At 37.5% G+C, this 61,387-nt stretch overlaps 3 protein-coding genes across 4 annotated transcripts in view; 2 read left to right on the top strand and 1 right to left on the bottom strand.

The window, feature by feature from the left end:
• Positions 1 to 1,252: 1,252 nt before the first annotated feature.
• LOC110862518 (homeobox protein engrailed-2) lies at positions 1,253 to 25,342 on the bottom strand. 2 transcript variants are annotated; one of them, XM_022111719.2, is made up of 7 exons: positions 23,294 to 25,341; positions 22,961 to 23,007; positions 8,183 to 8,188; positions 2,935 to 3,119; positions 2,834 to 2,845; positions 2,631 to 2,700; positions 1,253 to 2,031 (listed from the first exon to the last, which is right to left on the bottom strand). In XM_022111719.2, the coding sequence occupies exons 1-7, from the start codon at positions 24,556 to 24,558 to the stop codon at positions 1,970 to 1,972; spliced, it is 1,647 nt and encodes a 548-aa protein (XP_021967411.1). In that variant the 5' UTR covers positions 24,559 to 25,341; the 3' UTR covers positions 1,253 to 1,969. The 2 variants fall into 2 exon arrangements, with proteins under 2 accessions (XP_021967411.1, XP_035701542.1); XM_035845649.1 differs by lacking the exon at positions 8,183 to 8,188 and having other exon boundaries at positions 23,294 to 25,342.
• A 17,437-nt stretch (positions 25,343 to 42,779) lies between these two features.
• On the top strand, positions 42,780 to 45,012 carry LOC110862522 (gastric triacylglycerol lipase-like). The gene is given in 7 exon segments (XM_022111723.1): positions 42,780 to 43,041; positions 43,112 to 43,226; positions 43,296 to 43,411; positions 43,506 to 43,560; positions 44,486 to 44,492; positions 44,550 to 44,780; positions 44,848 to 45,012. Coding segments are annotated over 7 exon segments (951 nt in total).
• A 12,044-nt stretch (positions 45,013 to 57,056) lies between these two features.
• Positions 57,057 to 61,387, top strand: part of LOC118433589 (PIN+ prion protein RNQ1-like) — a 29,901-nt gene continuing 25,570 nt past the window's right edge. Inside the window, exon 1 of the mRNA XM_035845641.1 lies at positions 57,057 to 57,121. The gene's annotated coding sequence lies outside the window, so the exon portion shown is untranslated. The remainder of the gene's footprint in view (positions 57,122 to 61,387) is intronic.

Raw genomic sequence — 61,387 nt, 5'->3', positions numbered from 1 at the left:
CACACAAAATCCTGCTGGAGAGAAGGACAGAATTTGTCGAGAGAGTAATTTAATTAGGAGGATTTCAACTTTTTCACGGTCTACACTTTACACCCCAAGTAATTTCCAATTACAACTTTTCTCCGACTGGAGGCAAATTGTGCTCAAGTTTTTGTAGCCCTGTTAAATTTTCTCCAACTTCCGAGCACCGCTATTACTCGTACGCGTAGATATGTATACAAGCTAATTATCACTTAACTCCTCCTGCCCTCGCCCGTCTCTGTCCTGTCACGGCCAACATCACCAGCTCTCCGACGACGAGAAAATTCCCCAGAATTTATTGCATTCCTCACTAATTAGTTTTCCGCTGGGAGGGAGGCCGAGCAAGCAGGGGGAGAAAATATTAATGTATTTACGTACGTAAACGCAGTAGCTACTTATATTTGTACAAGTAAATGTATGGAATGGGATGGGGCGAGGAGGCCAATATTGGTCCAGGGCTGAAAGAAGGATCCTGACACCAACCACGATAATTGGTTTGGTGTGATGATGTTCTGTTTTTAGTTGATGATGTTTTTTAGATGTCACTTAAAAGTAAGGAGTTATTAAAGGGGAAGGAGTGACAAGTAGCTACGCATGGTGTTCAGCTCCATATTTCTGCGCATTTTCGTGCGCCGGTTGGGGGCAAATTTTAGTATAATTTATGCATGTAGAATTTAAATTGTTGAATATTTTCACGTGATGTAAATAGTTAGTGAATCAAATTGCATGATACGTGACATTATTGACGTTGATATGAAACTGCAATGGTGGCGATTACTTTAGCCAAAAGTTCCCAAGTTTCGGTAGCCCTCCCCCTTCCGTCATTTATTCCAGTATGCAATTCTAATCCCCCTTGCAAATATTTTTGCGGACTAAATATATAAGTAAATACGAGGTGCACTCACTCTGTCACACTTTCCTTCCTTCAGAGTTGGTGCGTTGACAGGTTTTAAATTAAAAGGGTGCATGCTTGATGGTATCCAATCACTTAATTGTCTCTTTTCGTGAGAGGTCTAATTAAAATGGGTCCAAGACGTGCGTATGGAAAATGTTGCTATCCACCTGTTCGTCCATTCTCCAGGCTTACCTGCCTCTCAGTAAATTCCACTTTGTTGAATGACTTACTCGCAAATATTTGCGAGTGCAGATATTTTTATGACTTTCACTCAGGTATTTTTATTATGAGAAAAATATTTATGGGACAAAATCAACATTTTTTTAAAGAGGTAGGTATATTCTTAAAAATGACTTTATTATTTCTTTCGCTTTTCCGATTCGCCATTTCTACTCGGTCTTTTCTTTTCTTCGTCAAACGTTATTAACATAAAATGGTTATTAGTCTGCCCCAATTAGAAATAAGAGTTAATAAATTTGTCATTTATTTGTACGACTTTTTTTCTTTCTGCGTTGTATGTATGTATTATTGTAATTATTAATAATTATAATAATTAATGTTTGGGCAGTTCTACAGTACATGTTTAGTTAGCCTACTTTAATATTGGTACAAGATTCCTACGATGTATTCGTCTCTAGTATTGCATCCAATCGAACATTGCAAATATTATGTTGAGCTTCTACTCACCACATTCATGACATAAGTTAAGTTATTTGTAACATTTTCATCAAATTTAATTAACTAATTGTAAGAGCGACTTATCATCACACATGATATGATACACCTGTTTTTCTAATACTATATTGCGGTCACGATGGATTTACATATGTGTAATTATGATGTAGGAACTAAAAAATGAGATTATTGGGTGGATGTGGTTTGGGTGAGGCTTTTCTAAGCTATTTTATCTTACACGGTATTTCACAGCGTAGTTTTTTAAATAAACTGACGGGAATAAATATACAATTTTGAAAATTTTCATGCAAATCTTGCCAGACTTGAGAGAATTTTTTTTTGCCGGATTAAATTAATTACCAGTAAAAGTTTGTTTCTCTACTCGTCGGAATCGTCTTCCTCGCCCCCACTTTTTGGGATGGTTGAATGATTGTACAGTCCTGGAAATATGGAAATAGGACATGTTATGAGGTGGAATTTGGTAGTTTAAAAAATGGATAAATCAGTTCACCTTTGGTCGATTGGAATTAAAAATGAACTAATTTATGACAAATTGGACAAGGACTTTTAGAAATTTGGGCTGAAGTTGACATAAATAATAAAAGTATTGACAATGGAGGACTCCCAACGTTTGCTAAAAAATTTGTAGCCAAATTAGTGTCAAAATTTAATTAATGTTAAATTTGCAAATCTCAGGTTTGGCGGAAATATTGCATCCGAAGAGAAGAAAACGAGTAATAAATTTTGTGACATTTGTCAACTTTAAGCCGCGTTTTCTCCTCTTTGGATGCAAATATCTCTGCTAAACCTGCGCATTGGGAGACCCTTTTTTTGCAAATTTCATACTAATTAAATTTGTGATCGGATGACACTAGTTTGGTCAAAATCGGAGAGCATACGCTGCGATATCTCCACTCCGGGTAGTATGAAATTAACTTCATAGTTTGCAATTTAATGGGTACAAATTACATTTCGCTTATCTAGCTTTTCCCAATATGTGTTAATTATGTACGTATTAGTCAGTGCAACAAAAACAAACCTTGAGCCATTAATTGCAAGGCTAATCCTCCCCGAGTTCCGCTCGCTTTCTTCAGCTTGGCTCGCTTATTCTAACAAAGTGAAAGTAAAATTAGCATCTCAATAAGTTTCGATTTGTGATGACAGTTCTTCCCAAAATTCAAAATTTGAATTATATAGATGTAATAATTTTTTAAAACAAAAATGATATCAAATCATGCTTACCTGGAACCAAATCTAAAATTTAAAAAAATAGAAAAAATTAGTCCCATTTTTTCAAAAGCGCTTTTTTAAGGTTGAAACAAAAGTTAGAAATTCATGCCCACCTTGATCTGATTTTCGTGAAGTCTCAACTCTCTGGCGAGATCTTGTCTCCTTTTTTCCGTGAGGTAGCGATTTTCGTCAAACTCTTTCTTTAGTCGGGACAACTGTTCTGCGGTGAAGGCTGTCCTTGGCCGCTTCTCGTCCACCTCCTTCTCCTTGCTCTTCCGCTCCCTCCTCGCGCGCGGACCTAGAACAGAAACATCCCTCTTTTCTGAAAAAAATGTTCAGTGTTTGGGAATAAGTGCTTGGGAATTTATGCTTCAACATCTTTCAAAACTAAAAATAAAATCTCCAAATTATACATCGTCGCTGGTCGTAAAAAGTTGTCAGATGAACATTCGGGGAAAACGATGTAGAGTCGCATATCTCCTAAAAAAACGTATTTGGCCCGAGTCAGGCTGTTATTGATGAATTGAATCCAACTTTTTGTATTTTTTACACAAATTTTGCTCATCTTCGAATTTCATTCCTTATTTTGCATAATCTACGTTTGTCAAGATTTCAAGTCGATTGGATTAGTTTTACTAGCGTGATCGACAGACAGACCGACAGCCATGAGGGACACATAAGCAATGGATCCCACAACTTATGTTTCCGACTAGCTACCACTCATCCAACAACTTTTGCATAAATACCGACGATATAAATCTTTGTAGTAAGTAATTAAGGAATCAAAACCATAATCATGGCAGGAAAATGGGGAGAAGGCAAATAGGCATGAAATAAAATGACATCAATTTATTAAAACCCTTAATTTAATTTAACTGAAACAATGGAAGGAGAAGAGATGGACGAGTTATGTATGCAAAGGGAAATGAGGGGACAAAGTAATTATTTAATTTCTCAATGTGATATATGTCCCGTAAAAAAAAGATAATAATGAACGAGGAGATGACAGATAAGGTCATGCATGCATGCCTCCACACTTCATGGTGAAATGATACCTACTCGTTTGTACTATGATAAAGAGGAGGAAAACCTCGAAACAATGAAAAAAATGGAGCAAAATTAAAAAGTCAACTGACAACTTAATTGCGATTGGTCGTGGTGTGCTAAAATGTAACGCGATGTATTTCAAATGGAAACATGTGGATGACCACGGTTTAAGAAAGTAAATGACTCCATTAAAAAAACTCAAGCCTTTCTTCGCATTGTGAGCTAAAGTCCAATGGCAGCCTGCGACCTGCCCGATGGACACAACTTATTTGAGAACATGCAACAATGAAATGAAAGAAATGGTTGAAAATAATATTGCATGATTTGAAATGAAATGGATTCAAATGAAAATGCAAATGTCCATTATTCGCTGCTGACTTGTTTCATGTTACGTTTTATGGACCCCTGCTCTCTTCATCCCTTCGTCACGAACGGTACGACGGACGATGATGATGATGATGAGCGTGTAAATACAATCGTAAAATAAAGTGGATTTCTACCAGCGAGCGAGTAGTAAAATGTCCACCGCCGGAAATATGTATCGAATCGAAGGGTGCATATGTAAGAGTGTGCATTTTATGGTATTCGGTCAGAATTTTATATGGAGCTACACCAATTTTTGTGGTGATGAGTTTGATAAAAATAGCTGCTTTATACGTGCACTGGATTAGATAACAAGTAATAATACATACACTGGTAGCTAGAATTACTCCTAAAAATAACTAAATTGCTGGGAAAGACCGATGTTTATTTATGTACGTGTACGTCCAACAACAATAATGTCATCACGGCGAAGGAACCCCACATTTATAACTATTTTGAAGTAACAGGTTAATTTTTAATCGCAATCTGGGTTGATCCAATTAATTGCTGCATTCTTCATGGGAAGCCATTCATCAGCAGCCACGCTAGGTTTAATCACATCAAAAAAGTGAATGATGCTATCACCACGGCCACATTTCTTTTCTCCACATGAAATAAAATGACCCATTGTGAGCGACTTGACAATTGAGAGAACGTTCATTACACGCAATTAAAAAGAACAAATTTCAGCCGTACATATGAAAAATGCGGCTTAAATGAAGTAAAATATTTGTCATTGGGATAATATAAGAGGAGCAGTGGCCGCGGAAGGGGTGGGGACATGTGGGGACATTAAAATTGTTGGATGGAGGGAGGGGTTTAGATAAGATGGGGAGATGATGCGGACATCGAATAACCGTGAGGACATTGTCCCCTCGCTTCCGCGGTCACTGAAGAGGAGACAAATAAATGTAATGTAATGTAAAGCTCTCATTATTTCATTCTTGCTGAATGCGAGCTCACCTCGGACAAAAAGTAAATTGCGTGATTAGCGGTGATTACTTGTAAAATTGTGAATTGTCAACTACCAACTTTATTATTTATCGTCCGGCTCAAGTTTTTTAGATTGGGATCGTGAAGTTGAAGTATGTATAAGTAATACAGGGAAAAAATAATAATTGCAGTTTGTTCATACGTAGTACATATGCAGCTCGTAAGAAATGGTGAGTGTAACACTTGAAATTAAAAAGTTGTGGCCAAATTCAGCCAGCTTCAACTAGGACGACGATGTGATATGACATGAGTGAAGAGGAAATTGGTTTTGCATGTATGAGGAATTACATTTCGTGCTAAAAACTTGAAATTAGGTAATAAGTAGCTTGTCAAATTGTAAAAGAAATTTGCAAAAAGTTGCAAATTGCGAATTACGACAAAACCTGGAATTAACGACTCGCAACATGATGTAATTTTAGGCCAAGTAAAGCTTTTTAGTGGGAAGATACATACCAGACAATTAATCAAGTTAAATGGCTTTGTTTTAAACATTAATATTGGCTTTTTTCATGCTAATATCTCGCTTTATTTCTGGGTCGCGATAAAACATTGTCAATTTTTTATACCCACAAATGGAAATTATAGGAATTTGGGAACCTTCTTCGCCCACATAATTCTACACTTTACTCACGAGTTTGAAAAAAAAATAATAGCTCAAATTTTATGTTTAATCTCCTCACTCAACTAAACTTTTCTTCCATTCTCCTTTTTTTCCTGGCCTAAATAATTAACCCACGCGAGGTCGTTTCACCAAATTTATTTCCTCCGTGCTTTCTCCACTACAAGGAATTGCAATTTGCAACCCATAAAAAAGCTTGGTGGTGATGCACTCATTTCCTCAAATTGCTAATCAACCTTGGACAACATCAAACGGTAATTGACAACTGAAACTGAATTCCAAATATGCCAATCAGCAGTGGAAGCAGAGAAGAGAAAAACTGACTTTTGGTGGTGATAATAATGACAAAGTAACCAATATAATGATTGATCTGACTTTTCCTCTCAATTTATTTACACGCTTCCTTCCTTCCTCCTGCCTTTCTTTTCACTCGTTCGCTCGATGGATGGATGTGAAAATGTCAAAAACTTCATTAATCAAAAAGTTACACTGAAAGCGGCTTAAATTTCAGCTCAGCCATGGAATGATAAAGTCTAATAAATTAATTGAGAGAAGAAGTGATGCCGATGCGCGAGTGGTGTGTGTAATTGAATTGGAAGACATGAATTTGGAAACTCCCTAAAAATGTTCAACGCGCTAATGAGTTTTTGTAGTTTGCTGTTGCATTAATAAAAGAAAACTCTATAAAAAACACTTCAAAATGACAATGTGAAATCATGATATGGAAATGATAAACTCCTCACTGGATAAAAATCTCTGGAAAAAAGTTTCAAATTTTTCAAATCAAGATAACCCAATCCTTTCTCTAACTTTCCCCACGAAGGGCGGGGCCGGTTTTCTTCCTTCCTTCGTAAGCCACGTTTTCTCCAACCGAGAGAGAAAATGAGTCCATCCATCCATTCATCCAATCCAATCTAATTGGAGCTACATACATACGGCTTTGATAGCTACATGTGTAGCTGCCCACCCAAATGGCTGGATTATCTAGATGAGCCTGCTGACCAGTTATGTTGTGTAGGCATAAAAAACATGTCTAAAAGGATTCCGTGTTATGTGCGTTATATAAAATGAATGTATTTTTGCTTGATTAGCTGTCCAGTATTGATTTTGTTTAATCCTCTCTCTCAGGACTAAATATCTCCACAAATTAAATGCGTTATGACTGCCGTCCTTGTAAAAAATATATGTAGCGTACACTCTGAATTAGATATAAAGCAATCCATGGCTCCTCCGCAGCGGGATAAATTTTCTTGATCAATACAAAATTGATGAATCAATTCCCCAGCTCGGAAGCAGTAAAAGTAAGTATGCGTATCCCAAGTTAATTGGGACGTCCATGAAATTGACATTAGGAAGGGACTGCCACCACCAAGAACCACCCGGACAGAGGGGGTGGACAATAGTGTCAATCTGGCAATGAGTTGATTGGCTTTGGGTGAACTGGACACTGCGGACATTGGCCACTCAATTGTCCATTGTTCCCTGCGACGAAGATATGTCTGGAAATAGCTTACTTCATGCGGCGCATCGATTAAAATGCTGTCCGGACATGTTATTACGCTCTCAGTACGTCTGAAATTGAGGAATTTTCCTCAACAGCATTATTATTTATCCTTTGTGCTGCCGAGAAAGGAATGCATGTCACGAGGCGAGGAGAAAGTGTGTGATGATACAGACTCATCGATCTACTTTCACAACGGGGGAAAATCCATTGTTGTATTTGTGATTGTATCGAAGAGGAGCGATGTCATACTCGCCAATAATCAATTGAGTGGGCTTCATGGCATATTTTTAGGGCAAGTATTATTCATTTGGCTGATAAACTATTAAAAAAATAATATGAAAACTTGGATTATTATGCGAAAAACGTGTCTAATTTTGGATCCAGGTGTGAATTCAGATCAAAAACGGGCAACATACATTTCAAAGTTTCCATCTTCGTGCTCACCCAATAAATAATTCAAACTAAGTAATTGTAACCTTTCTTCCGTCAAAATTTGCTTGTCAAGCGGCGGTGTCATCGGCTGCCTGCCTGTTTCCTATCTAAACTTTTAGGCTATATGGTTGTCATTCCCACTTGTCAGGGGGAAAGAGGGGTGTCACTCAGGAGAGAAATATGTATGTAGGTAGTAAAAAAGTAGCTTCTGCAATTCTGGTGTCAATCTTAATAAATTTCTGTCATATAAAAACTACGTATGCCTCAAAAATGGGTCAAACTTGAAATCATACAAGAAGTTTATGTACAACTTTGAAAGAATCCTAGGAGGCATCATCCTGGGCTCATACACACACAAACACACATTTTTTCATGGTTGAGGTGAGTGTAGGAGGGAACTTACTTCTTCCTATAATCAACAAAAGTAAAAGAAATATTTCAGTTTTCAGTTAAACATTATGATTCAATTATGAATGAATGTCCGGCACAAAACATTATGTAATAGAATATTATCCGCATTTTTGTAATTATCAAGAGAGCAAAGAATTGGAAGAAATGGGAGAAAAGAAGTTAGGCTGCGTTTTATGAAAAAGCCGTTGATAATTAATCAGGTGCTCTCTTTGTTGGTGGTATGGAATGGACACACATTTACATATTTAAGTATAAAATCAAGCTTCAAAGTCGTTAATGTAAAATTTTCGCAGATTTATATTTCATTATATATTGCAGATTCATATTTATATTTCTGAATATAATGTCTAGATTTTTTGTACCCGAATTTCTTTGAGCAAAAAAATCGTCTCGTTGGAGTTGAAATGTTTACAAAATATATATATGTATTGTTGCACAAATATCTAAAATATTTATTTATTTTTTAAATAATAGCAGAAATATTTATAAAGTTACGTATTTATATGTCTGAAAACCTAGAAATATTTAACAATATATGAGAATATTTTGAAATTTATGTGACAAATAAGAGTTAGGGAACACACCCACAAAATTTGTTACCAACTGAGAAAATTGAAAATAAATACATATTCGCCCTCTGTTTATGTATGTTTATTAATCGATAATTACATGTTTTTAAAATATGTTACAAATGCAAACTGCGTTAACTTGCATACATACATACAACTAAATTTATGCAAAATTGCACCTGGTGGCCTTTATTATTCACTTTATTGCTTAATTAAGACTGCATTTCTTTTCATCTTGTTTTGTATCCAACACGTGAAGAATTATTTTATTCGTGCATCGATTCATGTCTTCCTTCGTAACTGGCGAGATCATGATCATTGAATATTATTGGAGTAAAGACGTAAACTAACAAACCCTACAATGCACCACCACCACCTGGCTTCGTTTTTTTTTGCATTGATGCCTAACATGGACAGAATCGTTTAAGTTTAATTAACATATTTGTTGCTATTGTTCTAGTGTGATGATCTAATCCGGCTTTGTCGGGAGTTTTGCTAACATGTGCAACTTTGTGGTGGTCGGACTTGATTAATTATTAAGAAAATGATATGATGAACCAACCAGACTGAAAAATTTTTTAAAGAAAATCCATCCTTCCCAACTCGATATCTTATTCTTCCCATTGATCGTTCCCCTTCAGTGGGCAAATTGGCCCTTAAAAGCCTTATTACATGTTAATCCACTCTTCCTACAAGGAATATGACACCACTTATTGCTCGATATTTAGTCCCGTGTCGTAATTGGAAGAGGCCAATCACTGTGGGAAGCAGATCTTTTCTTATAAAATATAACGACAAAAGATGAACTTGTATCGAGCTGAGCTGATGTAAAGTGAGAATTAAAGTCAACTTTATCACTTGGCTGACTGGCTGACGGAGTATGATATCTGTCTGATTGCATCATAACGAAAAAGTAAAATTGTGTCGGGGACACGAGCCGGAATTAATTCGGTCGGGACATTGCGGAGGCAGACGAGAGTTCAGGGGAAGGATTTTTAACCCTTTTTTGGCCTGATATCTTAACCTCTTGACGGTCGTATTAAATTTATGTACAGAAATAGAAATGTCGTAAAAAAGAACATGAGGATTTTCGGCCCATTTAGTGCGAAGGGACGAAATCCCTGGTTGAACTAAATAAACCCAGATTAATCCCATTAAAGCCAAATTGGATTTGTTATCAGGTGATTACAAAGCATTATTACGTATAAAATAAACTTGCTTCATCCGGGCACGACATTAGCCACACATACGAACATACTTTTTTTATGTGCCCATCTCTGCAGGCATCATGGTCAGAGGGCGGATATGGATTTATTTCCACCTTTTTCTTTTGATGACGATCGACGGTCAGATTTTCCTAACTCTTATGGATCACAAAAATTTTAAAACATTTCCACATATTGTTACATATTTCTAGGTTTTCTGTCCTACACATATATTTACAAATATTTCCAACATTATTTTAAAAAGGCGTAAATATTTTAGACATTTTTTCAAAAATGGACATATTTTTGCTCAAAGAAATTCGCCCACAAAAAAATTCAGAGCATTATATTTAGAAATACAAAGGAGAAAATTCTTATTTTTATGATTTTTCGCACATATTTTGGCGTTTGTCCGTAAATAAATACATATCCGCCCTTTGATCATCATTCATTCATTTACCGACCTCCTTGTTTTTACGTATTTTAAATCCATCGCATCATCATCTTTACTTATGTATGCTCGTAGTCGTAGGATGGCTTGCGTGAGGTGATGAACTGATGACAGTTGGTCAACTCAATATCGCCTTAAACCAGCCTGGCCTGGCTTTTGGATGGAGAAATGCACAACACATATTAATGACCAGGCCAAAAAAGTCCATGGTTCGAATGTCCATTTCGTGAATAAATCAACCGACTGACTCCACACTGAAATGAATTAATGACCATTTACTGAGCTCAGTTCACATAACACTCGCTAATTAAACGCTTCCTGAGAACGAGGCCTGCGACGAAGACGACGACGACCTCCCTGATCGCGCACTTTCCCTCCCGGATGCCCAAAAAGACCCAATAATTAAAATATTCATAATAAATAATTAAACCATTTTTACTCTGCTTCATTAACATTCATTTTCTGTAAGCCATCATGTTCACAACCTTGTAATCAGCCCGGCATTTTTATAATGTTACGAATAATGGGTCCACCAGTCCGTGTGGCGAGGGAGGCAAGTAATTTGGCGTTACGTAATTCTTATCATTTCGCTGGCTGTGTGTGTAGCGTAATTTAATTTGGTTAATAGACTTCCTTCCTTTGTATATATTCCATGGTGGAAAGTGCGTAGGGAAAAAAGTGACACGAAAGGATCACTAAATAGCACTAGCTATGTAGTCTGTCTGTAGTTTCCGTAATGATCATCCAGGACATTACATATTTATTTTGAGTAAATGAGTTGTAAGTAGAAATCATTTATCATTTTCTGGATGGGATGATATTTTACATTTGGAATTTGATCCTTCATTCATCAAGAGCAGGAGACAACAACATGCCAATAATTGGGGATTTGTTAAGCTAATAAATTGTCCTTTTACACGCAGCTCGCTATTTATAGAGGTTGCAGCATATACCGATATTTCGAATTATGTAGGAACCTTGAGAAATTTCCGAAAATGTCAGAAAATTTGAGAGTGGAATGTTAATAAATATGTACAAATATTCCTATTTTCTGAAATTATTACCATACTTTGTAATCCTAATTGAATTTCTCATATCATTCACCGTTCGTAATTGAGATCATCACAAATCACCCAATCGGGACTCATCCATCTTTACATTTACTCATTCATAATCCGTGGAATTTGTCAAATCGGAAGAAAAGCAACAAATATTTAGATCATTGCTGACTTTAGTTGGATGGATGGGCATAATTCCATCTCAATATTTGGACTCCCTTGTGTCAGATTTGTACCCAAAATAAGGTAAATATTTGTCTGAACCCTCAAAATGCTTTGTAACATTTTCCATCCCTTCGGCAATCCTTTACGAATTTGACATTTATTCCTGAACAAACAACAAACACGGAAATTTTGACACTTTTGGCTCAACTAATTTGAAAGCCGTGAACTCCGGTCAGTCACATTTTTGGAAACGTTGTGTCGAAAATTCTGCATTCCAATATTTCTTTTCCACGTTGACTTAATGATGGTCAACCCTTTTCATTCACGCAACTCGCAGTCTGTTTAGTCATCATCAGTATAAAAATTCTTGAGGGGAAGCTCCATTAGGAAATTCCTATTACATGAATCGCATACATGTTGCTTTATTTGAGGAAGGAATTCGCTCCACCACCACCACCACCTCCACCCCGTCGTAAATAAATATGATGCATTTGCACAAATGAAAATTTCTCAGTTAGAGAAAAAAAAGCGACTGGACTGCTGAGATAGTAGGTGCGGTTGGCTGGATGTTCGTGTCAGGCCTGCTCCACCACGGTGGAAAGAAAGGGGAGAAAGAAATCGATTTTTAGTGTGGGCAGATCACTTCCATTCAAGTGCAGCACATTTTACGTAATGAACGAACACACGGGTTTGATAAATGTGACCGGTTTCAGTTTTTGCAACAAATACATCGTAATAAACACGAGGGGCTAGTAAATATGAATATGTTGGTAGGAGTGAACAGTACATATGTATGTACATGCATGGTGGCAATATTTTTTATTATGGAGAGGGGGACAGTCATAAATTGTGGGGCAACACTTTTTAATTGCTTTGCATAATGTGTATTTATAGATGGAAGTAGAGCATATTTCACGACATGATAAAATCTACTTTCTGCCAACTCACAAAATAAGTTGGTGCCTTAGTGAATAGGCAGTTATCAAAGCTACGTTTTTCAAACTTCCGGAACTCTTTCCTTGAGGTTAGGTAAAAATTTTCGGAGACAATATGCAAAATTTTAGAGGATACCCGAAATGATGAGCTCCGTAAATTTTGACCAAACTCGAGAGCTACAGAAATTTGAAAAACGTAGCTTTGCCAAATTCTTAGGAAATTTGTGCCAATTTAACTTTGGCACAAGTTACTAATGAAATGAGTGATAAGCACAGCGAATGGATGATCTCTCCAACCTCCCACCTTTCCTCCTCCACTGTTGGACAATATTACTTAACACATTTGTTGTTTTACTGGAGAGATGATCAACGTAAGTACGTACGTCTTGGTTCATCTCCGAATGAAGATGATCATTCTTAATATGCAAAGTAAAGGTTGGTTGATGGTTGAGGTAGGTTTCTTCCTACTCCTCAGTTGTGTGTACATATTATAGCTCAGAATTAATACTTGTTCTCTTAACGTGAGCTTGTTCTGGTGGATGAGGAGAGGAGGATATTAGCTGACTTGACGTGGCTGGAATGTCTCTATTAGTTGAAACCACACAAGTGGAAGTGGTTGCGGTTGACGGGCCGGTCTCAGCAGGATTGCAGGACCCCCCAGATCAATTCACTCGTTCTCAATCATCTCGTTCTCCTTATTCCTTTATTTCCACACAATTCTTACTTTTATTCGGATTAAATTTTCACTTTTACGTAATTCTGAAAAGGTGAAAATGGGAAGAAAAAAGTTGGCGAATGTGGAAACTTTTAATAAAATTGGGACGAAACGCATGCAAAAGTTTCACTAGGTAGTTTAATCCGATGTAACGCAATTAAATATATTTGGATAATTTTTAAGCACACACATATTTAAGGGATATTTTTTATGTATGCACATATTTACGGGTTGAAATTACATCTCAATCTGAGCCTCCTGTCTACCAGGACTCATTCGGCATCATATTTCAACTTCACCCTTATTAAGAGACCTTAATCATGGTAAAATAGTTTTCTGCTGGATACGACTCGCTATAAATAGATTTACAATGCATGGAAAATATCAACATCTTACTCAACCTAATTCTTCCCCACGTGAAAGAAGAATTGAATTAAAGACGGAAGAAAAGGACCCACCTCAGTTTATTCACTCAGCCATCCACTCAAATCTCGTTTATTAAGTTAAAAGGGAAGAAAAACTTCTTTATTTAGGCACGAGAAGCCCACTTTTCATCTCTCCATCTACAACTTAATTCTTACCCATCGTCATCATTACGTTATCATGTCATCCACCAAACCACCGACCGGGAGCATCACCGACAATGAATAAACCAAGTAAACAATAACGAAAGTAAAGATAACAATGAATTAGTTTATTTGGGAACTTCTAGTCTTTTTTCGACAAGAAAAAAGTGAAATACAAATTTTCAAGAAATTTACATATTCGACTCTTCTTTTAAGAAACCAAGTAATAAATCAATCAGGTTTAATTAGGCTGAGTGATTTTGACACATTTTACTGCGATTATCATCACCCCACAATTCTGCATATACGTACTCACGACGATGCTATTTAGTACTTATAATCCGTCATAAAACACTTTGAATATATTTTCAAAGTCCTCGTTCGAGGTTTGGTGTGATGGGTTTTGTGTAAAGGAATCGATGGGTAGATGGACAGGTAGTAAAATTCCCTCCCGTGGGAACCTGACCATATACTCATCATCATGGACGCTTACCACCACACTAAAGTTTACACCCTTTCCCCCATAAATCGTTAAGTGCTGACTAGTGGAAACTGTTTGATTGAAATAAATGTCAATCACTGGGAAGAAAATAGTAATGCACCGTGTATTTATTTTTTGGATGTGTAGTTTTTTCAAGCTCAGACGCCAATTGTGATATTTTATTGGAATTGCTAATTTCGGTGGTGTTTTAAAGATAGGTAAAAAATGTCTTCCCAGACGCATTACCAAAAAATTAGCGCATTTTTTAATCATTTCTCGGCTCTAGGAATTTATTTCAAAATTCCGGACGACAAATTTGTAGAGCAGATCGTTGCCAATTAAAAAAAATATACACTCCAGATTTTAACAGTTTTTGAACTTCAAGTCCCAAACTGCCTTAAAAAAACTCACCCCTATTCAACTTCCTGACTACAAATTTGTCGTCCAAAATTTTAACATAAATTCCCCAAGCTGAGAAATGATGATAAAAATGTGCCGATTTTGGTGACGAGTCATCAAGTCCTACGTTACGTTGTATTAGATTGTGTAATAATTTTCAATTTTAATCACTAAAAAAATTACGAGTAGAATTAAGGTGAAAAGAAGAGTGAAACTTATTTTACATGATCCATCCATCCTTTTAGGATAGATCTCTACGTATGAAACCAACCCATCCATCTCCCTGGTAGGTCTCTCTCTTCATTCAATTGTCATAAATAAAATAAAATATCCAACTTTTACTCATCCAACCAACCAGCTAAACTGTTCTTCTTCTTCTCCTTCTCCTTATAACAAATGACAAATAGTTGAACTCTTCATTCCTCAAATATTTACTCTTTTTCTTTCTTTAATTCTACAACATCAATCCAAAAGCTGTCAGATCTGGTTCACTCACAAGTCACAAAGTCCTTTCAAGCTTTTATTTTTTTTTTTACATTCCAACATTTCATGTCCAAGTGCAAAAATGCTCGCGAATATATTTTTTTTCCTTTTTAGCCCATCATTTCATTCCATAAGAGAAAAATTCGTATTTATCCGCAACAATGTAGGAGCATTATTATTGTGCGGAATATAAATCAGCAAAAAATGAGTTGTGAAAGAGACAGATGTGTAGTTGGTGGTGGAATAAAATTCACATTTGACCAGCAAAGTCACAACATCACAACATCATCATCATCCTCCTCCATATCGGGGTATTAACAGCATCAAGTTGAGTAAAGTGGATCGACTTCGAGGGTCCATGTGTGTGGTCTGGTCTTCTTATTGTACATGAGTTGGTTTGGTTTTGGTGAGTTAAGTATGAAAGCTAAGCTGGTGAAGTAAACCAATTTCTCATGAATGCTCGCTTCCACACATTGTATGCAAGTACATACATTCTTATAAAACCAAGTTCTTGCTTAACGAAACACACCACAAGTCCCTACCTGTATGTATGCAATTTACCACTTTCCGGTGCATTTTGGGCAGAGGAGTTAATTTATAACGGGCATGTAATTTACATTTTTAAGGGCTGCACAACGAGGTAATGGATGCTTTTGCAAAGTGTAATTTTGCATTTAGGGATAGGGTTTGCAGTCAAGCTTTTATTTACATAACGAGGTAAAATTATGATAAATAAGTATGATGACGGCTAGTAAAATTGGATCAATCTTGTCCCTTCAAAAAAAATCTTGCTACAACAACAAACGGAGTCGACCTTTAAAGGAATAAGTTCCGACATGCACAAGTCCACATGCTTATTTCATTCCTGACAAAAGAGCAACAACAATAAAGAAACCATGAAATCTTGAGTCACATTCAGCCAATCTTGAATCAATTGGTCCTCCCAGAAGAGTGTCGACTGCATCTACCGACATCACCTTCAATATTCTTATTCTATCCATTTCTTAACAAGGCTTGTCCTCCGTGTCGGCCGTCATCTTTATTGTGATGCTTTTTGTTTCCTAATCCCATTGTCATTTCATACTCGGCATTCTCAGGCTAAAATTCTGGGACGTTTTCACACAAAAATCTCATCACATGGTTGGTCTCGTTGGCGTAATAATTCCATCAATTCTTAAAAAAGTGGAACCTTCTTTAAAAAAGAGCTTCACTCCACAGCACAAAACTGATTGATCAGATGGGATCGTTTTCAAATCAAGATCGAGATCACGGAGGAGAGAAGAAGCGGTTCATTGAGGGGTACGTACATACGACTCCTGCTGCTACCCTTGTCGACTGCTCTTTATTTTTTATGGAGTGGATCCCTTCTTTACGAGAGGATCTTGTTGACTTGGACCTTTGATCTTTTTTATTCAGCATCACGGTGTAATGCACCCTTATTTAGCTTGCTTGCTTGTTAAGTAATATAATGGCTGGTGGGTCGTCGAGGAGTGTGTGGTTTTGTTGGTGGCATGTATCTTTCTAAATGAGCTCAACCACATGATCAAAGTTGACAGCTAGGAAGTAGTATATCCCTTCGTGATTATGGATCTTGTTGATCCTGTCGCTCGTAGTGGGAGAACAAACTCATAAATAAATTCTGATTTTGAACACGGCAAAAATATGAAATTATTTTGCGTGTGAGGAACGCCGAATTTAATTATTTTATAGAATGTTCAAATAACTTGTAATTCAAAGGTGAGATGATCGGTTTCCAAAATAATGTAAAACAAAATTAACAATATTTTGACATTACCGAGCTTGTAAAAGGGCATCAGTGTTTATTTAAAAATATTTGTTTGTTGTGACCTGAGACTTGCGCCATTCTTTGTGTGTGTAATACAAAGGAAAATCTTACAAAGCCGAGAAGAGATGCAGAATCCTTGACAAGTCGGTCGGTGTTTCAACTTCTGGCTTTACTCATGGAAAAAATTTAACTCTTAAGTTGAGCCCCCTCGACAAGAGCCCTTTGAAGATTTGGTTTTTGTAAATACGTCGTGAGACATGCGACAAAGATGTTCTTTTTCTCACTCTAAATAATAAAATTGGTTGTATGGATGGAATCCTTAAAATCTCAATTTATCCCATAATTACCCCACACAGGGAAATGCAGCCCTGCTACGATTACAGTTAGTTGGATGTCCCAATTAACTGTCACTTTTAATTTTCACAACGTCCGAGATGACGATATGTGAACACGATCCCATCCTTTTGTCCCTTCCCGTCAGATTTATAAAGGCAAGTTTAATTTAATTTAGCAATCTTTTTTTGAAAAGCTGGGAACGCACAATGGGATGATACATTGCTGCTGCATTGGAGGGGATGAGATTTGAAAAGAAGTGAACGGCTGTTCTTTTTCCAGTTTGGTACTAAATCTTTACGTACGTTGGATGTATCTCTTTTTCAACTATGTAGCAATTTTCAGCTGCTGGATTGCTCCTCCATACGTACGTGGCGTTATTGTATGGTTATTAAATGTAAGGGGACATGGTCCTCATGGGAAGAAAGGAGGAAGGTGATGAGTTATGAGATGAGACGAGAGATCAAAGTTTTATGAATAGAATTCTATTCAGGGTTTAGTTGAAAATATTATGAAAATTTTATGACGAAATGTGAAACAAATTTTTAAAACTATCTATTTCAGCGTTTATTCTAGGTTTTTGAATAATTAATAATTTTAGGACGAAATCTGAACCAAATTTTTTAAACTAAATGTATACGTCAACATTTCGGCGCTTATTTGTATTATGTGAATAATAAAAAATTTTAGCGATTTAAAAAATCAGAAAAATTTTGTGACGAAATCTGAAACAAATTTTTCAAACTTTCTACTTCAAGATTTCGGCGTTTACTCTTGTATTTTGAATAAAGAACGTCCGGGAATGAATGGGAATGCGCGCTCTAGCGAGTATATTGACAAATCAATAAACCCGCGAACTATAATAATTTAAATTTCTGAAAGCCCACTTCATTAGGGTCAATTTGGTATATCACTCTTAAATTTCAAAAATGGATAAGGGTAGAAGAAGCTTGTTTGAAAGGGAGCTTTTAGCAAAACGAGTGATGGAGTTCTACAACACGACAGCCAACCGAGACTCCAAGGTGACCTGGAACTTTTTTAAGCAGGAAGGAATTCCAAGTTCAAATGTGTATTCCTACATAAAAAAGTTCAAGGATTCCGAAAATGTGCAATTCAAGAAGCCAGCTGGTCGTCCGGCGAAGCTAGCGACCACTCGAGTGAAAAATAGAATTGAAAAAATTTTCAAAACCAAGCCATCAACGTCAGTAGCTGTAGCTGCCAGGAAAGTCAAAATTTCCAAAAGCTACCTGGGGGAAATTAAGGTCCATAAATTAGGAATCAAAGCAAGGACCAAAAAACCTGCACCAAATTACAAGCCCGTACAAGAAAGTCGGATCAAGGATTGCTGTCAAAAATTGTTGAAAATGCGTGGAAAAGTAGTGATCCTGGATGACGAAACGTATGTTCCGGTTGACCCTTCAAATCTTCCAGGGCGTCATTTTTTTCATAGCTCGGATCCCTCTGAAGTGGCTTATGAAGAAAAAGTACGAAAAAAAGACAAATTTCCAAAGAAATATTGCATTTGGCAATGCATCTCCAGTCACGGACATGTATCAGACCCGGTAGTTCTCGAAGGGAATATCAATCAAGATATTTATCTGAAAAATTGCGTCAAGGCTGGATTGGAAGCATTTATTAATAGGTTTCACAAAAATGATAAAGTTTTGTTTTGGCCTGACCTCGCCACTTGTCACTATGCAAAGAAAGTGACCGAGTACCTCAGAAAGAAAAATATTGATTTCGTACCAAAAGATATCAACCCACCTAATGTACCCCAACTCCGCCCAATCGAAAAATTCTGGGCACGTTCTAAGTCAGTATACTCCCGGCTTCAAGATGTGCCTGACACCTTTCGAAAATTCAAAGGACGATGGAAGAAAATCACCTCGGAAGTGGCAAAAACTTCGGGAAAAAATTTAATGAAAAATCTTCGCAAGAAAATCGAACTAGTCGCCAACGGGGGTGTGGCGGCCTTAGCTATTAATTAAATTATGTAGGTACGTATTTGGTATTATACATATGCAAAAAGTTTAAAATTCCGATAACTCATTGTGATTTTATGACCACATTTTCAGACCATTCCCATTCATTCCCGGACGTTCTTTAATTAATAATTTTAGCAATGTAAAAGATCACTATCTCGTAGAGCACCTAGAGTGAAATTACCCCTTTAACAAACCACCCAAAGAAATGGGCCGTATGGATGGAGTACGAGGAGTAATAAGCGAGTAAAGACGTGTAATAATGATAATGACTGAGAAAGGAGTAACGCGAGGTAATTAACCACCCACGTGAGATTTCCACGGTTCAATCAATTCAATAACAGTTGCACCGCCCCAGAGAAGAAAACCTGAGAATTATTTCAACACCAGGACAGACACGAATTAAGACCTCCTAATTCTTTAAACCCTCTTCGACATTCTCCCAATTTTCGGATTATCGAGGTATGTATGCATGTACACATGTATCTTTGCAAATTCAATCTCAGCCCCCGTGTCAGGCGAGCTTAAGACACATTAAACTGTAACCAAATCCAATCTAGTGAACGTGACATTGATTGTTGGTGTGCTCTTAAAAGTGCTCACATTAAAATGATTTGGTTTTCGGAGGTGGAGTCGTTTTCTGCGAAATCCTGCATAACAAACTCTCAACTTCACATGCAATTAAGCAATTTAGTGGATCGCAAACATTTTGTTTTGTTCCGCAGGGTATGTGTTCTATCATGGTTGCATTACATACATATTTAGTTGCGTCATTTTGTTCACGTATTTGTACGCGTTTAAACGCAACAATCACGAAATACTTACCATCAGGCTGGAAAAAAGTGTGCGAAGAATGCGGAAATTTTGTACTGTTTAATTTCTAATTAGTTTCTAAACGTTCGAAATTTTATTTTAAATATTTTGCTTGTTGAAAAAATGAATAAATTGGTAACTCGTAAAGTATGTAGGATAAGTTTCCCTGCTCTCACCTCGCCTGGAAAGAGCACATTACTTAATTTGGGTTTACTTTTATCCGGCGTATTTTGACCATGTCAAATTACTTCCCTTCCGATTAGTCATAACATAACAACACCACACACAAGTTGATCCTGATAAATATCCTTCCTCCTTCGAAACATAATGGGAACGTGTGTTACTCCGTACTCACGAGGTACAAACAAAATGTTTCTATTAAATGCCACCACTAGACATAGTCGAACCCCAATAAATAATGGCCAGTGAGTGAATGCATGAATGAAATGTTCGTATTACATGAAGAACAAAGAACATTACAACACAAGGAGAATTGACTGGTGCCGTACATTAATAATAAACCATAGCAAAAGGAATGTAGTAATAGGGTGAAACCAAATGGAATATCTTTGCCTTGCGTCGTCTTCCGTTAACGTCTAAAAAGGTCGACATTTAAATTTCGAACTTTGACCCCATCCACACGGTTATGGGGTCATCGCACGTCGAAATGGACGCGATTTCTGAAATCGCCGCCCCAAACTATGTCTAAAACGGTCGGAACAAAAAATCGACATTTTTGACCGTTGACCTCATATCCGTGGCGCCGTGACCTTATAACCTACAACACCTAACTTCGAGTTTGCCCATGCTTCAAAAATTATGAACACGTTTGTGAAAACAGCATGTCGAAGTTTGACGGACGAATGGACGGACGGACAAGGCATTCCCATAAAGTGGTTTCATCACCCTATAATAATTCTACTCTACATAAGGAATTGTTATTCGTTGGTTTACTTGCATCTGCCCAAAAAATCTACACGAGTTCACGATACAAATCTTACTCATTTACAGGTTTATTAAGGATGATGATGACTCTTGAAGGGAATAATGCTGCACTAAACGAAGGGGAAATAAATCACCTTCTTCTTGCCGGAATTATATTAAGTGAGGGCAAACAGCACGAAATTTGTTACTTTTTATATTGCTGGAACGTGCTAATAAAGCTCCATTTTCAAGAGGAAAAAAACAAGAACACTGCTTAATGGTTTTATTTTTTTAATAATTATAGTTTCATACGGGAGGTGAGGATTTGCTAATAATTTATTAATGGCAAGTCCAACCTATTTATTATGCTTTGCATCCACAAGAATGAGACTAATTATCGCTATCACTGCACATAATATAACATCATCCTCTCTCTGAAAGTATGCAAATCATTTGAAAACTACCCCTCGCCTCCCGGTGGCTCGGATTCCCATCAAATTGACAAATTAAAGCCGCATCATGTCCTTACAGAATATATGTATCGAATTAACTTAAAATCTAATTTTAAATTCGTCCCCGTCGCCTCTGTCTGCCTGCCCAAGAAGAAGAAGAGTGACGACGATCCACGAGATAATGGTCCGCTGCTTGGTTGTACACTTCTAATTAAAATTCAACAAGATTCTTCTCCACTCCCACCATAAAAGTGAATTCGATATCAATGCGGCGGATGACACGGATGGATCTCGTTACTCGCTGGGCTTACACAGAACGCCGCAAATTATTCATTGTCACACCTGAACGGAGACAAAGACCGAGGGGATCTCTTTTTTACAAGAGATGTTTTGCAAAAACCGAAAAATCGACCCACTTTATCTGATCGAGTTCGGCCATTAAGATTCCATAATTAGTGGCCAAGTGATTGTTATTTAGTTGAAAAGATGCGTCAATGAATGAATAAAATATTATGGAAAACGTGTGGGTGCACGTTACGAGGAAATTAATTATTATTATCGAGTCGATGAAATTGAACCCTTTGTTTTTCCCTAATTTAATTTCCGAGCTGAATGTGACCCCAGAATGAGGAATGATGAGGGAGAAGAGAGGAGAGAAGCAATGTAATAATGTGATCCGATATGGTATCATGACTTGACGATTAAAAGAACAAGTAGACACACACCTGGTGGCAGATTTGTGTGTATGTGGTCTGCTAAGGAAGGAACCAGTTTAAATCATCAATTTTCTGCAATTTTCTCATCTTTCTCATACACCACATGTCCAACAACTAATGGAGAAAATGAGTTGATTGTCGTTTATTACGTAATAAATTTAAACTGTTTTGTGTGTGCGGATGGATGGATGGAGAAATGACAATAAAAAACAGAGTGGTTTCCTCAATAAATAAAACAGTCATTGGTTTGTGTAATACGAAAAAAATGGAGTAAATCATCAGAAAAAATGGAAATGTGATGTGTCATCTCGGAAGTCATCTTAACCAGTATTGAAAGATTTGGTTATTTATTGGTTAATTTTTTTGTAGTCATACATAAATAATTTTGCAACTTTTTTGTACATACAATAATTTGCAAATTATTCATACGGTACCTTGTTATATTATGTACATACATGCAGCAATATTGCAATAGTACGTACAACTTAATTAAGGAGTAGTTAATGATTTCATTAACTTGTTCAATTAGCATACGAGTGTGCGTATGTACATACACCTACATATTTTAGGTAGTAGTTTAGTTTGCTTGTGTGATGCGGACTGAATAGACAACAAGAAGAGTTGTCTGCGATATAATTAATGCAGTCATGAAATATTCAAAAAGCATAATAGCCGAATTAAGAGGTTGAAGGAAGAAGTTTGCCGATGAAAATTTGTTAATTGTAGCAAATGTTTACCTGATGATGGTCGATCGCTGTATCTCGTGCAGTACACCCAAGCCGGCCTGTGGAGAAAAAATAGACAATTTTTAAATCTATGAAAATTTGGCACATTTTATTTATTTGTAGTTTGCACATGATTTTACTAAATCAATTCTGAATCTGAGGATAAACGTTAATTTGACCTTAGCGACATGGAATGTAAAGCAGTCAAAGTAAAATTGTAGAGGACATGAAAAAGTGGATAAAACTGTAAAGTGCGTCCCTTAAAGTGTGCCTTTTTAGTTGTCAATATTTTCCTGTGACTAATGTATGAATGCCAATACATAAAATTAAGTATTATCCAATTACCACAACGTTTGTCCATTATTTCCTGCCGAATCACCCTTCTTTTCCTTCGGATTTGGCAAGGGTGTCAGGCCTGGTGATTTACTAGAACTATTCGTCGTCGTCGTCCCTCCCGCACCCGATAAATTACTTGACTTGATATGATTACTTTTGCTATGCGGGTTGTTATGTGACTGTTGTCCCATGGACTTAATCCTGTCCCGGTCACCACCACTGTTCCCGTGCGACTTTTTACTCTTGTGATGATGCTGATAACTACTGCTCCGCTTCGTCCCAGGCTCTGGAGGTGATGAGGATGAGATCTTATCCAGCAAACCGGGGTACGAAGCCTGACTTCTCGACAAGTCGATCGGATTCGTGTTGTGTCCCCCCAGAAAACCGTACGGTTTGTATAACTCTGCCGCCGCCCCACCCAGATAGTGGGGTCGTGGGGGTGACTTAGTACTCCTCTTCTGAGGGACGAAAGGACTAGGACTCGACCCAAAGTCGGGTCTTAAAATGTTGGCAATGGAGAAAAGCAGGGAGGACGAGGTCCGTCGCAAGATTTCCTCCGGTGGCGACCCGTTACAAATTGCGTTGTGATTATTCGCCGGGGAACAGAGCGACTTAATTGAGAAGCAGTCCTCACTCGAGTACTTTCTCACCCGACCCCCCGTCGTCGACGAGGAGGAGGAGGACGACGCAGGGAGGGAGGATGTCTGGGAAATGTGAGACTTTTGAGAGAAAGTGTCATCATCATTGTCGTCTTCCTCGCCATCGAGGAGGATTGTTTTCTCGCCGTCTTCCATGTCCACGACGGTGACAACTTCGTCCGTCGTGGTCGTGTCGGCTTCGTCGTTGCCCCCGATGCTGAGGACCTCGTCGGCATCGTCATCTTTACTTTGTGGGGGAGGGGACGAGACGAGATCTTCCTTGAGGGTGGTGTTATTATTGTTATTATTAGTGAGGGATGATGTGTATGACGACGTTGACGAGGAGGATGACGACGTGTGATGGTCACCACCACCTCCGTTCTGGGTGGCCGCACTGCTCTTGGGGGATTCGGGGTGCTGGGCATTGTTCGGACTGGGAATGGGGACGGGGGACTGGTGCCCACCACCTTTGAGCAGCATGGCCTCGTAGCTGGATAACGTGGACGAGGGTGACGACGACGACGATGGTGGGGGCAGTGTGGCAGATAAACTCATCAATTTCAGCAAGGGGTGTGACACGGGGGATGAAAATGCGGAATACTGCAGCGACGATGAGGAGGAGGGTGAACAGTACATAATAATAATAAATTAGGTGTCACATCACTACAAAAAATTCAGTCTTCTTTAAAAAATCCGTTTTAAAAAAATAATTTCAATTTATTACAAAGTTCACAGCTTTGTTCCGGTAATAAACAGCCCATTAACACGACCACCATGCACCACTCTGCAAACTATTTATCTCCTCTGCGTCCCCATTTATTCTAATCACATATTAATTATCACTTTATATCATAAAATTGTAACCCGCAGATTCTTTATTCCAGTCAGTCTGACGATGAATCGTATGTAGCAGCGGTAAGAAAATCCTTTAACGACAACCCGTTCTTACAAATTATGTACACACTGACCGGCACCCAACCAAGTGGTAAGCAAGCAAACCGTGTAAGTTCTCAATGTTGAATGTGTGTGTGTATAACTTAATGGGCAATTTAATCCTTATTTTATTTTATTGTTATTACTTCTCTTCTCTCCCACAAAAGCAATCAACAATTTGCACTCGTCCAATAATCCTCACTCCAACAAAACAACCTCCCTCGCTCAGATATTTAATGATAATGACTCGTAATTGAATTGAAGATTGGAGTTAAGCCCGAGTAATGAAATGAAGATGAAATGAAGCTTCTCACTGTTGAGGGATACCCCTTGAACAATTTCCTCCTTTATGCGAGCTATCATCTACGTGGTGGATGGATATGTACGTGTTTATTTGCCTACTTACTTGCCAGAGTAAGAGTGAATTAAGACTAGAGTGGTAATAACGAGTGTTATGGTGTTCCCTTTGCTCACACACAGCTCTTAATAAAATTCGTATATATAAGTAAGTAAACTATTAAGAAGAAGAAGCAGCAGACTGAGTACCACACAACGCGACGCTTTATGTGGCTGGGTTATGTTATTAGGTAACAAAACTCACTTTTTATCAGGCACCTCCTCCACGCCGGAGTGGGAGCAGGCTACACGACCAACGCCACCAATCCCCACCGCCGTTACAAGCCTTTGTTACAAATATGTTGCTTTTTCTGCATGGAGAATGAAAATAATACTCGGTCTTTTGTCAGTACGAACGTGTGCGTTGGTTGATGATGGCCCGAGAGGAGCTAATTCAATCTGAGATGCTGAGCTAATTTAATGGATTGGATGAGATTGGCAAATTGTATTTAGGGACGCGCAGAGTGAGACGGACGGACGGAGTAGAGATCGAGAGGAATCTTTAGGCGAGATCCAAATTAATTTTAATGGATTTGTCTATATTAAGATGGAGAAGGGAGGATAGATAATTGTTATAATCGTGGGTCATGGTTTTGAGGGGGATGATATTATGTACAGGATAATTAAGGACAAAATGTGTCACTAAATTTTTTCGTGGGTAATATTTTTTTGGAAAAATTTTTGAAAATTTTGTATGCATTGTACATTCTAAAGTCTATTATGGGACGTTATGTATGAGGATAATCGTGGGTCATGGTTCTGAGGGGGAAGATATTTATTACAACATAATACAAAATGTGTCAATAAATTTTTCATTTGGTAATATATTTTTTTCTGAAAAGTTTTGAATTTTTTTTGTATATTCTTCACTAAGGTCTATATCTTTACTAGGAAGGGAAGAGATCTTATACATGTAGGGACATTTTGGTAGTAAAAAAGGTGCTGAATCACCTCCATCCACCATTTTCATCTCGCATCTTGTCCTCTTCGTACGGTTTAGAATTCACCTCGTGTAAAAGGAGAGGAACATCCCCTCGGCTGCCTTTCCTCTGAAATTGTGCTGCTCCAGGTCGTAAAAAGATTCAAACCAGGCAGGGAGAAGGATTTTACTTTATTTTATGGGGAGCAAGAAGGTATGGTTGGCTTGCAGACACAGCCTTGAAATAGGTGCGAAATGGGTTTGCTTGTGTAAGAAATAAAGGAAAGGAAGTGATTTGGGTTTCCTCGTTAAGTCGTTAAATCCACGAAATCATGGTCTCTTTATAAGCCCCATGTCTCCAAATGGAATGCATAAATGAGCGAGAGAGAGAGTCGTAATGAGAGAGAAGACGTGAATTATTTCGCTACAAGAAGATGATGAGTTTTTCAATTTGCTAAATTGCTATAACTCGATTACAAGTACAATTTTTGCCAATTTATTTACCACCAAAAAAAGAAACCTAATAGTGCAGTTAATTAGAACAATGAACCATTAACCTCTTTTAACTGCAATTTTGAATGCGTTACAAAAAAAAGTATACGAGTAAAATCACATTTGCAATTAAAATTTCATTTAACGTATTCTTTCTCAAATTTCACAGAATTTTCGACACAATTAAATCTGCACCCAGTTTTACATCAGAAAAGTAACACGCATCATTAACTTGAGCCCATCTCAACTCAATCCATCCATACCATTGACTTGTTCACATCGAACAATCACAAATTCCAGGAATTCTCCCACTAAACACATTCGTCGTCGAGTGGTCTCAGCTCAGCTTCCTATTTCTTTAATGACTCTTCACTCTGAGAGGATGATCCAAATTGTAAAAGTAGTTGATTTCAAGTTGAAATCTCTCGAGTGCTGCGTGTAAAGCGAAATGTTTGATTTAAACCAAATATCTACTAGTCTGGCTGAAATCATTTCGTTTTATGCATTCACATGGATTTTATGAGTCGAATTATTTTGGTATTTCGATCCAATTTCCTTCCGCCTGAAGTTGATGGATTCCCCAACTTTGTCTTCATCTTCATTCTTCTTCCCCTGTCATCGCCTCAGATTACGTACGTACACGACCACGGCAAACAAATAGAGAAGGATTGAGCTGACTTCTCTCGAGAAAACGATTCTGCACAGCACTATTTACTTGAGTTTGATCCAATCCACGCATGATATTACGGTTCCCGCAGAATGCAATTCAATCAATTCTGTTAGAATTCACGGTTATTCTGAGAAATGGAAATTCGCTCAGGTTTATTTTTGTTTGTATTTTTGTCCGTCGTCTCAAATCCGTGTTTGCTCCCATTAAAGTCTCGATTAAGTTGAGTGACATTGGAATTTCGGGAGCGAGATTCTGATTGTTCCTGGAATTCCCATTCGATCCAATCCATCTCTCCGCCAGCTAATAATGAAGAAGAATGTCAAGAAGAGTATCAATACGTACAGTTACATGGGTAACTGTTGTTCATTAAATCATGTCTGCAATGAATGAATAATCTTTAAACAGTTTTACCAATTATGATACGCTCATGAAAAAAAATGGATTGGTGAAACCTTGACATTTCACACCTCCGTCGGAGTAAATAATTACGGATTTTATTGATTTATCACAAAGGTGGGAAATAAATGGGTCTGCATACTTCTCGCTTCCGTGATTACGCGACATTTAACATGATTTTCCCCAAAATTAAGTGCCTTCTGACATGACAGAGGAGACGATGACATGACATTCTGCCGGGTCTCTTATGTTTGTCTGGTGGTTGGTGTCGGTGGTGGTGATGATGGTGTGAAAGAGCGATAAGGTGTCACCCTCCACCCAAACGGCGGAGGGGGAAATCCTGATAATTGCATTCCTAGGATGCCCATCCCCTGACTAAACTCTGGGAAAGAAGAAGGGGAAACCCAGCCCATAGCATTTTCCGCTTCCATCCTTCAATAAAAGTAAAGTGAAATAAAGTGAATGATTGAATGAACCCATCCCCGCCCGTCGATCCGATCTCTCCAACTCCGACTCCGCTCCTCAACATTAGAAAACAATCCATCAGGACGCAACAACGGGATTTCGTCAAAGCACAGGAAGCCAAGCCCGAAAGTGAAGTGAAGCCCGGAACACACCCTTTCACGGGAAGAAAGCACAAAAGTGGGTGCAGATGCTACGTCACTAATTTGGTTGGAAAAAATGATCAAAATTTTGTTTATTTTTTTTATACAGAGGTTTTAGTGGAAAACGAGGAAATTTTGGTTTTGTCAATATTTCGAATCCAATCTGCTATTCACTATCAAGACATGCGTGTAGAAAAGGATGCAAAATTGTCAAAAATATTTATTCAAAATTTTGTTCAAAATTTTGAACAAAATCGGATTGACAATTTTTTATCGGGAGTTTTTTTCCCCGGAATTTATGAAGGTATCCGTCCTCTAAAATTTGTCTATTGGGCAAAATACATGTGTTATTTTTCTATTAGTTCACTTCACTTAGCTCACACGATGCGGATGCCGAGTTCATCGTGGTGAGAAAAAGGGAGCTCAGCATTATTGAGATTCCTTTTATTGCTTCCCCTCTACATGTAGGCTCAGACTATGTACACACCCCGACACCGATTTCGGATTCAATTCCATGTTCAAATTACCATCTCAAACAACCACCACCACCAAACTTGAACATTACACCCAGAACTTTTGTATCTCAACGTGACAGCCAGCCACCCGCATCCAGCGGAACAACCAATCCAAACTTCAACACGGTAAATTTCACGTTCACTCTAGCTTGTAAAGGATAAGGTTTAAAAAACATGATTTGGAAATTTATATTTTTACGATATTTCTGGTTTGTAAAATCTTGCAGAAATTTGTACAAGCAAAAAACGTGTAAATTTGGGGAGGGGGTCATATTTCCCACGAAAGTGGGACCAGACTTTCCCCGGATTAGCTTTTCCGGGAAAATGATGATTTATAAATGTAAATTTTCAATATTTTCATTTTATGAAATTTTTCAGAAATTTATACAAGCAAAAAATATAAATTTGATGTAAATTTTGGGGTGGGATCATATTTCCCACGAAACTATGCTACCAGACTTTCTCCCACGATAGCTTTCTCCGGCACCCTACTCTCTAAAAAATTCCAGTCCTCTCCCCGAAAGAGGAAACCTGTCCGAGTTTGGTCTCAGAATTCCTGAATTCATCTCATATTTATATAAACATTTATAGCTGGGAAACTGGAAACGGAGAAGCAGGATTGCTGTCTGTTCAGCTCAATCCAATCCAATAATCCAGCCGGCGAGAGAGATTCAATTCAATTCACTTTAGCACGTACAAACTCACTCACTCCACAAGTAATCAACTCCTGCTCCAATCTCTTTCTCATCCAATAACACACACATTCCAAATTCAGCAGCAGCAGTTTGGGCTAATCTAATCCATTCGAGTGTCCAAGTTCGACATTTGAATTGTAATTCTTGATTCGCCACACCTTCCACTCGCCGATGAAGCAAGAATCCAATTTGCTGTAATGAAGTTGATACCAAGCGAGATTGGATTGGTCTCATTTTTCATGGAATCATCCTCACTCCGATGGACGCTACTTTTTATAACACGGCGAATTTGTCGTGAACAATGCCATTTCTTTATTTATTTTTACTTATTGTAAGAACAGCGTATAAAAAAATATTTATGTATTTATCTCTTAGAAAATATGTAACTCTCTCCACTACATTTTTTATTACTCATCGACCATACATAATTCCTTCAGTAGTTAGTCGTCATTCACATCTTTGTCCCAATTTTTTTTACAAACAAACCAATTAATCATGATTTAATAAAGAAATAAAACCAAACACAATGAGCACAATAGTCATCATCATATCGTTCATTACGCAGAATTTAGGCATGCCATGGACGGTTGGGACGACAAATATAAAAAATATGCGTAGAAAGCCGACACTAATTGGTTGTCACTTTGTTCTTTTATCTCCAATTGTCTCGTTATGCAATAATGTGATGAAAGTTGACACTACGCAGAGAAGGAAACGTAGAAACCAAAGCTACGAGAGAGACGACGATATGGGTGGCTTTTCATTCATTAAATTATCAATCATTAATTTAATACTGGTTGGTTTATGCAAAAGGATGATGATCATTTATCCTCATTTTAGCGACTATATGGCATTTTTCCATTATTACATCCTGCCGCCCCATCATCTCATTGGGCAAATTATACAGAGATACATAAATTATGAAAGCAGAGTAAGAAATTAATGAATGGTTTGTTAGCCAATTAAATAAGTGAAGTAAGTAGGAAGCCATTAATCCCATCAGTTAATTTAGTAGAAGAAAACCTAGTGCGAATTTATTCAGTAGCGCTATTAAGCAATTAATTATCTTGATTAGTTTAGAAACTATATTGATGTATGCCTAACACTGTTTATTTAACAAGTCGATGAGTTATTAACAAAATTTCCAAACAAATTGGTTTCAGTAACAATTTTCATACTGTTAACAGCTTATCTTGAGAAACGTTTACATATTTCGTAACTTTTGTAACGGTGTAAAATTTGGTGGTATCAATGTGAAAAAACGTCAAACTTATTGTTAGTTTATTTATTATGGTGTTAGTATCATGTATATTTGTGATCCATACGTTATCGTCATTTGTGGTCTGGGGTGCGACATTAAGTATACGAGAATGACGACGATTTGTGTGGTGTGGTTTTGCCTGTCAGCTTCCTTCCGACTTGGCCAATAAAATTTATGGGTTTATGATAATGTTATTATTCAATCCCTTTACACCACTTTCCCACTCACTCACCCTCTCGGCTGGCTGAACGTATCATGAATTGAACCCATTACTTTATTTGTACACCAAACCAAACCACCACGGAGACCAAAGACCGAATCAAAGTTGAAATCAAAGGGAGACTTCGACGACGACGACGACGACAAGAAAGATAAACAGTCAACCACGACACCACATAACGAGAGTAATAATGGAAAGCAGTGATACGTTATCGCCACCACGTCATAAAATCCAACGGCGACCAGACAAAACGAGCCTTATTGCCAAATAAATAAGGAACTGAATTCATTCTGCGAGTCCTTGCGGAAAATAAAACCGTGTCAAACGAATGTTAAAAAGTGGCTTCAAAGCGATTGAAATTTCCCGTAAAATGATACTATATATGTGACAATTATGCATTTATTTAATACTTTTGACCCCGTCCTTACGGTGATAGGTTGGTCGGAGGTAAAACATATTTAAGATGCCGAAGTGGCGAAATTTCCTTAATAATGACGCTCCATATGTAAATTAAGGTTAAATTTAATTTTGGACCCCTTGGCGTTGGAGGGGGTGGTCGGATTGACCCCATTATCGAACTCGACCGAAAACTAAAAATTACAAGCACAATGCCGAAAACCGCGTATGATTATGCATAGGCGTTCTGGAGATATCCTGCCTACGGATGACAGACCGACGGACGGACAAAACAATCACAATAAGCAGCTAAAACCACTTTATAATGTAACGCAACATATTATTCCACTTATTTAAGGGTTTGACAGGATCTCATCATTAATAATCTGCTGCTACCATTTCATTTCTCGAGAAATTGAACGCAATCCATAACTTGGAATAATAAATAAATAAACATGTTCGCATGCACTGTAATGTATGTACACCCAGAGGAGGCTACAAAATACCGGATATTTTGCCCTTTTGCTGGTGCGAATTATTGCACAAAAAATGAATTGCCTCGTTAGTTAAGTTTTTAAACCTGAGATATTAAAATGGAGAAGAAGAACGAGTTTTCTGCTCCATAAAGTAAAGTGCTGTAAACTCATTTGCATTTTTCTTTTGCTTACATCTTTGCATGGGCTAATTGGTGCTCGGTGAAATACGTAATTACAGGGTGGCCCGGTGTGGTAACCAGGTATAGTTAGTTAATTGGTCTTCTCCTGAACAGCATATGACGAGATGCCTCATCCCAGTTAAGGAATCGGCTCAAATTCTTCCTCTTTTTCACAAAAACGCTACGAATTTCTTCCATTTTTGATTTAATAAATGTGATCCTTTCAACACCTGACAAAATGATTTTAGAAATCGCCCCTCGCTTTACGTAATAAATTTCCTCTTCCACTCTGACAGATATCAACACAACGACGCCATGGACCCATCCACTTTGGACCCATCCTCCATTCACCAGTGGAGCGTAACATTAGTCATTCTATTCAAATGTGCATTACAGAACGTCACACCTAAGGAAGAGAGAACACAACAATGTTGACTCATGACTCACGACTCGATAAGTAAAGTGTCATTGTCACCTTGTGAATTTGAATCATGGCTCAACACACACCACCACATCAGCTCTTCTAATGCTATTTCTGTCCAAAGTGTGCCCAAATTTATGTTCCCCATCAAAATATTCGCGATCGATAATCATTCTCCCACGAAAAAGACTATCATTTTACGTTCCCCAGCATCAACCATTCGGATGAATGCAGGCAACGTAAGTGATATGCATAATACACCTCTTTGCATATGATGAGACAAAATTACAATAAAATAAATGCAAACACGAACACATAGGAGCGGAAATGGTACAGAATGTAACGCTGAATGCATGACTTGTCAAATAAAATGGAAACAGTTGGTAAATTCTCAGGCGAAATGGTGGAAAAGTGCTAATATATGTATGCACATATCTCTTAAAGTTGTAGCATTTTTTTGTATCGATGCCTAATATTCCGTGGTGCAGTTTATTTTAATCTACTAAAAATATTTCAGGTTTGGAAATTTTGTTGGCGAAATTGTATGGAAAAATATGAAATTTAAAAAATGTTCTTAGGTGAAATGATAAAAAAGTGCTAATACTGATATGTAAAAAAGTACATATCTCTTAAAACTAGCATTTATGTGTCGATATCTAACATTTCGTGGTGCATTTTATGTAGTCTACTAAAAATATTTTAGAAATTTTGTTAGATAAATTGTACAAAAAACTATGAAATTTTAAATATTTATAATTCAAAAGTGACAGAATTATGAGCTCGAACTAAATGCATGAAAGTAATGCAAACAACTACTACTACTCTGTAACTGGCCAACAGCACCTCCTTGTGTACCGTCATCTAAATAACTTTTAACGATTACCTTGTCTGTCAACAGTAATTAATTATTTGGACCAACCTTCTCGCAAACTTTCCTTCAATCTGTCCACCTGTCAATCCTAATTTCTTTTTAACTTGTCTTGATTTCGTTCTCCACGGCGTATGCAAAATAAATAATTCATCCACATTCGCAACTATGTACGTATCCACTCGTCTCAATTTTTCATTACGCTATTTTCTTAACATTGTATTTGGATCGAGTTCGTTAGTGAAGTCATAAAAGTTTGTAAATTACTCGACGAGAATTATTGGCCATCCTCTTCGTCCATCCATCTTAGCGAGGAGTGACCCACGCATGGGAATGGGAATGAATAAATAAAACTTAATAATAATGGGATGACTTTACGAAATAAAATGAAGGATTCCATTTTTGTTTGCATAATAATAAATGGTCGTTCTTGTTGTTGTTGCGCTTTTCTGCTGAATGTCGACCAGCAATAAAATACAATTAAGGTTTGTGCGCTCGTGGGGCTTTCTTTCTTTAGTCGAGCTACATAGTTGATCGATAAAGTGAAATAAAACAAAATCAAGGAGTGGTGGTGGTAAAGGTTTGTGTGTGTCTAGAATCCGTCGTCGTGCTGCATTTAGACATTAATTTCAATTTCGTATCCAATCCAATTAGGAGTCGTTCCAAATTGGAAAGATTTATAGGGTATGAATGAACTATGAATTTTTCCCGTTTGGATTAAGAGATGGTGGAATTATGTAGATAAATCCTCCATAAATTTTTTACAGGTGGGGAGAGAGAGGAGGTTGATGAAATGGAGGATTTCTTATGCATGTTTTCATACGCTTCTTCGTCATCACTCTAATTTAATGGAATATATTTGTGTTTTGTGTCTTATAAGTAAAATCAATGGAAATGATGAATACATTTCGACCAAAATTTAATTTTGTGCGGCTGGAAGTAGAATCGGGTCACGAAATAGAGTAAAGTTTCTTATTTATTACAAAGTGCCCATCAACTAATAATGACTTTATTGTGACCAGGCCACCCATCTAAATATTTGGGCTACTCACCTTTCCATCTTTATGACGGAGAGTGAATACCTTTTCCTAAAAGTTTGTAGGTTTTATTTATGCAATCCATCCATCCATCCTGAAGATTAGTTTACCGCACAATGTCGGTGTCACTGCAAGTCTTGTAAATATCTAACAAGGGAACATACCGAGGTGTCCAACGAGTTAAGGGTCGACACCTATACCAAAATGACTACAATACATGACTTATTAAACAAACTGAAGGAATTTCCGTGTAAAATTCACTTTTCGTCACGTTGTGACGATATTTGTGACGAGCGCATGACCATCCGGTTGCCCTCGGGAGAGGTCGGCCGCTGAACGATCAGGTCAACCACAGAGAAGCGTCGTCGTCTTCACGTCGTCTTCAGAGATTTCAAATTCTTTCAAATTTTGAAACTATTTTGAAATTTTCAAGAATTTCCAAATTGCGAAATTTTGAAAACTTTTTGAAATTTCGAAATTTTGAAAAAGTTCTGAAGTTTTGAAGAAATTATGAAATTTTGAAGAAATTTTGAAATTTTGAAGAAATTCTGAAAGTTTGAAGAAATTTTGAAATTTTGAAGAAATTTTGAAACAATTATGAAGTTTTGAAAAAATTAGAGGCGTGTAAGTTATCTGAAATTTGAAATCTTTGAAGACGACGACGCTTCTCTGTGGTCGACCTGATCGTTCAGCGGCCGACCTCTCCCTCTCTGGCGATCCGATGGTCATGCGCTGGTCACAAATATCGTCACAACGTGACGAAAAGTGAATTTTACACGGAAATTCCTTCAGTTTGTTTAATAAGTCGTGTATTGTGGTCATTTTGGTATAGGTCTCGACCCTTAACTCGTTGGACACCTCGGTATGTTCCCTTGTAAGTGTCAATAATCAGCTATGTATAAAATAAATTAAACAAACTTTTAACACCCCAATTTACAAAGTCAACTAATAAAAATGCATCAGTTAAATGTGGTAATGACTCCGTATTCAAGATACCTAATGGATAATAAATCCATAAATTGCTGGGGTGGGAGGGTGCCACACTTTACAACAGGTGCAATGAAAATTAAGCTAAATTTTCTTGGAAATTTTAGAAACTCATAATTCCCACGATGCTCGACTTAAAACTCATTAAATTTCACTAATCAAACCCTCATGAAAATCATCTCCTTTTCTTCCTCTATTCAAATTAGGTTGTAAAACTTTTTTCAACACGGAGAGAACTTTGAATGTGTAAATTTGCCAAAATCCTTTCCCATTATTCTTAATCAAGAGAGAATAAAACGCTTTAATCAACTCAAATCAAGTTTCAATTCAACTCTTTAATTTGTTAGACAGGGAATCAGGCAAATTACAGGTGTAGTCGTACGTAGTTAGTTAGTCGTACTTGTTGCCTGCATGAGGCTCACATTAGTTTAGGAAATACTTCAACTACTGAATTTTGCTGGCACAATTAGCCTGTTGAAAGGGTATAAAGTAAAAAGTAAACGGTATTTTGCCTTCATTGCTTCCATTGTTTGGCCCTTAATAATAGTACGACTACACGAAGAGGGATGTATGTACTATTATCTAGATAGTATTTATTTAAGATAAGTATAACGTGGGCTTCTTCTTTCCTTTCGCAGAGGAAAAGTAAATTAGTACAAAGCAAACAAATTGATGCTTGAGTCGAGAGCAATTTGCTAATTTTAATTGTACCGTAATTCACAATTGTTTGCCTGCGACGGAACGACATTAAGTATTCATTACTCATTAAAAGTACGTAACCATTGCTTAATTTCTGGTCTCGAACACACAATCAAAAATCAAGATGGGAGAGAAATTTGGCCAAAATTTTAATGCGCTCTGCCGCAATCAATAAAGTCGTACTACAATAAAAATACGAATAACAATGATTACTTGATAGGCGTAATTTTATGTACGAGTAATTCCGCAATTCCTCCTGCTACAATTTGCGAACACGCCATACTTCAAAATTATCGATTGCCAATTAATTCTTTTCTATTCGAGTTTTATTTCTTAAAAAAAAACAATATTAGCATTACAACAACAATAGGAAAATAAATAAAATAATTTACATATGTATGCCCAAACATTTTCATTCGCCCAATTTCTCTCAATTGTTGTGCCATCATCATCTGGCCATAAATTAATGTGTCTCTTTCCTCTCTTTTTACTAAATTTACTACGATTTGGACTAGGTTTCCATCCCGTGGGTGGTTTGGTTTAACGAGGAGTAGGCAGCGAAACATGATTTCTGCCGTTGTGTGCAATTCAATTTGATCCGATTCAATTACTTTTCTTTGCTCGAGCCTCAGCATCTTTTCCATTAATGCTCCTGAGCTGAGGAGGAATGGGTATAAAAATGGGAAGTGTGCTATTCATGACGTGACAATAAAAAACACGGAGTGAAAATTGAAGAGGATGCATAACAATACAATTACTCTTTCAGAAGACTGCCACAACAACAGTAAGGCTGCTTGCGAGTACAATCTCTGAGTGAGTGTAATGTGATTTGATGCGGGACAACAATTGAGCGAATGCAATTGAATCGGTTAAAATTGGCTAGAGTGAGTTTGTACAAAAGGAAAACAAGCAATTTATTTTCATACGCGAATTACATTGTATTGTGCGCCCTAATTGTGTCTCGGGAATGGTTTTCACTTTGCGAAAAGTAATTTAATTTCGAATGCATGTACGTATCAACGTATCGTCATTATGCATTTGAAGGGATATGGATGTATGTACTACACTGAATGGGAGGGAATGAGTACAATGTATGTAGTCAGATTTTATATTACACAACAAGTGTGCATGCATATTGGTAAAATTAATTGATTCAAGAAAACATGGAAGATATCATTCATTTGATTCATTGAGGACAATATTGGTCCACGAGGGAACAGATGGAAGCTCAATTATTTGATAAAATTTGACGTAGGCGACCATGATCATCATTGTTTGTGTAACTCTTTGTGTTCCTGATTCAATTGAAAATTTGAGAGGTAATTGTTTGTAATGGTTGAGTGAGTTGAGTGTACCTGATTGTGATCACCCATCAGCTCTTCGTAGGGGGCACGATTATGTTATACACCCAATAATAATGGCTGCATTATTATTATTAGACGACGGGCAAAAATGTTCGCTATTTATTTGCAATAGAAATATGTATGTACAGCTATGATAATGATGCCGTGAACTTATGTATGAGTGTAGGTATCATGCTTATTTGGAGACAGGTAGTATAGTGAAAAAGCTTATGTAAATCTAGGTTTGAAAGATGGATCGATTTAGAATTGGGTGTTTAAAGCGTCGTTATTTGAAATTGGATATTTTATCAATAAAGATTAATTTCTTCTAGATTAACGAGAAACTTTGTGAGAACATTAAATTGGTTAAAAATTATTCCTAGCTGAAATTATAAATGTGACAAAATGAGTTGGCCTTAAATGCACTAAAAATAGTCACCAACTTTTGAAAAATTGAATTTTGAAGCATTTTTAGACTCCCAGATTAATTTTAGATTGAAATAGTACAAATTTTAAATAAATACAAAATTTTAACTGTTTTATTTTGAGACAAAACCGTTAATGAGTCATACATGAGGCTTACAATTAGACAAGCTATTCCAAATATTGTCAATTCGAAATTTTTGGATTTACTTGAAATTTATACCATTTTTAAGCTAAATTTATCTGGAGTTCAAGCATTCAATTTTGCACAAATTGGTGACCATTTTAAATGCGCTTATGTAAGGCCAATTCATCTTCACCACATTTAGAACTCATCGGCAATACTATTCATGAGCAGTGGACGATTGCCATAATTTCCCAACAATTCATCGACTTTATAATGCCACGCATATGCACATACATTGTGCTCGCCATTTTCTAAACGTGACGAGTGGGCGGAACCCACTCTGGAGAAGTTAGCCTCGTCCCAGAAATATCAAAATTGAGCATGGCATTGGATCCGGCATGCTATAAAATTGCTCAGTTTCATGTTCCAGTTCAATTTCAATTGGATGTTTGCCTCGTGAAATTATTGCTGGCAAAGTTTCATTTCGTGAGCTGAATTTTATTAGTCCAACATATATCGAAATTCGGCTTGGATTGGATCGAAATCTAGAAATTAAGGGAAATGCACAAATATACATACTTTAAATATACATGAATGTACTGTATATTTTCTTACAATTTTAATAAGTTTTGTACAATTGGAACTGTTAGAAAGTCAACTTTTTTCCTTTCTTAAACTGCTCTCAAAAGTAGCAGAAACTTGTAGCAAATCCTGTAATGAAATGTAAATACGGTTGTACACACACCTCAATTTCTAATTTATTGCGACAGCTACCGCAAACTGAGGCGAGTATTTACATTAATAAATGAAATGAAAAGCTACACTTTGCCAATGCAATGGTGGAAAAAGCAACATGTACGTACGTGGAATCAATCCTTATAATTTATGACGTCCAGTTTTCTTTCTTACTTAACGCCCTCACCTGAGTTCCCACATTTTAATAATTAGGCAAGTTTTTTTCCAAAATATTTCCTAACCAGGCTGATTTTTAATCATTTAACGAAATTTTTACAAAGTAAACATTAAAAAATGGTAAATTGCTTCCTCTCTTGTTTAAAAATGTGGAAGGGGCCGGACTTTGGATAATTGCAGGGGCTCGCTATTTGGGCTTCATCTCACATTATGGGCCAATGCATGCACAGAGGTACTAATTCATTCACGAAGAAGAAATGAGTTCCGGAAATGTGGATTTGGCCGAAAGAGTAATAAAGTAAAATTAGGGAGCAAATTGACCAAAAAGTTTGGATTTGAATCCACATCGTCGTCGTCGTCGGTAAAGAGTTAATTAGATATGCATCGTGGTTGTTGTTGGATATTTATTAGATGGGAACCTCACACGCACACCTTGCTTGCCACCACTTTATTACTCTTTTGCATAGACGGCCAGGCCAGTGGTTGGTTGGTGCTGGGTTTGGTTAATTAAATGGTCTCAATTTAATCAAGACCAATTTTGATGTGATTAGTATTCCAACGGCGTCTCCTTTCCGCTGCTACTGGATTATTGGAAATCTAATTTAGTCCAGGCATAGTCGGGAATTATTGTGGAAAAGGTGTGTCTGAATTAGCTAGATCTGAGGTACATTTTGGTTCCATAGTCAGGTTTTCGCTTGCTGTGTGTGTGAAACAAGTTGTTTAATAAACACGATCACACACAAAGGCAGGGGAAAATGAGTTATGTGCATAATAAAGCAATATGACATAATCAAAGACTAAAATTTAGTACTAAAATTAGTAGCAGAGTCAAAATTAGTTTTTAGATCGAGTCAAGGTTTATGTATGTAAATATATAACCGTTGTGTCCGTCGATCTGTTTGTACGGGATACGATAAGACAAAACGGCTGAACCGATTTATATCTAATTTTTACACGTGACATATATTAAACAAAGTTAGGAGTTAAGTTCGAACATGAGTAAAATCGGTCAAATGGATGTCAATAAGGGTCTTGTAGGTGGGTGGGGTTATTGTGCACCAAAATTTATAATTTATAAAGCTGAAATTTGGCACGCAGATTGCTAATGGCTTGTAGTGAAAGTTTCCGAGGTAAAATTGAAAAATTTCGACTAGAGGGACCCTATATTTAATAAGCATTCGACCATCCCCACCACAGGGGGTGCTATACTATGCTATTAATTCCGGTAAATCCGGAAAAAAATAGAAGCGGAGTATATTTAACTCGGGCTAAATGAAGTCTACCCTATAGGTTATTACTGTTGCAAATTATGAATAAATCAAGTTTCACACATTTGTCTCATGCAGTTCAAAAACCATTATTATTATTTTGCAGTAGCATTAAAAATATATATATCCTCGAGCAAGCATCTCAATTTCATTGCAAAGTTAGTACAGGTAAATTAAACTATTAGAAACGATTTTCATCCATATTTATTACTTTGTTAGGGTGTGCCTGGGAATTCTCCCCTCGTCCAACCCGAACCCCAACCATTGGTTCTGCATGTATTTATATGTACATAAGTCTGGGTGGTGCGATATGGTGGGATTCATTCATAAAAGTAATGGCTCATAATTTCCCCTCCCTCCCCACATCGTACATTCGTATTAACATGAAAAGAATGAAGCTAATGGATCGACTAACACGACAAATAGAATAAGCTCGAAACTATTAATGCGGCTTAAATCTCAAATCCACAGAGCAAGCAAAATACACACATCCTTCTACCAGCAGATTAGGTTCCGCATGTGTTGCGGATCATTGGACAAATTTGGAATTTATGGTAATGCTGCTCGCGTTGTTTTATTGGTGCATGGGTTTGATAATTTACTCATGAATTTCACTCTGTATATTGTAAGCGACGTGCTATTTAGTATATGTTGTTTAATGTTTGATGCTATTTAATTTGCCTAAATTTGAGTTATTTATAAATACAATTTTGGGTTTTTGGAAATGTGTGCATTATTTATTCCTTATTTACATCGATTTTTGTTATTCTATGTCATTTTATGTGTTTCAGAAGACAAAGTTACCTATGAAAAATCTGAGTTAAAAGCAGAATACATGAACGTTTAAGTTATAATTTTCATTTAGTAACTATAATTTAAATTATACGCATCTTGAATCAATAGTGTTTACAGAAAGCGAAATATTTATTTACAAAATATTTTCGAAACTGAAAACTTGCTTTACTTGTATGAAAGCTGAAACATGGAAAGCGATCCCTATTGCAAAGTCGTACTCTGCACTCTTTGGTGGGAAAAAGGGACTATTTCCCAACCTGCTTTCCATCCGCTGTACTGTGGACTAGATGACTCAAGATGCACTTTCTTCATTCAACGTCCTGAACCTAGGATAAAATTTTGCATGTGAAGAATTTACGTTAGCTTGAGACAATTATTTTAGCAACTAAAAAATACGAAATACGAAATAAATATATTAATTATTTAACATTACTTAAAACATGCATTTTTAATTGCTTAATTAAAAATATGTGGATGATTACATGCAGTGATTGATTCCGGTAACTTGTCCATGCATAGTTCCCGTTTTGACACTAAATAAATTCTCCCAAATTATTTTATTTTTCTCAAAATACGAAACCTGCAAAATAAATAATATTTTACAAACTTATGTAAGCACTTTCATCCCATAATTTCACCCGTTGTTTCACATTTTGCATACTGCGTCAAGGAGGCAGCTCGTCAAGTTTCGCCGGTATTCCATCACTGCCAGGACCACACCATGACCCGAAATTTCCTTACAAACGAACGATCAACCTCCATCATTCCGCATTCTGATAAATTTTCTCCTTTTATTGAAAAAATCCGAAGAGGCGTCACCCTTCCAATCAATCAATTGCTTTCTCTCCATTGAGGAAAGGAATAATGGAGCATTGTTCACCACCCACCAGCCAGCCAGCCAGCCATCCTGCCACGACCGAGTAATTTTGCATAATAAATAATAATGGCGGAGGAGGAGACTCTCGGTTGCATAATAGTCATCTTTTGTTCGAGAAAGCTGTGTGAGAGAAAGGAAGAGAAAGTTTGATTAATTTGCAGGGTGGAGAAAGTGGCAAATTGCAATTTATGTTTTTTTTATTATTTATGTCAAATGTCAATTTAAATGAAAAGGTCTTCCGGCCCTCCTGGTCGTGTTGTGGTAATAAATCAATTCAAGGCTTTGGACGAATTCAAAATTGCACAATATGTACGATAAGTTTAAAATGTGGTTCATTTCATTGTGGTTGTTACGATTTGAATATTTATAAATATCTTATTGATTCGTCTTATGCATTTGTTACGGGACGAGGTCCGATGAAAAATACAGACAACGTAAACAAGGGCATTGTCATTTTGACACTGATTCCACTTTGGTCTGTTAACAATGTAATGTTTTAATTAGTTGGATGCATAAATAATTTATCTTACATGCGTCAGTTGAATTAGTTTATAACGTAGAGTTAATAATTGGTAATAATTATGTTGAACTTCATATCGATATGGATCTTCAGCACGACCTTTATTTCTACCATGTCCCGGATGGATGACTGTTATCGACAGTTTGACAATATAGAGTACAAGCCACATCCCGACATGTATCTTAAAACGGTAATCATACATTTTAGACGTTTAGCAATTCTACGTTCGTAAAATCCCCGTAAATTTTCTTTTATTTTGATTTTGGTCTAAATTTTCGGAGGATAATTTTCAGCAGACATTTAACAATGATTTCAAGATCGGCTCCAGAAATTTTGACTTAACTCAACAGAAAGTTACGAAAATTTAAGGAAAGTAGAATTGCTAATTGCCTATTTATATACTTGCAGCTGTAAAAAGTTATCAAAAATGGGGTTGATAATTTTAAATGTTTATTTAACGTAGCCACAAGTGATTAAAAAATACGGTTTTCCGGTCGAGTCTCACACCGTGGTCACGGAAGATGGGTACATTTTAAACCTGTTTCGAATTCCGGGTAAGAGAAGGACATATCGAGGCTTGCAAGAACAAGAGGATGACGAGAACGAGAACAAGTTTCCCGTATTATTGAATCATGGCTTATTTGCCAACGGTCACATTTGGCTGATGCAACACGGTCTGAGAAATTTAGGTCGGTTCAATTAAATAATTGCATATTTAAAAGTACACATTTTTGAATTGGCAACATTATGTATGAATAGCATTCAAGTTAGCGTCTGAAGGTTACGATGTGTGGCTGAGTAACGGCAGAGGAACGCGTTATTCTCAAAAACATGTCAAACTGGATCCGGAGAGTTCAGAATATTGGAATTTTTCGTAATGCTTACATATTTTGTGAAATTTTTCATAGCAATGTTAAAGTGATCAAAATTTAAAATTTGATAGATTTCACGAAATGGGGATGTACGATCTTCCTGCAGTGATTCACTACATCCGGAGTGTAGCACGTCAGCCTAAAATTTATTATATTGGGCACTCCATGGGATCAACATCATTTTTCGGTATGCACGACGCAGATCAAGCCAACTATTTTATTTACGATGCAAATTAGACCTCAATTTAACAAAATAATTATTATTTAATTATAATTAATAGTGGCCATGTCAGAAATTCCAGAATTGAACGACTTTGTGCCATTCTATACGCTCCCGTAAGTCGTGCATCCATTAATTACATCAATAAATGAAACTGCCAGTGCATCCGAGAAAGATTTTTGCATAAGGTGACAACTGTGAAAAAAAAACTAAAATTGAGTCCAAAATAAATTTCATCCGTGAAAACAGGTTGCTTTTCTCTCCAACACGGAATCCATTGGGAAACATTTTGCCCCATTTGCCGAAGAACTTTATGTAATGAAATTTTTCAAACTCCTACGCACACCGTGTTACGTAACATTTCTGGCTGCTTTATTTTTCTGCCAGGTCCTTACCCATGATAAGTTTCAAGGCCACTTTAACGGAATGAAGTTTTTCGAAGAACAATTTGGACAAAAGTTGGGAGAAATGTGCTCCTACATGAATTTGGCATGTGGTATGTAATGATAATGAAATTACTTATCTGAACAAGTTGAAGAACCAATAATTTTACATCAATTGGTTAAACTTTCATTAGGTTTGTGTGCCGAAATAAATGCTCACCTTTTTGGCAAAGACCCACTTCAAATGAATTATGTAAGCACAAGGGGAACAACTGCAATTTTGAGTAATTTTCAGAGGGTGGATACGTATTTGTTTTCAACCTTTTCATTTGATGATGACCAAAAGTTAAACTTTGTGGGTGTGTTCCTTAACTCTTGCAGTTCACAAAACTTGTTACTTATTTTTAGGTTTTCAGACATATTTATCAATATTTTCTCCATAATTTGAAAAATATGTAAATATTTTAGCTACTTACAACTTACATATTTGTTCAAAAACATGTATATATTTTCTAAATATTTCAAAGATACGAATCGAAATTTTAGTGCTCAAGATTACAAAAAATCCAAAGCATTACAGTATATTCAGAAATAAAAATTTTCCGAAAATTTATATTTTTGTGGTTTTCTATCGTACCTATTCAGTAAATATTTCTAGTTTTTTCGTAAGTAATATATATTTGGAAATTTTATTTTTATGCTAACTGTACACTTTTCTGCAGACTCTTCAATCCTTGTTCTTCAGCCATGTGCCCGACTCTGTCTCAACGAAAACGCTGCTTCATTATATGCAGCTTATCAACTCTGGAAAATTTAGACAGTTTGATTACCCGAGTAGTTGGGAAAATGAGGAACGATACGGTGTAAAGGGTCCCCGAGATTATAATCTGTCCAAAATAACGACCCCCATGGTACTCGTCTGGTCAGATAATGATAACCTCGCCACGCCAAAGGTAAGTGAAAAGTTGGGCCAAAGTGCGATTTTTTTTACTGATGTACATATCTTGTTGGGACTTTAAGGACGTGAACATTACGAGATCCTTCTTACGACCGGATGTTGTCAAAGAGAGCATCCGAGTCCCATGGTATCTCTGGACGCATAGAGACTTTATTAAGGCAATTGACGCAGATAAGCTCGTTTATGACAAAAGTATTGAAATTCTTAACACTAAACGGTACGGGTAGTTAAAAATATGTAAATATTGAAGAAACCATGAGGTAATATTCTTGATTAGTTTTGTAATAAAATTGTACATTTAGATCTAGTTTTGCGCTTAATTTTTATGTTAAGTAGTTTATCGTCTTTTTTTAAGTTTGTAAATTATTTGGAGGTATGTTACATCGTATTTTCCAAGTTTAATAAAGTTTATCCTAAAAAACTAAATGCTTTTTTTCTCTCTGCAAGCTAATAAATGGTTTCAGTTCTTTTACAAAGTTAAATGTAAAGAATATTTAAGTACGTATTTAACTGCAAAATACTCATTGACAAGCACTTAATCTTTGTCAATGTTAATTTTGTTCTTCTGAGAATGTACGAGCATTTAACAAAGTTTGAAACAAAAAAATGTACAACTTTTCTGGTTCCATAATTTTTCTCTGTTTTCTTTGATACTTATCATTAGTGGAACAAGAAACAAGTTGAAACAAGTTGCAAATCCCATTCCATTTTGCGCAGTTGTACATATAAGTACAGTAAACTATTAAAGAGGAGTTTAATGATAAGTCAGACAAAATAAGTCGTGTGGGTAGAGTCGTACATATTTTGAACAACTTTACATATGCAAATACTCAGACCCAGATACATACATACGCCCAAATATTCACAAGGAATGAAGCTAAGAAATCAAAGAAAGAAAGACTAGCAAGTATTCCCAATGTTTAATTAGCAAAGATCTGTACATACACCAAAATCTTCTCCAGAAATGAAACTGAGGAATTATTTGTTCAAAGAAAAAAAAAGACTAACAAGTATTCCCAATGTTTAATTAGCCGTACAAAGTACAAAGTTAAACTTTTGTTTAGAAAAGGGTTAGAACTGTTAAAAATGGCTAATTTCGAATGGAGAATCATTAGCAGCCCACGCCTCGGTGGGAAAGATCGAGACCAATTTAGTCTCACGATCTACACATCTGCAAATTCACACATTCATCCACGTACTAAAAACTTGCTGTACAATCCATGCGTGTGAAGCTCTACTAATAAATAACACGGCATGTACATACATTGTGTTTACATTGTATTTTTATGTATGTAGTAAGGACCCGGATCCCATTTGCACATCCATTTCGCACATAAGTCGTGAATTCTAAAGAATTTGAAATTTCGTTTCATTTCACTTTTAGAAACTACTCGGGATGTGAAGCACATTACGAACAATTCCCTTTTAATTTTACCGTATTGTTCGCAATTAGACCAGAAACTGAGTCAAATCGAACGCACATTTGTACATAAAACGAGAAGCTATTTATCTTGTGATTGTTTTCCCTGATTTCGCTTTAATCACAGGAACATATTTAATCGTAGTCGCAGCAATATTTGCCATAATGTTAAAGATTTCGTATAAAAGAGAGCATCTCAGGTGCAAAGGATCATCAAACACTTCATGTTCCTCTACACAACTACAAGTTCAGCACGAACAGTTTACTTACACAAAATGTTTCCAAAATCGGTGAGTTGGTTTTATGTACTGAATTTTTCGTTAAGTGTTTTTTTCTTTACATAAAATGCATACATCTTCTCAACAGTTTGCCCTCCTCGTCATCGCTGCCATTCTCGTCCTCACCTTTATTCCTCCAAACGCCGATGCTTCCGTGACCAAGGGGGACGTGGCCCGTGTTAAGAGAGGTCTGTAAAAATTTAATGAAATCACATGTACATAACTCTAAATTACTCACTTTGACTCTTCAGGTCACCACGGTCACGGGGGTCACGGTCACGGACCTGGCAGCGGCGGTTCGTTTAAACCAATTAGCAAAGTTCTGAACTTATAAGGAATTGATTGGCAAGTTTGATGGTGTTTTTCAGGTGGTGCTGCGGGTCCAGTTTATTTCTGCGGATGGGTTGGCAAGACTGAAGGATACCGTAAGACATTTTTTCGTGATTCACATCTTCTCTCCCAACCAATCAATTATTTAACCTTTGCTTTATCCATGTTTTTAGGAGGATATGGGAAATAAAGATGATTCTCAGAATCATAATCTGACCTGACACGTAATAAGGAATGATGCCGACATGTGGACACTGATAAACTGATAAACTTCTTCTCTCTCTTTACCTCTCTGTATCTCAGTTTTCTCTGCTAGACATACCATCACTTGTATAAAAGAAATAGGTAGGAAAATGTCATTGTTGTTATAAAAATTCAATAAAAATGTCATTACGAAAAGTCTGTGAAGAGACCTTATTTAACTGAAATCTTGGTCTGGATTTCTGCAAATTAAAATCCTTTCCTGCTCTTATGAGTCTGGCTGTTCAAGGCCCTGCGGGATATGACAAATGACCGGAATAAATAGGAGACAGGGGTACATTTAGCAAATTACTTCATTCCCAAACCTCCCATGGTACATTTCATACGTTTGTGTGTATGTATGTACTTTGTGCACATTGCATTACAACCAGGGGTAGGAAAAATACTTTTCCAAAATACAGTATTTCCAGCTCCGTTCGTCTCAGGGTTTGGATTTTTAGTGTGCTATATCCACAAAAAACATGAGAATTAACATGGAGAAGACAGAAGTCAGTCGAAAATATAGTTTTTTTAAGAAATTAACTTTTTATCGCTGTCAAAATACTGTACTTAAAAAAATATATTTTGACAGAGATTAGAAATTAATTTCTAAAAAAAACTGTATTTTCGACTGACTGCGGTCTTCTCCACGTAGATTTTTATCTTTTTGTGGGTGTAACAGCCCTAGAGATTCAAACCCTGAGAAGAACGGAGCTCGAAATACTATATTTTGCCCACCTCTGATTGCAACTCCTCCTTCGGGAAAGAAAGCTAGGAAGGAAAAGGGAAATTGCGCCAGGAAGCAACCTTGGTCCAAGTCATTACTTGACTTTTCTTATACACATTCCACGAAATATATTCACAAAATGTGTACACAAAAGGAGGAAAAGGAGTTCATGAACTGACAGACACCCACGCACGCAAATTTCTTGTGGCAATCCATCTGCATAGCCAATCATCTCAATTTGCCTCCTCTTTTCTTTCTCCAGAAAAATAATTCAAGTGAAAGCGTAAATCATGAAACAAACAAAAAAGTGAAATCAATTCTGGACGAATTTCGTCACATTTTTCCAACTTTTTAACAAATTCCATTTCAGTTGATAAAAAGTTTTTCTATTTGTTTTCGTCAGTGGGTCTGAGTGAAGAAGTTTGTCTTTTCTGAGTGTTTTCCTTGAACGAAGAAGAAGAAGAACTCGTGGAGGAACTTTATTTCCGACCGGATTGCTTTCTGATATTATTTCGTGTACCAAGTGTACCCAATTTCATCGACAACTTTATCAAGTCCCGTGCCATCATATTTATCTCATGCCCTGATGTACGTATATATGTACGTTCGACTCGTCCCATTTTCTATATCCGTCAAGGAAGTGGATATATCGTGAAATGAAACAATAGAAATTTGGAGAAAGTGGATTGTATAGCACGTTTTGTAAAATGTACTGGAGATGATGACATCATGAGCATTCCATAGTCAGCATTAGACGGTTGTGGCATTTCATTTTGAGACAACGTGTGGCACTCAAAGTGGAGTCCACTCAGAATGGAGGTCTCCCAGCGTATGCTCCCCGATTTTGACCAAACTAGTCTCAATTCTCAATCGATCTCAGATTTAATTAGTATGAAATTTGTAAAAGACATGATCTCCCAATGGGCACGTTTGGCAGAAATATTTGCATCCGAAGAGTAGAAAGCGTGCCCAAAGTCGACAAATTTTATGATTTCCAAATTTAGTGACGGTTTTCTCCCTCTTCGGATGCAAATATCTGGGTCAAACTGCATATTTTGAGATCTTGTCTTTTAAAAATTTCATACTGATTAAATTTGTGATCGATTTACACTAGTTTCGTCAAAATCTGAGAGTATACGCTGGGGAGACCTACATTGTCAGTGGGGTCCATTAGGCCGTGGAAAGCACAAAATAATGGTAATAATTGTTTACTAATTTTTGTACTGTATAGTTAAACCCACTGTAGAAATCCTATAGCCATCACAATTCAGGATTTATCCATGTGTCTAATACACGTAGGTAGGTACAAAAGAAATTGTAAAAAGTTTTTACACTGCATTTGAATACGTGAATACGAGGAACAGGAACCGAAAAAACGTATGATACTTCCATATATGGGTCCAGTGACACACCACCTTACCACATACCTCAGGAGAAAACTGGACTGCGATTTCGGTTTCATTCCTGGAAAGAAAATTGGTAACCAAATATGCTCGCACAAGCAAAAAGAGCCACCGAAACAAATTATATATAAAATTGAATGCGCCACTTGTCCATCCACCTACATCGGAGAAACATCGCGATCAGTGGAAGAAAGAGTTAAGGAACACGTACGAGATATAACAAAGAAAAATCTCAAATCTGCCGTCGCTCTACATATAATACAAAATTCATCCCACAAAATAAATCAAGAGTCAGCAACTCTAATTAATAGGGAACCAAGATATTTCCATCGGAAATTCAAAGAAGCATTATTTATCAAAAACACTCCACATAGAATGAACAGAGATATGGGGATGGACATCAATCCTATATGGAGTTCATTATTACTTCCCCTTACATCGAAGCTGATAATTCCACCAGCGCCACGACCCCAGCGTCCGTGACAACAACTTACTGTCAACAACTATTTTGCTATTTATTACCCATCTTATTTTTTCACTAAACTTTGTCAAGTGTAAATAATTATTGTAATTATTTCTAACCACCTGAGGAAGGAAACAGTTGTTTTCCGAAAGCTTGTGTTAAAATAAATCACTACACAATGTCATCCATACGATCTGTCAATCCACCTCTTAATTTCGTAAATTTTATAGTTCATTGAGTTCGGTCGTCTTCCTAGAAATGTTTTTCACAATAAAGCATTTCACCCTGAAAGTTTTGCATGTATGTACCTATTCGAAAAAGCAATCAAATTTGCAATAGCAATTTAACCATAAAACCAAACCAACCACCCACTTGGTCTGAAAACAATTAACAGAAAATTAGGCAACGTACGTACGAATGTACATCTCTTAATTTTCCTAGGAATATCATCGCCATGATGATCACGAACGACGACTCGTCTTGTCACTCACTCACGTCCATTCTGCTGGTGAATTTCTCCTTGGAATCCAATAGCTTAATGGATCCTTTTCGTAATAATTTTCTGTTCTGTTGTTCCAAGAAACTATTTTGCGAATTAATCCACACCGCCGTTCGTTCCAGCTGACAAGGTTCTGTTGATCTTTCAGTTTTGACAAGTTTGTACGTGATGGATAAGGGGAAAACAGTTTTATAATGTAGCAGCTCTACCAGTTCCCATGTTCACCTAAACGTGTGCAAACACAACTTTCCTCCTGCCAAAAGCACAAAGGCGCACGCTAAAAATTCCAACGGTTCCTGTGAAACATGGCAATCTAATATTTATCACTTAAAAGCAAACTCATGTTTTCGTTTGGATGATTGGATTGCAAATTGGGCTAGTTGCTGGTGTTGCTAGAGGAGAGCTAGATATCTATTTAGGATGAGATGAGATGCAATTGCTGATCCTACTTCTTGCTTATCCGTGAAACAAAGTGAAGTAAAAGTGTGTAATCTAATTGCAAAGTTAATTTGGTAATTGGTACGTACGCACTTAGCTAATGACGGCGAGAACTTTCTTTTTAAACACCTTAATTCCAACCATCTTTTTATTGGGTGGAAATGTACAACATTATTTCCTTAAGACTGGATACTTTAGGAGAAAGAGATAAGAAAGCGCTTAAGCGAGAGAGAGGAAAAAACGGAGGGAATTGGTCTCTGTAATCTCTCATGAGAAGAAGAAGAAGAGAGAAATGGAAGTCCCATCCGGAGAAAGTTGGCCACCACGACGAGCACGAGGATTGTATATGTTTTCTTTCACTCTGTTCCCATATCTTGCTCCACTCCACACGGCAGCTAATTTATGTCCGAGCTGGAAAGATAAATGCGTGGTTTAAGTGAGAAGGCTGTTGTCTTGTCTTGTCCTAAAGACCACTCACACTCCTCCCTCCTCCACCAACCACCACCACCACTTCCGCCTGGGAAAAGGAAACTGACACGTTGCATTACATCACTTCATCTACATCCACCAAGTTAAGGGATTCTATGTACAGGCACTGTTAAAAATCTGGTAAAGTTATATAAATACTCTGTAGTTTTTTCCCGAAATTTTCCATTACCACAACGGTAATGCCCGTTTATGATATGGGAAATTCAATTAAGAGGACAATGCATGGCAATAAGTGTAATATTTACGTATATTTCTAAACACTCTACTCTTAAATTTAGTGACATTTAGGAAATTTCTCAAGGTTTCCTAATTTTAAATATTGGTATATGTTGCAAGCTATTCACTGTTAGAAATTTGGTAGAGTGACATATATGCTCGTACTGGTATTGAATTAGTAACAATTTCCTACCGGATTGGTAGTAGTTTGTTTCTTAGGATTAATGGTAAATTTTTCATTGTCACAACATTACTAAACGGTAATGCTCATTACTACCAGTAGAGCCAAATACATATGGCCTCCGGTTAGTAATGATTTACTACCAGTTTTCTAAGAGTGTGGACCAGTTGAGAAATCTAGATAGGACACGATACCGCACCCATTACTCTTGGCCTTGTCCCTTCTCAACCACTTATGCACGTCAGATAAACTTTCTCCAATCATTTGGGACATTCTTCTTATACGCAATAGCTACCAAGTCGTCATTCGGTGAGAGTTGAGTAGCTCAAATCTTCCACAGTACGTATTCACTACCTATTTTGTAAATTTACACTTGACATTGATTCTGATAAGTGCTTATCATCTGGTCTGCTTAGTGGTAGGAATAATAAATAATCCAAAGTAAGACGAAAGGTTTAGTTGAACTTGAGGTGAAAGACGGACGGGAGCCGTGCCAAACAAGAGATTACTCCACCCGGGATTCCTCTCTGTCCACCAGCGGCGTTCTAGTTCTGGCAGAATCTTGGATCAGTTCTCAACTTCCCGAGGGAACAGGGGAACAAGAAGAAGAATAGTTTTGCGGTTTTACTCGTGGTCTGATCTTGTGATGATGATGATGATGCCCGTGGTTGGTTGGCTGGCTGGTGGAGGTGGCAGGATAAGTGAGTCAGCATGCAGGCAGTGTGTTTGTATTGTATCGCTTTATCTGGTTAGAATAATACGAGGCAAACTAAACAAGGAGTTCTCTTATCTCACACCAACCAACCGCCCACGCACATAGCATCACATCCAGTTAAGGTAGACGGAGAAAGCAGAAGAGGCTTCATAATGGAATCGTGGAAGATGGAATGGAAGATCGAATTGCGTACGTGTGGAGCAAACTCGAGCTGAATATAATTATAATTACCAGAGGAAGGATATGTATGCAGGAAAAATCGCAGAAATATTTACGAAATATGTACGAAAAAATCATAAAGATGATTCGCAGAATTAGTATTTCTGAATTTAATGCTCTGGATTTTAGTGATCGAATTTTTTTCAGCAAACAAATTTCTTCGGGTACCGTTGAAACATTTACAAATTATATAGATTTTTGAAAAAATGTCTAAAAAATGTACGTATTTTTCAAATAATAGCAGACCTATTTATAAATATATCTAAAAACGTATGCGAAAATATTTTGAACTTTTTACGATCTGTAAGACATCGAGACCGAGAAAGTTTGTCCGTCGGTCGTCATCAAGTGAAAAAATCGAGAATAAATACATATCCGCCCTCTGATAATTTCGTAGATAAAACAACCCATGTATGCAATCCACTAGAAATAAGTTAATAAGTAAATATCTCTCCTATTCAAACTCAATTCCACGTATTTCGATTCTAGTAAAAATTCAAAATGATGACTTGAGGCGATTTATTTAAGGTCTCCGTTTCACACCAACTTTCTCTCTCATGATTCAATAATAAATTTCACACTCTTGCTGGCCTTGTTTTACCGTGGTGGTTGGTGGGCAGGCTATTCCATCAGAAAACCACCTCAACCGCAAAACCCGACTCATGCATCTCCTCCTTGGAATTGAAATCTGAGAAGTTGTCTCCTGTCTCGCTTTCTCTGAGAGAGGACGAGAGGTGAGGGTGGATGTGGTCTCTGACTACGTGAGACGGCTGAGGAGAGAAAGCGACTGAGATGATACTTTATGCCCCATGTTGGATCGATGTTGGATCGATCTCGACAAAATGAACAAACTTGTCCGTAGTATAGCCAGCAGATATCTACATATCTACATACGTACGTACCGAGTGAAAACCTACACGCTAGAGTAAAGTTACTAGTTGAGAGTAAAAAAAACGGTATGCAATTTAGATCCTTATTAAATATTTGGTGGTACAAATTCGGAAAATCTCTGGCTATCATTATGCCATCTGAGGACTGATGGTATCATCCATCATCCATCCATCCATCCACCTACATGCTTTCCCATCATATTAACCGTATTTTATTAAATATTTACTCCTCCTAGAGACCCAAACTGGTTATTTTTTTATGCATGCAGGTGGCCGTGCAGAACATTAATATTATCCTTCCATGTAAGTAATTACAATTGTTGATTGTTTCCATCTCTCTGGGGCTCATCATTCTATTTAACATTCGCACTTCCCACGAAGCAGAATTAAGTGCATGGATGTCAATCAGGCAGAATAATGTTTACTTTCACTTACTTTCTCCGACACCATTTTCCCATCCACCCACCCACCCACTCAGGGCTTGAGGAGAAGGAAGGCTCAATCCACTCGAGAAGAAATCTCTCTCCGTGCTTAAGACCCGGTCCAACTGATGCTTTTTCTGGCTCTCCGTCGTCGTCCTCTGTCCGCCCGTCGTCGTCTTGATAGCATATTTTCCTCCAGAAGAAGAACGTAAGTGGCCACGCTTGTCAGTCAGTTTGTAGAGTCGACAGGGAGGAGGAAGTTGGATTAGGTGGTCGTTGGTCTGGCCTTGGCCGTGGCACTTGTGTATGGTGCAAGTCCTTATATGTGCAGAGTGAGTGAGAGAGTTGGTGAGCCCAGTTTATTTGTGTAGGTAGTCGACGAGGTGAAAACTTGCATCAGTCTCTGGCATGCAAATTCCCGCAAAATGTTCATTATGTATGTATACATATCTCGGGAAATATCTGGGATTTCCAGGGCGCACACATCATTTCATTGCGAAATGTACTGATTTCTCTGGATTATTACGAGTATTAATCTTTAGATGGATGTATCCTAAGAGGATTTGCGCATCAAGCAGGCTGGATTTATTTTATTTTATCAGGACTTAGCAGATGTATGCCGTGGTCGTGGTGGTGGTGGGACAGGTTCGCTCGCATCCAACGATTTGATCCTATTTATCTCAAATGTGGCACGACGTTCTCAGTGTCAATGTCAGCATGCCATTCCCTTTTGTTGAAATCATGTTCGTGTTTGGCAAAGTTTGCGAAACGTGTTGCATAAAATTTAACACTGGGATTTCCTCCGAAGGCTTCATGCTCACTATTAAATATCCACTTGACATTTCCGTATCAATTTCAAGTTTGTTGGGGAGAAAAGTGCGAAATGAATATGGCTGGGTGATGGATAAATCACTGCGTATTTATTATTTTTTGTAGGGATGGCCACCTTTGTAACGAAGTTGAAAGGGGTGGCCTGACCTTATCAAATTGATGCATCAAAAGTTTACGTACATAATAAAAAAGTGTGCATATGTAGATGCACCTCTGATAAAAAATGGTGTGGACGGATAGGCATCCGTTAAATGAGTAATTGGTTTGACATTTGTGTATGAAATCATTGCATATTTGGATAGATCAAAACAAATTATTAAATGTATGGTTGACTGATTCTTCATCTCAATTAATGATATTTTTTCCACCTCGCTTGAATTTGTGTCTCACAATTTCTAGGGTATTTGTAATGCAATTTATGCAATAAACCGATGCACGTTTTTACACGGTGTCAAGCTAATGTAATTTTATATGTTAATTTTTGGAATTATTGTATATTTTAAACAATAGGTCAATTTACTTGCAAAAATCTTATAAGGGGCTGAATGGAAATCTCGGATGCCTGTCTGAATCAAGTAGAGACTTCCCAAACTCACCAACATTTTCCTCTACTGCCCAAGCTAATTAACAAAGTAATTGGCAATGTATTTTATATTTTGTCAATTTGTTTCTCTTAATAAAATATTGTTTATCACAAAAAAAAACATAATTTGAAAGTACCTAATTCCCTGCCACAAACATACGTTCCACGTCAGCACGCACAATGCTATACATTTGCTCCCTTCCTTATTTTATTCATAGTGCGGATTGTCTGTATACCAAAAAGCAATAAAAACACTGTAACCTGAATGGTACTTGATGTAGTAAATATGTAGGCGTCATGTTACGCTATGAGCACATTCTTCTGATATTTCCCCTATTTTTCTTACTTATCCCGCAATAAAAGGAAAGAACGAGGGTATAAATTCCCAACTTATAATTCATATTTACGATTGACCTTCAGTCTCGTGAAAGTAATTATTGTAACATGTGCACCATAATGGATTGTCCATTTGGAAAGGTATGTAGCCTTTCTTCCGACCATCCTCCTCCACCGGGACGCGAGGTGCTTAAATACACTATAAGGGCATACAGAAGGTAGGTAACTCCAAGGTTGATACTTGTATGCCCACCTCTTCTCACGTGAACGTACTGCATCCATCCCACGGCTGCCGGGCCATAATAATGCCACACTTTTGAGTCTTATGTACTTTGTTGTACCCTTTTGTTGGTAAGAGAGAGAGAGAGAGAAAGTAAGGCTGAGAACTCAATAAATTTATGAATTCGGCGTAGTTCGGGGTCGTTTCCTCTCTTGCTTTCACTTCTTCTTCTTCTTCTTCTTCTTCTTGTGGGTGAATTGCAGTATGTATGCGAAACCATCCAAGTATTCCTTTCATCTCACGAATTGCAAATTCCAGGCCCGTCCAGGAGGCAAGGAAATTAATGTGGAGAAGGAATTCCGCCGAGAAGTGGTGGTGGTGACATTGAAGATTACAGAATTGCAATAAGAGAAAGTCAACCTTGTATGCATTTCTACACCGTGATGACTTTCTAACAGACTGTCTGTCTTATTGCATGCTATTCTTGTTTTGAAAATATTTCAGCTTCATGCTGAATTCTTTTCTGACTCACTTTCATGTTTCGTTCTGGGCATAAGTACGTACCAACCTCCTTTCGTGATGACTTGATACCTGGAAAAGGGTAGATTTCCAGAGAAGAGGAAATGAATTCGAGAGAAGAAGAAGAGGACTCGTCAGAGATATCTCGGGATGAAATTATTCCGCCTTAGTTTTCCACCCTGGTCTAGACGAAGGCAGCGGAAAAGGCATTAGTACAGAATGCTTGGGAGGGTATAAGGTTGACTGGTTTTGGAGAAAGTGGGCTCGTTGGTGGTAAAATAAAAGTACTTAATATGCATTTTCTTCTCCTCCTCCTTCCCCCATCACATCACCTTGGGCAAGGTTGACTTTGAGGGGAAAACCTCCTCTCAGAAAATCTTGTACGTTTTCTCTCTCATCTTATTTGATTGGGAACAATGTTAATTTCTCTTTGAAATTCTGATACGGCCCGAATTAAAATTTTATTTGTTGCGTAACCAAACTCATCTTCTTCTCTTTCATCACAGCCTTAAACGACGTGCTTCTGGACAACACGAGTCCCTGTAAAAATATTATTACTCGCGAAGAAGTGAAATAGAATTTGCCTCACAAGAAAATCGTTGAGATAGATTTGTTGTTAGTGAACTTGACTGTGGAGAAAGTACATGCACGCGTCCCAACTAATGCTTAGCTTTCCCCAGAGAGCGAAAGAGAAAGCTAGTCACGAGCAAAAGGTGGAATAAAACATGCGAAATCCCAACTCTCCTGCCACCACCACCACCACGACGAGAAGCAGAAGCAGGCAGCAGCAGGAGGCAGGAGGCTACTTACTTTCACGCTCTTCCGTCCCAACTCCCTCACTTTCTCCGCATCCTTCGCCAGAGAAACACACGGCCGCAGCAGTCTCACCTTCACCTCGCTCACTTTTCGGATACAACGTAAGTAAACAATTCCCTATTAATTTATTCATCTCGCTTTTTTTTCTCATAAATTTCTGACAATACAAGGCAGGATTTATTTTTCGAATTTTGAAACTATTTTTTAATTTGCAAAAATTCCCAAAAGCAATCAGCCCAAAATTACTTGTTAAAGTCTGCAAATTAATTGAAAAGGCACCCTGTCGAGGTATGTAAGTAAGTAAACAGATTGTGTGTGTGTGCATAGTTGTTTTTCTCTCAATAATTCATCGAGTCGGGTTCAAGACACTGTTTGTGCATCGAGAGAAATTCATGGCGAAGAACCTGCGACTGAACTGAACTCCCTGTTGCTTTTATTAAATGGAATAGTTTTTGATTGAAAAGGACCACCCGGGAGGAGGCAAGATGGTAATAAAGAGAAAGTTCGGGTTAGTTTAAGACATTATTGCGATACGGCCTGCCCGTCTCATATTCCTCGCAAAGTGGGAGCAGAGCTTGGCAAGGTGTGATCAATTCATACGACGACATGTTTCGGCATCTTATGCAAGCATCGTTCTGCTCCATGCATGGTAAAAAGCACCCAATTTGTCTCATGTTTACTCAAGGTGTTTGTGCCCATGTACACGGCACATTGTAAAATCACACCAATGTTTGTCCTGCATTTGTGAGTTCGTGGTGGAAATAAAGGTCGCGGGATTACGGGTGGGACACACATTTCCTGAAACTGCAGCGGGGGACCGAGGCAGGAAAAAATAATCCAGGAACCTGGCGAGAAAGGAGGAGAGAGATTGCCAAATAAAAGTGGATGATGCATATCAAAACACAATGAGCTGAGAGGATCTTTCACTCTGAAATGCGACCGCTACCAGATCACGTTGTTAGCCTGGCATGTTTTTTATGCCACGGGACGACGAGACGAGGGATGTGGTGACATAAAGAAATTCCTGGAGTGAGACTTCGGTATATGTAAAATGGGATGGTTGAACGGTATACGTATGTGTGTACCTACTCTCCGTTCCAGATAGCAAGGCACGATTTTTGCGTAAAAAAGTTGGCTAGTCGTTTAAATTTTTTACACGGTGAGACATGTAGCCATACGGTATCAATTGACCCCTCTTAAAAGACTATGTGCTGTACAAAAATCATCTGCCTTGCTATATGGATCGGAGAGTACGTGTGGATGAAGATGCAGTGGCATACTCTCTGTTCCAAATAGCAAGACACGATTTTTGTGCGGCATAAGGTTTTTTCAGGGTATTTCGCGTGGGGTCAATTGATACCGTATGACTGCAACATGTTTCTCGGTGCAAGTAATTTAAATTAGTAGCCTTTTTGTGCTAAACAAAAACCGTGTGTCTTGCTACACTGGACGGAGAGTACGAGTTTTTTTCACATTCTTCTTCGGTCCCCAGTTGGTTGGTTGGTTGGATGGTGTGACACCCGGCTTGGCTCCTGTCATAATCCACTTTCTCAATTTGGGGCGACTTTGCAAAGTAAACAAACCGTTTCCGGAAGGGAGAGTTTTGTTGTTTCTCAACTCCTTAATCTTGGGCTTAGAATGTTGTGATAGCAGCAGGAGTTCCGTCCGCGCGTGGGTATCTGGACGTGTATGTATGCATATGACCATGAAATGTGTTTTCATCCCGTACTAATTAATTTATTCTCCTCTTCATGCTTGACAGAGCGGATGGGCAGTAATTATCAGGGTGGTATGCATACATAAATATGTACACAGTTGCAGTTATGGGAAGGAGTAAATACACCAGGTTACGACACGTGAGCTAAGCAAATAAGTCGCATTTTTACCCCGAACCAGAGCTTATGTAAGCTTAACCCTGGTTAAACTTATCCGATCGACTTGAAACTAGGGACACATTTAGTACGAAGAAAATGCGAAATCTGTCATATTATCTGTCAAATTTGTCAGTCAATCAGAGTGAGCGTGTGAATATGCTACCCGTGTAGGTGATTTTGGGATGACACTTAAATTATAATAGATTTACAGGCAATTTTACCCAAGGTAAATTTAATTGAAAGTCACAAGATTCCAATTAGCACATACTCACGTGTAGCTGACCACGCATTACTGCATATCCAATTAAAACCGTCTCCTGACTACAATTCATTCCCATCTTAGCCTTCATTCCCTTAATCCCTGACCCAGAGAACGTCACAATTCATTACAAAGTAAATAACAAGGTCACGACGCACAACCCTCTCGAAAACTAAGACAATTCAATTATTATCCAAACCTTAACGAACTCAGACATCGATCCAAATCAGCCTCAAAACAGGAAGAAAGCAGTACAGAGCGGAATGTAAATATTAGACTAGCACCGCCTCCAGCAGGACACTAAAGAAACATATTTGTGACAAATGATAAACAGTTTCACAAGAGACAAGAGACAACATTTTCGTTTCCGGTTAAGAGGCGCAGCAGTTTCACCAGAAAAACTGCCAAAATTGAGAATTAATCTAATTTATTACATTTTCTTTTGAGTTCCTCCTCTCTCTCTCTCTCATGACTGGGCATGATGATTACATAATAATACGACCTAACGAGGAGCAGATCATATTAGGGAGAAAGATAGGAGTGAAAGCACTTGACGCCGTCAATCCGCCGAGCCAAACTCGTTGCGAAAGTAAATTAGTGGGAGAGAGAGAGCGAGTGCTTACCTCTCAAAATTACTGGGGGTGAATAATAAACTAGTGAACCCAAGACAATAAGTAATGAACGTGAGGCAAATAAGTGGGTTGCAACATCCCAAAATGTGCATTCACTTCTACTTTCTCCATCTCTCACTCTCACTTTTGGAGAACTCTGCCTCGCACCACTTTACCCAGCTCTTCAAGAGCATCTCGAGAGTTGAAAAAGGCTGCCCGAGAATTGACTAGCACCAGGCGGGCAGACGGGAGGAGAAAGTGGCGGCGGTGAAAGTGAAGTGGAACAAAGCGAAGAAGACGAGAAGGATGTCAAGAGAAGGAGAGAGGCCATAGGCACAAATGGGAAATTATGCAAACACATCATCATTACACAGGCTTCCATGTCGTCCTCCTCCTCCTCCTGCTGCTACTAATCCGTTTCATAAATATTTCAAAGAGAAATTTCAAATTCTGGAAAATGGGCAAGTTGCATAAAATGAGAATGAATTGTGCATGAAAGTTTTACACTCGTTGGGTAACAATTTTCTTAATGTAATTTGATAATGGGGATGACATTATCATTTGAGGTTGAGTGAAATAAAGACTTTCTCTTAAATCGCGGCGCATCTTTTGGAGGAGAAAGTATTGGTGATTTGAGAAGAAAAAAGTTAAGGTTGAAAGGATTTTCTTTCCTTTTCTTCTCTTGTCTATTTACTCGTGTCATCCACATAAAAATTGACGTCTTATGACAATGGCCACTTTCTCCCTGGAGAAGACAGGGCTAAGCTTTCTCTGGAAAAAGTAAAGAAGGATTCATACCATTGGTTTGACGTGTAGTAGGCCAAGCAGTGGGTGACGTTAAGGGGGCTGGCTGGCTACCGACTTTGACAGTAATGTCGGCGTAGAGTAGACCAATATCGGCATCAGCAAAAGAAAAGAAATCTTTCCATCATTCGGAGAAAGCTTATTTCCCTTCTGCTGACTTTTGCAAATTGTGGTGGGTGAATATTACATTAACGACCTTGTGTTCTAGTGGAGGAGATAATTTCACATCCAAGACCCCTGCTGATGCTTCGTCTCTGTGTGTGTCATGTATGTCGTGACATATCGCGGCACCCTTCATCACTCGAAAAGTTGGAGAGTGGAAGTAGAAAGAAAAGTGTTGGATTTTGACGTGTAAAATCAAAAATGTTTCTTGGAGGGGATAAAATGACGAATATTTTGGCGTCTTTCGTTCCGATTTGAGACATAAGATTCATGAATATTTCATCCATCACGGGAGCACAATATGTTCGTATGTGTGGAGATCTGTATGATAGGCAGAGGGCGGCTATGTATTTATTTTCAACTTTTTCATTGGATGACGGTCCAACAGTTAAACTCTGTGGGTGTGTTCCTATAGATCACAAAAAATTCGAAATATTTTTGCATATTGTTACAGATTTCTTGGTTTTAAGACATATAAATATATTTACAAATATTTTCACAATTATTTGAAATGCGTCCTCGTAAATATTTTGTAAATATTTCAACGATGTGAGATAATTGTTTTGCTCAAAGAAATTCGACCACAAAAAATTCATACATTTAGAAATCAAATTTTGAGAAAATTTTAGTTTGTATGTTGCCTTCAAAAATATTTCA

Source organism: Folsomia candida, unplaced genomic scaffold (assembly GCF_002217175.1).
Source record: "Folsomia candida strain VU population unplaced genomic scaffold, ASM221717v1 Fcan01_Sc060, whole genome shotgun sequence".
NCBI classification, from domain to species: domain Eukaryota; kingdom Metazoa; phylum Arthropoda; class Collembola; order Entomobryomorpha; family Isotomidae; genus Folsomia; species Folsomia candida.
This window is presented reverse-complemented; position numbering and strand designations above follow the sequence as displayed.

Excerpts from the sequence above, each read along its gene's own strand:
- LOC110862518 (XM_022111719.2), bottom strand. The coding sequence starts at position 24,558 with ATGTACTGTTCACCCTCCTCCTCATCGTCGCTGCAGTATTCCGCATTT. Across the intron at positions 23,008-23,293 it reads AATAATGGACAAACGTTGTG|GCCGGCTTGGGTGTACTGCA; the intron begins GTAATTGGATAA and ends TTTTCTCCACAG. Across the intron at positions 2,032-2,630 it reads CTTGCAATTAATGGCTCAAG|GACTGTACAATCATTCAACC; the intron begins GTTTGTTTTTGT and ends CCATATTTCCAG.